The sequence below is a fragment of the Thamnophis elegans genome, chromosome Z (genome assembly GCF_009769535.1).
Source record: "Thamnophis elegans isolate rThaEle1 chromosome Z, rThaEle1.pri, whole genome shotgun sequence".
Taxonomy (NCBI): domain Eukaryota; kingdom Metazoa; phylum Chordata; class Lepidosauria; order Squamata; family Colubridae; genus Thamnophis; species Thamnophis elegans.
Window position 1 is genome coordinate 53,653,769 of NC_045558.1, and position 72,089 is coordinate 53,725,857.

General features: G+C 38.1%; 1 protein-coding gene across 5 annotated transcripts; it reads right to left on the bottom strand.

Moving 5' to 3' along the window:
* Positions 1 to 18,016: 18,016 nt before the first annotated feature.
* Positions 18,017 to 42,052, bottom strand: MTURN (maturin, neural progenitor differentiation regulator homolog). Of its 5 annotated transcripts, none has more exons than XM_032237444.1 (4): positions 41,366 to 41,745; positions 32,633 to 32,755; positions 30,156 to 30,299; positions 18,017 to 18,362 (listed from the first exon to the last, which is right to left on the bottom strand). In XM_032237444.1, exons 1-3 carry the CDS (start codon positions 41,525 to 41,527, stop codon positions 30,192 to 30,194), a joined length of 393 nt encoding a protein of 130 aa, XP_032093335.1. In that variant the 5' UTR covers positions 41,528 to 41,745; the 3' UTR covers positions 18,017 to 18,362; positions 30,156 to 30,191. The 5 variants fall into 5 exon arrangements, with proteins under 5 accessions (XP_032093335.1, XP_032093333.1, XP_032093334.1 ...); XM_032237442.1 differs by lacking the exon at positions 18,017 to 18,362 and adding an exon at positions 21,737 to 22,770; XM_032237443.1 differs by lacking the exon at positions 18,017 to 18,362 and adding an exon at positions 29,036 to 29,445.
* Positions 42,053 to 72,089: the final 30,037 nt, after the last annotated feature.

Consider the following 72,089-nt stretch of genomic DNA (forward strand, 5'->3'; position numbering starts at 1 on the left):
CATATAACAATTTTTTCTACTAGCTTCCAAAATGTGCCAAGCTTTGAAGCCAAGAATAGAAGCGAGATGCAGCAGTGAGATAACATTTGAAGTCCAGTATTAAGGTTACAATTTGCTAGGATAGAAAACAACTAATTTCAGACAGCATACAATAATATAAGCAGAAGCCAATATTGATCTATATTGATTCATATACTCCTTCAGTAGTTATTTGTTTTTTCCAGGACCTTTTCTTAAAGCATCTGGTATGCAGATCAGATGCTGCTGTTCATGTTTTATGTATTTTTTAAGATTCATTTTTAATCATTTTTTTATCAAAATGCCAGGGGGCTGGCACAAGCTTGCCATATTCCAATCGACCAGGCCAAGCAGATTGTTTCATCTTGACCCCAGTGTTCTGGGGCAGCCCCCTCTGGGGACACAGAAGTTAATCCCTTGGTTTGGCCTCTAATCAACTATGGCAAATGGATGTCATCTATGTCCCTTTCTGGCTCCTTGGAAGTATATTCATGTTTTTATTGTTACCTATTCCAGAGTGTTTTGGCCACACCTTAACAAAGAGAAACAGTTAATCATATTATTTTTCATCCTTTTTCAGCCATTACTGCCTTGGGCAAACCTTTCTTTTTAAAGACTGATAATGGACTGGCCTATTTTTCATTGGCCTTTTTGCGATTTTGTACAACTTGGAACATTGTTTTAATTTTTGGGCTTTTTTACAATTCCACAAGTCAAGCCATTGTGGAATGTGCTAATTGGTCCTTTAAGGGCTGTCTTCTCAAACAAATAAAAAAAGGAGGGCTCTTGGGTACCCAATCAACCCAATCAATACCCAATCAATCAATTTGTTGTAATCAATCAATCAATTTGTTGAATTTGTTGTCTTTGGTGTACCCCAATTTGGCTAATTTGGCATGAGTAACATAATAGAGTTAAAAAGTTTGTTTGTCTCCCCCTCTAGGGGGATGAGGATATGCTGTGCTTGCTTCTACAGGTCTTTGTGGATTCTAGCACGTTCGTACAGCTAAGGATATCGTGGTACCAGTCCCTGTATCCAGTTCCGGAAATGACCAAAGTGGCTTTACAGATGCCACAGCGGCCAATATGATCTTGTGAGACCAGCTGTCCAGTTATGTGAAAACCCTGATCACAAGCACAAGAAGCGCTGCAACAACGACACGTGGAACAAATCCCCGAGAACTTATGTGCTGCCATTTTTGTGGTTTTCACTGCCAATTCCTTCATCATCATTTGCTTGTTTACTTGTTAATTGCTTCCCTTTAGCGATAGCTTCTGTCATCTCACCCAAAAACTCATTTGAACAGAGATTGAAGTAAAAATCTATGGGTGCAGCTAGCTAATATCACACACCGGATTTCTCTTGCTTATCTGAATCATACGACATGGAAAATTTGCTTTCTACCTGCCTGATTTGTATTTGAATCCTGTCTACAGTAATTCAACATTTCACTGGTTTGATAAAAACTTTAACTATAAGACTATATCTAGTTAGGGATTGATTGCCTATGATCTGCCCACTGATGCAATTGCTTTATATACACTGATAGTTCCTGAGAATACAACATGTGCAAAAGAAGTTAATTGCACATGTTCAAGTAAAAAACCTCACTTTCTCCATATTAGTTCACCTGCTTTAAATTGTATAGCGTTGAGGAGATTTCCTTTCACTTTGCTTATGTTTGGCTCCTGCAAGGATGGTTTTTTACATATGGTCAAGAAACTTTTAATTACATTCCTGCTAACATTAGTGAAGCACAATGTTGCTTTAGCTAGTTAATTCCTGTATTGCTTTCCAAACAGCAACTTCAGACATCATTTGTGACTCTGAGACAGCTTTACTTAATAAAGTGGAATATGTAGCATTGGCTATATTCATAGTAGGTGTGCCAGCACTTGCTGGTCATGCTCATTTTAATATTAATGCGGTTGTGTGTAATTTGGTAAAAACAATTAATGCTACTTTTTTAGCTATTTCAGCAATTAACCATGAGCTACAAGCTTTGCGTAAAGCTATTTTGTGAAATCATACTGCTATCGATTATTTGCTTCTTCACCAGCATATGGGTTGTGAAAGTTTTGATGGGGTGTGTTTTAATCTTTCAGATGAATCCAGAACTATCCAGCATCAATTCAATATTTTACACAATTTGGCCTCTGATTTGAAAACTGATATTTTAGGATCCTGGTGGGAAAGCTTTTAGGCTTGATTGTCCACAGTTTACTGGGAAATGATCTATGTTATTTAGTCATTATTTGTGCTATTTTGATTGGTGGGTGCTGTTTTAGTCAGTATTTTCTCTCCCTTTGCAAGTTGTATCACAGCTTTTTGCCCTAAACCCTCTCCTACATTGCCTCAGAGTCAGGTATATGCCCTGTATAAACAATTACAAGGATGTTCCTCTTCTGATTGCTAGCCCCTCTTACAATGCCTTGTCTAACAAAACAAAAAAGAGTGAGATGAAGGAATAGAGGTAAGGCTACGTAAAGACATGCGTAGTAAGCTACCGTGATCTCAGTAGCTGGCTACCTTGAATACTTACAAGCTCACCTAATTAGCAGAACCAGATGTGGGATGAGAGGAAAAGTTACGTACAGACATGTCCAATAAATGGCTATGATCTCAAGCAGCCGTTTATCTTTCAGCCCATTATCTCACAGAGCAGAGACAGGCCATATCGGAGAGTTAGATTCAACCTTGGCCTGGATAGCTTTCTGGATTCACAAGGGAAAAGGGAGGGAGTAAACCAAAAACAATACTGTTGCTTTCTGTGCTTTGTTCTGCTTGTTAAAACTGTATAACAGCCAAATAAACTCTGCGTAAGGCAGACAGACATTTTGGACACCATTGCTTGATGGATTTCTGAAAACCCACAGTTATTCTCGTCGGGGATAGATGCCACCTGTAAAACATCTTATACAAATTTTCTTTATATGCTGTTGACATTGTCATTTTATAATTTTGAGACCACAATTTCTGCCAATTCTCTAAGTCAATCCCATGTCCAAAATTTCCTCCCCAAACAGTCATAGATTCTTTAACTTTTTCTTCTTCTAACTTAACCTCTAATAAGTATCCATACAGTTTTTTAATCACCTTTTCATTAGTACCTATCAAACTTTTATCTAACTCATTTTATCATGGAAACCTTCCATTTTAATATCTTTATCATATCTATTCTAGAATATATTTGTGCATATGAAAACCAGTTCATCTTCATACCTTGCTGTTCCAGTTCTTGCATAGATTTAAGTTCATGTTCACCCTCTGCATTCAATATTTCACCATATCTAACTGTTTGTTCATTTTTGTATGTTATTGGATATGAGAAACTTCAATAGTTGATAAACATACTGGAATTTTTAAATAGTGTTGCCTTTTAATCTTTTCGCAATTTAATAGCAGAGCCTCATGTATGTAATGTCTTCTAAAATACCCCTGTGTTTTAGTTTCCTTGTACCATAAGAAAGTGTGCCATCCCAACAGCAAATCATGTACTTCTACAGTCAATAATCTAGAATTTCTTAATGTTATCCATTCCTTTACCGACATCAAACTTGTTGCCTGATAGTATAACTCCCAGTTAGGTAGACCAAATCCTCCTCTTGTTCTAGCATCTTGTAACAATTTTAATTTTATTCTCGCTTTCTTTCCCTGCCAGATATACAGTACTTCAATACTATTTTGTTTAAATCATCAAAATAATCTTTCCCTACTCTAATTGGGATTGTCTGGAATAAATATAAAATCCTGGGTAATATATTCATTTTGATTGTTGATATTCTCCCTATTGTTGATAGTTGTAAATTTTCCCATTTTGCCAAGTCTGTTGCAATCTGTTGTTTAGGTTTATGGTAATTGTTCTCTATAAGTGTACTACATCTTACTGTCAAATATATCCCCAAATACTTGACCTTATTCGTGATTTGGATCTTCAAAGCTTCTGCCAATTCTTCCTTTTGTCTTAATAACATGTTCTTTGTCAAAATCTTTGTTTTTATTTATTTTCAAACCTGCTACTTTTCCATATTCCTCTATTTTTTCTATCAATTTAGGTGCAGTTTCTAGTGGATCCTCTAAGATGAAGACCAGGTCAGCTGCAAATGCCTGCAATTTATATTCTTCCTTTTTAATTTTCATTCCTTTTATGTCTTTTTCTTCTCTAATGTTTCTATTTAGGACTTCTAATGTTAAGATCAACAGTAGAGGTGATAATAGACAACCTTGTCTTGTCCCTTTCCTTATTTCAATAGAGTCTGTCAATTCTTCATTTATCATTATCTTTGCTGTTTGTTTGTGGTATATAGTTTGTATGACTTGGGTGAATTTCTTACCAAAGCCCATCAGTTCCAGCTGTAGCAACATAAATCACCAGTTCACATAGTCAAAGGCTTTCTGTGCATCTAAGAACATCAAAGCCATTTGTTTTTCAGCATATGCCTCATAGTATTCCAAAGTGTCCAGAATTATTCTCATGTTGTCTTTAATTTGTCTCTTTGGAAGAAAGCCATTTTGATCAGGGTAAATAAAGTTATTTAAATATTTTTTAAGTCTTTCTGCCAATATTGAAGCAAATATCTTATAGTCTGAATTTAGCAGGAAATAGGTCTATAGTTTTTAATTTGAAGTGGGTTGGCCTCCTCTTTTAGTATAAGTGTGATATATGCTTCTGACCACGATTTGGGTATCCTCATCTTTAACATAATTTCATTCATAACTTCTAGTAGTGGAAGACACAACAATTCCTGCAGCGTCTTATAAAATTCCACTGGCAGTCCATCCGGACCTGGAGCCTTCCATTGTTTTGTTTTCTACATGCTTCAGTTAACTCCATCATTTTAGCATCATTTCAGTTTCTTTAGGTATCTGGGGTAGATTCACTTTCTGCAAATATTGTTTAACTTCTCCCTCTTCTATATTCTCTTGTTCATACAATTTTCTGTAGTAATCTTGTATAATTTTTTTCTTCTCTTCACTTCCATAACACATTTGCCCTTGTTCATCTATTAACTGCATTATTTTTCTTGATTCTCTTTTTTCAATTCATATGCTAACCATCTACCTGGTTTATTTGCATTTTCAAAGTAATTCTGTTTCGCACCTCTAATTTTTTGTGCTAGTTCCTCCTTTTCCATTAACCCCATTTTATGTTTAATTGTGTCCATTTTTATTTTAATGTCCTTCTCTTGTAGATATTTTTGTAACTCTTTTTCAATTCTCTTATAATCATCATCTAGTATTTTAAAGGCTTGTCTTTTCTTTGTATTTCTTTTCCTTGTATAGTCTATTATCAAGCCTCTGACGTAGGCCTTCATTGTATTCCAAAGATTCTGCATTGATGTGTCTTCTTTTCTGTTTTCTTTAAAGAAGAACGCCAATTCTTTCTTCATTTTCTGTACAAAGTCCTTTTCTTTTAATATAGTATTGTTTAGCATCCATCAAGATCTTTTCCTTTGTCCTTTCCATTGTGGGGCCCCCAAGTGCTTGTTTCTATATCAATTTCCTGTATGTTTCAAATCAATTCCATTGAAATTCATATCATATCTATTCTGGACCATAATGAATATCTATTTGAGTAGAAGGTGTATTGTCTATTTGTGGGATTTCTTTCTCTCCATACATCTTTTAAATCAATTTCATCAGTCATTTTAAAAAAGAAAGAGAGAGAGCAGAAAAGGAAGGCGCAAGAGGGAAAAGTCAGATACAAACCAGAAGCAACAAAAAACACCCCATCTAAAGATGGACCAGGAAATAACAATTATTTTGATAAACTTGAATGGATTGAATGCACCAAAAAAAGAGCGCAGATGTTTAATAAACTTAAGAAACTGAAGGTAGATATAACCTATATACAGAAAGTGCATATTAAAAGGGAACATAGGAACTTACTGGAAAACAAAAAATAGGGAAATTATATACAGCACTGGCAGATAAAAAAAAAAGAGGGATAGCAACCTATATAAAGGAAAAAATAAACTCCAAAGAAGTCTACTCTGATGAAGAAGGCAGGATGCTAATGATTGAATTAGAGACAACAGAAAAACCAATATTATTAATAGTTATATATGCACCAAATCAGAAACAAGAGGAATTCTATAGGAAATTACACAACAAAATAAACGAATTAGAATATGAAAATATTTGCTTAATTGGGGATTATAATGCAATAGTGGATAAAAAAATGGACTATGAAAGCAAAAAAAAAACAAAAAAAAATACATTACCCAAATCCTTTTTTGAGATGGCAATGGAATATAAACTACATGATATTTGGAAAGAAAGGCACAAAACAAGAAAGCAATATACATTTTATTCGAACCCCCATCAGTCCCTATCAAGAATTGACATGTCTTGGATCTCATCTGGTCTATGTAATCAATTAGATGAAGTTGAAATAGAAGCAAATGAGTGGGGGGATCGTAATCCAATAAAATTAAGATGGAAAGGTCAAAGAAGAAGAAAAAGATGGATGATGAATTCAAATACTGTAAATGAAATAGAATACACTCAAATGCTGGAGAAAGAATTAAAACTATTCTTTAGAATAAATAAAAAAGAAGACGCCTCAATTCAAAATCTCTGGGATATTATGAAAGCATACACAAGAGGCCTTACGATTGCGTACATGGTGAGAAAAACTAGAAAACAAAAAGAGCAACAAAAATGTATGCAAAAAGAACTTAGGGAAGCCGAAGATGAACTACAGAAAGATCCAAAGAATAAAATTAAAAAAGAAAAAAGAGAGATGATAAAACATAAGATCAACTTAATAACTCAAAAGGAATTAGCACAGAAAATTAAAGCGGCCAGACAAAATTACTTTGAATAAACCAACAAATCTGGATGATGGCTGACATACAGATTGAAGAATGAAAGAGAAAAAAGGATGATATATCAATTAAAAGATAATGAGAGAAAAATTCAATACAAAGTGAAAGAAAAGAAGCATATTATTCATAAATACTTCGCAAAACTATACGTGCAAGATAGTATGGAGGAAATCAAAATAAAACATTATTTAAACACAGAAAAGATAACACCAATCTCAAAAGAACAAAGGGAGGTGATAAACAGGCCAATAACGTTAGCCGAACTGGAATTAGTCCTGAAAAAACAGAAAAATAATAAAACCCCAGGACCAGACGGAATACCGGTGGAGTTATACAAATATAACAAAATAATATTGGAAGAGCTAGGAGTGGAAATGTTTAATGAAGTTTTAGGAAAAGCCAAGATACTTGAATCATGGACAGAAGCAATAATATCGCTAATCCCAAAACAAGAAACCAATCTACAAGAAATTCAAAATTACAGGCCAATTTCATTACTAAACTCCGATTATAAAATATTTGCAGCAATTGTGGCAGGAAGAATTAAACAGATTTTAAATGAACGAATACACCTGGACCAAAACAGATTTTTACCTCACAGACACATTAAAAATAATATGAGAGTCATCCTAGACATAATAGTTTTACGAGGTGCATCCAGAAAAACAAATGGTACTGGTTTTCCTTGATGCACAAAAAGCATTTGACAATGTAATCTGGAAATTGGATGAGATGAAATTTGGAGAAAAATTTATAAAAATTATAGAAGGATTTTATAACACCCAGACAGCCAAAATTCTGATGAATGGAGATCTAACAGAGAAGATTGAAATAAAAAAGAAGTCAGACAGGGATGCCCCCTCTCTGTTTATATTAACTTTGGAAATTTTATTAAATGAAATTCGGAAGGACCAGGGAATAAAAGATTTAAGACTCAAAAATATGGAATATAAGATCCAAGTCTATGCCAATGACTTAGTATTTGTTCTAGAGGACCCATTAGAATCCAGCCTAAAATTAATTCAAAAATTATAAGAATATGGCGAAGTGGCAGGACTAAAGATCAATAAAGACAAAACAAAAATGATAACCAAGAACATGACAAAAAAGCAAGAAGAGGAATCGGAAGTAGCAACCAGAATGCAAATAACTAAGAAAGTGTAATACTTGGGGATCTGGGTGTCGGCAAAATGTTCCACAATTAAAGACGATAATCATAATAAATTAATGATACAAATAAAGAAAGATTTAGAAAATTGGAAAAATATTCAGTTATCACTCATGGGATGTATAGGGACAATTAAAATGAATATTTTACCAAGAATCCTATTCCTGTTGCAAACCGCAGCTATTAATCCGGGTAGAAAATTCTTTCAAGAATTAAACAAAATAACCGCTAGGTTCATTTGGCAGGGATGAAAAGCAAGGATTAAACTAAAGTCAATGCAAGACAGCAAGGAGAGGGGAGGCTTAGCATTATGAAATTGGGATTTATATGCATCAGCAGTAAAATAACATTGGTGAAGGATTGGATAGAGCTAAAGAATTTTGACTTTAGAAGGCCATGATCTGCAAGCAGGCTGGCATACATTCCTATGGGATGATAAAAATAAAACACACAAATACTTTCAAAATCATTTAATCAGAAGAGAGTTATTGCAAAAATGGCTCAAAATTAAAAAAAAATCCACTATGTGAAAATCCCAAATTGGCTATCATCGACAGAAAGAATGACTCACCCAAATTTTATAGATCTGAACAAAATGCTAAGATATAGAGACTTAATTGATAGACAAGGAAATTTAAAAACAATTGAAAAATTGGCAGATCAGAACATGAAAGTTGACTGGCTAACTTACCTCCCAATCAAAACAAAATACAATAAAGATACTAAATTATATGACATCAAAACAGAACCACACAAATTGGATAAAATTATTCAAAGCTCAAATAGAAAGATGATAGGGAGAATATATAAATTCCTCCTGAAGTATAAAATGGAAGAGGAAATTGTGAAAAGTAAAGTTTTTAGTCAAAAATTGGTATTCTCTTCTCATCTCTCTCACTCTTCTTGGTACTTGTTTGAAAACCACAATCTCCTTATCTTTATATTCCAGTCTTTTGTCTCTTGCTTTCTGTAATATTCGTGTCTTAATTGCTTTCTTAGTAAATCTTATATAAATTTCTCTTGGGAGATTGTTTCTCGCTGCATATCTTGTATAGATTTGGAACACCTCATCTATACCATCCATCATCTTCTCTTGGTTATATCCAAGACGTCTGCCAGAATTTCTATCATTATTTCTGCCAGATTTTCTTCCTTTTCTTCTTCTATGTTTTGAAATCTAAGATAAAATTCTGATCTATCGATCTCCTATCCCAGTATTCCACTGTTAACTTTTTCAACCACGCTCAATCTGCTATCAATATCTCCAATTTTCTTATCTTTTTGCTCATTTTTTTCTTCAATTTCTTGAAGTCTGTCCTCATATTTCATCATCATTTGGTGAATGTTCTCAATTTTTCATCTGTTTTCCCTGTTTTTTGCTCAATGTTCTCTGTTCTTTGTTCTATATTCTCTATTCTCTCTTCAATGTTCTCTGTTCTTACTTGTATTTTTTGTATTCCTTGCATAATCATCTGCAGTGTCACTTCCTTGTCTTTTTCCTGTTGCAACATTGTGTGTATTGATTTTTGTCCTCCAGATGGTGAAGAAGAGGAAGTTGGTATCGCAGAGTCAGTGGCCGTTATCTTTTTACTCATTTCAAGACAGTTGATATACTATATGGTAGTTGAGAAATACAGTCTTCAGGTTCTTCTATACCTTAATTCACTTATATAGAGGACAGTTATAATCCTAAATGGCCCTAAAATGGGAAAGGGGGAAAAGGAAAAAAGGAGCAAATCTTCAGGCTCTTGTTTGCCCTAATCCAATTGGTTCCCGTTGTTTAAAAAAAAAAAACCAGATCATCCATACAAAAATAAATAAATAAATAAATAAATAAATAAATGGAACAATTATAGAGTCTTCAAGTTCTTCTATACCTTAATCCAATTCAATGGAGTAAAATAACAAAGTCCAGCAGGAAAAGAGGAAAAAATATATGTCTATATATGCATTCCCAAAAACAGACAAGAAAAGCAAAAAAGAAGCACACCTTCTTTAAGAAAAGAGAAAAAGAAAAGCCAAACTTCTTCTGCAGAAGCCTCAGACCAGCTGGCAGTGGTTAAGTGAAAAGGAGAGTAAGGGAGTAAAAGGAGAAAAAAAGGGGCATCAGAAACACTGCCACTGTAAAATCCAAGACTTGTTATATTAAGTTCAAACAAAATTAGCAAGTCTCTTTTCAAGGTCACTACAATCTTCTTTCTTTGAACTCCAAATTTTCTTTCAAGCCCAAACTCCATGCACTGATAGTATCCCAGAAGAGGACCTGTATAAACAATCTCCTGTGCTCATCCCACTATCCATAAACAGGCTTAAAGTCCTTGAAATATAACACTAGGTCTTAACTTTTTTTAAACTTTTCTCTAAACAGTCATACAAGAAGAGGAAAAAAAATGTTTACAGTCTCTAGATGGCAGTGTTATTTATTCTCTTCCACTTCCCTTACTTTCCTTATACTCAAAAAGGAAAAAAAAGGAAAAAGATTCAAAAAGGAAATACAATTAGAGCCTTGAAAAGAGAAAATAGTAGGGGGAAAAGAGTCTTAGACAGTAAAAATTATTATGCAAATATTTAAAAAGAAAAGACAAAGAAAAAAACCCAGTCCAGTATAAAAAGTAAAGGATGTTTGTAAAAAGCCAGCCAAATTCCAACAACAAAAAGGAAGATTAAAAAACACTCAATTTGACTCTGGCTTAATCTCACCATTTAACCTTTTCAGTTTTCAATTTTAATTTAATTTTTAGTCTTTTAGGGGGTTCTCTCAAATAATAATGATGAAAAGTCCTCTCACCAGATCGACACATTTTCTCTCCTGTTCTTTCTTCCACACCAGAGCTCTCCCCGACTTCAGCAACTTTGATGGCTGCCTTGCAGCCACTGGTAAAAAAAGGCTTCTACTGGATTAACCAGGGACTTTGCGATGTCCTTGGGATTAGCAGGATGTGCCTTTTTCTGTTACCGCCTCTACAGGATGGTTTAGGTCCAAAAGGACCATCGAGCGGCAGAGATATCGATGACGATCTTGGAGCTGCAAGATCACATGTTGTACCACCATGATGTCAGCCCACCTCCTCTTATTGGGTCTTAAATTGAGACACTTGTTTGTTTTTTTACTGAAAAAAATTATTCACATTTCATTTCAATCTTTGTGTGGATATATTTTTATTATTATTGTGACTAGGAACCAGGGTGATGTTCAGCCAGTTTGGACAGGTTTTGGCAAATCGGCAGCAGAAATTTTACCTGGTAGAGAACCGGCAAATACCAACTCTGCCTGGCCCCGCGTCCGTTCACCTGATCATCGTCTCTCACCACGCCTGCATGCTTGCCATTCACCAGCCCACCTGCTTGCCGCTCACCCTGCCTGCTGGCTCGCTGCTCACCCCACCCGCCCACTTGCTCACCCTGCCCCGCCCAGTCACTCTTCACCTCCTATGTGGCACACTAGGTCCTTGCACAGGCGCAGTCTCTGCTCTGCAGCTTGTCTTTCTAAGCTGCCTCCCCACATGGTGCCTGCAGCCCAATTTAGCAGCCCTGATCTGCCTGCTCACAGGTAATCCTAGATGGGCCCAAGAACCACCCTCCCAAGAACCACTCTCGTTGTTCTGGAGCTTTCCTTCTACCACCACTGCCACCGCCACTCTGAAGCTTGCCTTCAGGATGGATCAGTAAGTTCTTGCTTTGCTCCCTAGGAAGGGCTCATTGTGGAGACATATGTGCCCAGACCAGGCTCTTTCTCTCAGGTCTCCCGCATCGCATGGGGCAGCGAGAGGAGGAGGTATACGGTGGGGAAAACTGCCTACAGTTCTTGCAGTCAAAGCCAGGAATCCCGGCATGTCTGCGAACTTGCTTATGTATGAGGAAGATTGAAATATAAGACCTCGAAGGTATCTTCTGGTTCTAAAGTCTCCAAAACAAGGGAATTTGCTTAAATTGTGTGTGTGAGAGAGAAAGAGAGTGTGTGTGTGTCTTGGGTTGAATAAGGCGGATAACAATGACCGGTTTAATCCAAAGGAGTTTTTTTTTTATGGGTCTCATTCTCCTAGGCTTTGAAGGAGAGAGAGAAGGAGGAAGGGAAGGGAAAGAGAGAGAAAAGAAAGAGAGAGAGAAGGGAGAGACAAGAAGGAAAGAAGGAAAGAGGAAGGAAGGAAGGAAGGAAGGAAGGAAGGAAGGAAGGAGAGAGAGAGAGAGGGAGGGAGGGAGGGAGGGAGGGAGGGAGGGAGGGGAGAGAAAGAAAAAAAAGGAGAGGAAGGAAGGACCACAAACTCTGGCACTAGACGTGGCTTCAGAAGATGCTTTGAAACAACACAGTAAGGGAAGAGATCTCAGAGGTCATCTAGTCCCACCCCCTGCTCCAGTAGGAAACCTTATATTATCTGGATTATTTTGGTGCCTCTAACAGAGAGGAAAATTGTCAGAAAGGAGAAGGAGTTTTCTAGGACAAGGCTGCCACCAGAGGAAGGCAGAGATAGTCCTTGAGTTATGACCACAATTGAGCCCCAATTTTTGGTTACTAAGCAAGAGCATTGTTAAGTGAGTTTCACCACAGTTTACTCAATCCATGACATCTCCTGGCTCTAACAGTGATGTGCAAGCTAGGGAAGAACAACATTACACATCTGAAGAGGTGTGTAATGTTCTAATGTACAGAAGTTTTAGTTAAATGTGTGGCAGAAAGTGGACTCTGGGTGTGTTTTTCCAAATGCAGTAAGTGAGGTTGAATGTGTATAATTTTAGAAGAGCGCTCTGTGTGTGTGTGTGTGTGTGTGCACGCGCGCATGCGTGCATACACATACAGTATATATAGTAGATAATGTACCCTTTTGTGTGCCTATACACACTCTGTATTATGTATTATGTATGTATACATATGGCATATATACATAGGATTAAATAGTGTATTTTGGATGTTCAGTAGTAGTAAATAAATAGACAAGGAAATTGTACCTCCTTGAGGTCTTTTGAGGCAAGGAGATGCCAGGGAAGGTGCCCCTTGACATGAGTGATGTCACACCCACCCAGTCACATGACCACCCAGCCACACACACCCCAAGCCATGCCCTCAGAACCAGTAGTAAAATGTTTTGAATCCTACCACTACTGGGAACTTCAAAAGTTAAAAATGGCCCAAATTATTCTGTCAGTCTTTGAAAGAGTTTGCACATACATAGGTTTTACTAATCTTTTTAAATATTGTTATTTTGGTTCCCAGTTTTTCATGACCTCAGCCATTGGGCTTTTAAAACTATGTTTTATGGCTTGATGTGTCATATAAATCCAGAAATTGGGTTTGTTTAGTTAACCATGCATAAACAAATCAAACCTTAGCCTAATGTATGTAATAAATCAAATGTACTAAATTCAATCCAGCAGGCTAAATCCCCATCCATAATTAAGAGCTTCAGTCCCCTCCCTCCTGCAGTCCCAGGCAGCTCCCAGTCAGGTGATTATGTCCAGATTTTTTTTTCCTGGACTCAAATGCTTTGCAGCAATACATTTTAATCTTAATCACTTTAAGATTTGTGGGGATCTTAATCTTAATCACTTTAAGATTTGTATTTTTAAGATATGTGGCAGCAGCCACATATCTTAAAAATACTGCCTTGGAGTCTTTTTAATGACAGGAGTGCAAATGGTTAGGGTTACAAAAAGATCCATTTATCTAATTTATCTCCTATGACATTAGAACAAAATCTCTTGCAATTTCTTTCCAGAGGCTTTATGGCGAACTAGCAAGAGACCATGTGATTCTTTATACCGATAATTGCTGCCCTGGCAGACATCTAGTTTCAACACTGTCCCCTGCATACTTAGCAATTTAAGAACTGACCTTTTATCCTGAGAGTCCTTGCTGACAAATAGAAAAAAAGCAGGCTCCCTGCTGCTGTACCTTTTTTGATCAAGTCACACACCTGGGTTGGTGGATGTGAAAATGGGATGCGCCTGGCCTCAAGTGCCTCCCCATCCACCACTGCTGCCCCTAAATGGCCCGATAAAACACTGCCGCCAGAGAATGGCACGGAGCCGAACTCTGAATGGCCGGAGCTTGGTGTGGCAACAGTAGTAATGCGGTGTGAAAATAAAGAGCCCTCAGCTACTGCTATGTGCTTTGCCTTTTCTGCTCACTCTCCTGCCTTCCCAGCTCTCTTTCCAGTGGGAAGCCCCTGGTCATTGCCACTGCTCTACTTCTGCCCACCGGTTTACTTATCTGCCTGCCCTCCTAGCTCTCCACCAGCTGCCCATGGTGAGTTAACCCCATGGCAAATTGGCTATGATATGTTGTCCTGTGACAGCTTAGCTATGAAGAGATGGCAGAGGCGACTTGGAGATGGCAAGGTAGCTGGGCACATCAAGTTGTCCCATTCCACATAGGTGTCACCCAGGAAGCTTTTTTTAGAAAAGAAATGCTGGTGAAGCCAGACTGGTAGAGGTATGGCAAAATTCTATCTTTCAATTCTGGTGACCCTATACTAAAGTTGAGGGAAGAACTTGAATCAGAAGTTATGTCTGTCATTGGTTTACATAAAAGAAAGATTTAAATTGGATAAAATGAGTTATGGGTTTCATTTTGTAAAAAATGAATTGGAAATTGTGTGGAAGTGATGAACAAAATTCTTGCTTTATAATTATTAAGATTTATAAAATATTATTGAAATTGAATTTGGAAAGTGAATATATAAAACATTGTATAATTCAGTGGGCAAGGAATTTTGGATATAATAGGGGCGGGACGCCTCTATGCTGGACACAGCGGCAGGGCTTTCGGATGCCCTGGCGCTGTGTCCGCTATAGGGGCGGGAAGCCCTGCCACTGTGTCCAACATAGGGTGGCTTTTGCCCGCTTGCCTCACCATAAACCTCACCGCATGTCACTGGTCTCTACGGGACAGTTTAGGTCCAAAAAGGACAGAGATATCGACAGCAATCCTGGAGCACCAAGATTGTATGTCGTGTTGTAGCGACATCAGCCCCGCCTCTCGCCACAACTTTTCAAGATCAAAAGGAATTCCTTTTGATGTTGAAGATAATATATGTTATATCCCCATTGATTAACTGATAATAGTAGTTTTCTCTTTGATGATTTCCCTAGGTTTCTTCTAATCTGTTATTACTAATCCATTATTACATCTTGTGGCAGTGAAATCTAAGCATTGTTCAATTTTACTGGATGAACCTAGATTCCAGTTTTGAGAGAGAGAAAAACAGAGAGCCTAAACTTTGCCTTCACAACTGAGTGGTTTTCAAATTGATTTTACCAGGTAAATTCATGGACATATCCAGGTTATCCAGACCCATCAAAAAAGAAAAAAAAACATGCCAGTTTAAGATACTGGCTTGCCTAATCCAGGTACAAATATTTATAATGTAGGGATTAGGCATAATAAGCAATGAAATAAACACTTCTGATATCCTCCACATTGCTTTGTGTGAACATTGTGCTAAGGTGTAGATAATGTAAAAAGGCTGGCCCAAGGTTAGATTGTAAAATTTACAATCTCTTGGTTTGTAGGTGTTTTAACCATTGCACCAAGCTCACTTTTTATTTATTGGAATAATACTGATCTGTAGAAAAACAAATAAAAAGAATAATGCAATTTAGACAGTCATTTTAAATTCAAAGATTATTATTCAAGACCTCACATTCAGTTTTCTGCTGCTTTTATTTTCTGATATGTCTCTTTTGTGTTTTGTTTAGGTTTGAGTCCTTTTTAAATTGAAGATAGTGCACCAAATCCCACTGGCATTTGGATGACAGCTGGATGACAGGAAGCAAGCATGATACTTTGCAGACAAGGACTTAGCAAGGGGTTAGAATTAAATAAATGCCATTGCAACATAAGGACTTCTGCTAATTACTTGGCCTACCTGGTAATAGGATCTACCCGCCACCACTCTTTGGAGATGGTGTTATTTTATATACTCAGATTAATTGCAACTCCACCAACAATAAAATATATATTTTTCTCTTTTTTCATATGAACCTTGAATAATATTTCTTACTTGCTCCAATTAGGATTCATGAACTTCAAAGAGCTTCACAGAGACATAGCATCCTGTGTAATCTTGCTAATATTTCATTATTAACATACTGTAAATATTACTGTTAGATTTAATCTCTGTGAAATGTGATGGCATGAACAGATTGTGGCACCACTATTATCTATTCTATTCTAATTTATTAGAGCATATGACCACAGTATTTGAAGGGTAGTATACTGAACCTATTTTACAGATCTCTGCCCTCTATTTAAAGGAATATCAAGACTAATTAAAATATTGTTAACAATATTTAGAAAATAACCTTCAATTAATTTATTTCCTAATATGATGAATATAGTACAGTAACTTCATAAAGTGTCTCTCAAACAATCACTACTATATATTAAACACTGCACAATCCTATCAAATTCTTGTTATCTGAAAAACCTTCCATTCTCTTTTCTTTTCCTTTGGGACATTTGAGAGCAATGATAGCTTTGGTTCTATAATTCGTTTTCTTTCTCTGATAGACAAGCTTTGACAAGATTTCAATAAAGGCATTCCTCAATTCAAGGCCAGATATTAAAGCAAAATAATACTAGCAGAATTAGGCTACCTATAGTTTACATCACAGTTTAAAGTAGGGAATGTGAAAATGTTACAGTAAACATGCAGTTGGCAAAAATTTTGGTAGCTATGGATTTACCATATTATGTGTGGATGGAGATATACTATCCCATAATAACTTAGTGCACAACTCAGGGATCCTTCTGTCCTCATTACTTCTACTAAAAGTTTGTTTCCAATTCAAAATGCAGGTTAAGACCCTACATGATATGGTGCCAAGAGACCACTTATGCCTAATTATGCCCAATTATATCTACCTGTCCCATCATGTCCAGCAGGAAGGGCATGTTTTGGGTCTTGATGGTCATGGAGCATCGCTAGATCAAACTTTACCCCTCTGCATAGACATATGATCATTGATCACCAATGGTTCCTTCCTTTTCACTATGTCTTTCAACAGGTCAGCAAAGAGAACAGGTTATGGTGACACAATGCATGCTGGGCAGCTGAAGCCATACTACAAGCAAGCCCCCCAATTAGCTCCCCCTTCAGTTATCCTGTAACAATATGTGAGAAAGTCCTTGGGAAACTAGGCAGAGATGCTGTCAAGGAAATGATCAAATGAGAGACAGAATAACCCACAACTGGAAGTGGGTAGGATAAAAGGCTCAAAAAGAGCCTCCCTAGTTTCTCAGGCTATAAAGAAGGGGAGAGGATTGTGTTTTCAGACCTGTTAAGATTCTGTGAACTATTGATGTTAATAATAAAGTAGAATTAGTCAGATAATAGAATGTGAGAATGAGCTTTGAAGAGGGGGTTAGGAGGGGAAAGAGATGCTGCCTGAGAAATGATCAAATAAAAGAAACAGGAACCCGCAACTGAATAACAGGCAGAGAGAAAAACCTCACTTATTAGATGATAAAAAGAGGGGGTAGGAGAGTTGTGCATTCAGACTTGCAAAATTCTATTAATGTAGCCTTACAATAAAGTAGAATTAATTCATCTTGTTTGTTTCCTGTCTGGTCTATTGGGAGGCTGATATCTGATTGGGATTGCGATCTGCTTTAGGCTGACACTTCCTCAGGTAACAGCTGTTCCATTAGTCTACAATATAGTTTGTTAGATAGAAGTAAGGATGCTGAATCACATTAGCTGTTCTGGAATAATAGCTACATCAAGTTTCTCTTCCTGAACCAAATTCACCTGGTTATTATTTAAGAATCACACAGCATAAATAAGTAAGCAAGTCAATGCCTCCAGTAAATAATATACATCACTTTATCACTCAATTCATTATAAAACCAAAAAGGAATTGGAAGGTGAAGAATCCCTTGCTTGGGATTGTGCATTTTATTTTACTCAAACATAACTCTCTGTAACCAGACTCTGGCAATGATACACATATTAGAGAGGCAAATACAGATCAGTGAATAACAAATTTGATGATCATTTTTCACAAGTGTGAAACAAGCTATACTTGGTATAATTGGCAAAAGCTGTGTCACAGCAGGGAAAGAATGTAACATTGGTACTTCCTCTAATCACTTGTCTTCTGTCTTTTGTTCTGTTCTGGCCTGTCATTATGTTTTTACCTTCTTGTCAGACACACAACTCTGGGACATACAAATTCAAAGACCCTGAATTTGGTTGTCAAATATTTCAGAGTTTCTTACAAGTGAAGGAAACTCAAGTTTCAATCTGGGTTGAATATAAGTTTTGTGTCACTTACTAGAAACTTTCGGAAATTATCTGCCTCTTTTCACCAAAGAGCCGATGTGGGATCTTTAGCTGGTTTTCCTGCCCTGTTAGAGACAAGAACATTTAATTCAGGGCAGACTATAAGAAAAGAAGCAAGCCAAATCCTTGCATGCCTCAATCTTATTGACTGCATTTACTTTTCATATGCACCCAGTTGTGAGAAACAATTGCGCTCTTGCAGCCTTCTGTTCACATTGTTTTATAAGAACTTTACACAACTGAATCTAATAAAGATGGGAATGAAGCTAAGGTCCCATTTTTGAACCTTAGAAACAGCATATAAACAGGGCACCAAGATTGTGAGTCTGATTACTGAAATCCATGAAGCCTTTTCTCTCTATCTTATTCAAGTTTTGCAGGAGAAGAAAATGCTCCATATTTTTTAGCTTCTTAGCAAACAACATTGTTAAGCCAAAAAATAATTATTTATTGTTAAGAGGAAGGAATTTCTTTTTTAGTATTTCCTCAAAATGTAATGCTTCCACTTTTGATTTTAGCATAAATGTAGGGATTCTAAGTATCATGTAATTTTGGTGAGAGTCTTATCTCTCTCAAATTCAAAATCCAAATTAAATTGAAGCTAAGATGACGCATTTCTCCTAAATCTTCTTTGTGTTACCTTTTTACAAATACTTTTACAGTTGCTCCATTGTAATAGATTGCAATTGAAGTGACAAAATTGCAATCCCTACTTTTGGTGTCCCCAATTTAAGAATAGCTAGCAATTTAGCTGCGTTTCATTTTTTTTCAAGTATATTTTATCATTTTTCTAAAAAAAATGAAAGTTTAAAAATATTAACTTGCAAAAGTACAAAGTTCACAACTGACAACTAGTTACATTTAATACATTTATTTGCAACCATAGATTTTTCCAAAATTCATATAAAATTACAACAATCTTTATCAGTTTAATTCATACATACCCCTATAAATAATAGTACTGTCAAAATTGGCATTCATTGCCTTCTTTATGGCCATTTCAAACAACACAGCTTTGTGGGTTTTTTTTAATTGTACATGTCTATGTAGGTCAGCCTGAAATAATTTTTTTTCTCCTACGCCAGACTGATTAAGCTGGGTTAACAAAAGCATAATAAATCTACTATTGCATAATAAAGGCATATAATTTGCAGTGGATCAGAACTTTAACCTGTGAATTATCACAAATGTATAATTGGTAATCCTTTATACCTTCCAATGAACAGGCTGATGGCATTGTCAAAAAACAAAACCGTGAAAGCTTGTTTCAGGGAGATGGGATGTGAGAGATGTAAATAAATATTCCTTTTCCATCTTCAGGAAATAAGTATTAATTAGCCAACTGAAGCTTGTGTACATGCTCTTTATACTCTCTAAAATATTATTATTATTATTATTATTATTATTAATAATAATAATAATAATAATAATAATATAATCATCATCATCCAGATTTGCCTATCCCAGGTCCTTGGTAAGGATTCAATAGGTGGACAATAGTAGTAGTAGTAGCAGCAGCAGCAACAACAACAACAACAGTAATAATCTTTAAATAATGTCTCAATAATGTGTGGTGATTTATGTAATTCAACCTAGTGAAAATTGTGAGAATAGTTTTGAATATGAATTTGCTCATCCAGTACTGTTGAATTTTTCATGAAGGCATTGTCTTGCCATGAGAGCTTGTCTTCTATAATGTGAAATTATTGTTTTCTTTACCCTTATGCAAATCAACAGATGGTCCCCATCTAATTCCAATACCACTGCTGGTGTACATCAGGGTAAACCAATATTTATGTCACAAATTTGTCCTGGACCATCTCTAATTCCTGACTCACTTAAATCTCAAATTGGGGCTCTCTATGTCTACTTCAAGATCTCATATCTTGCACATTATTCTTGCTATTATATATTTTCCATGATAACATTTAATGAAATGGACCCTCAAATGTGTGAGTGACCTCACTTATTCTATCTTCTTAAAATCTAGGACTATTTGCTAAAAGGCTAAAGGCTCCTTAAGCCTTTTGCCAAACAATATAATGGTTTTAAATACTTTATTTGTAGGTATTTTCTTTAATAAAAGCTACATTCTGTTAATAGTTTTCTCATTCCAATTAATGACTGACAACTAGTTAATCCGCATGACTGCCTGATAAACACAGGTGGACAAAAGAACGTATTTTCTTTCCATCTGCAAGTGGAAAGAAATAGCATTGTTAACAGTGTAAATTACACTAAGATATTAAGTCTTGTTTCAGATATTAAAAAGATTACAAAATAAATGAATTAAGAAATATAGACTTTTGTTAGGTGTAATTTAAACTTAAATCTTCACCCATGAAGAAATGAAGTATAGGGGGTATACAACTTGAGGCTGCACAGAATTTCCTGGTTTGCACCCCAAAAGCCACAACTGCACCCATTCCCATTTTCTACCTAGGGAATGCAATTACTGCCCCTCAAGCCAGCACTTAATTTCTACCCATTTGCCCTAAGTCTTTTCTTTCCCTGCTTTATTTTAATTAACTAAGATCCTCACCATTTAACCCCATTTTTCATTGAACGAAAGACGTCAGGGTCTCTTCAACCTTCAAAACTGAGTTTCTGTGTCTTCCAATGCAAATGAAAGCATCAGGAATTAGAGATTCTGACAATATTTAGTACTTGGAGAAAGAATCATATCTTCTTTTCACTTAGTCTATGTAAATGTTGCTGCTCACTTAACAAGGTAGGACTATCTAAAAAAATGTTTTTAGGGAGTCCTTTTCAGAATCTATTGAAGGTGTCATGTGGTTTACAATTGACAATTTTCTATCAGAAACAAGCAAAAGTCAATTGCTAAGAAAATAGAACAGCAAAAATTGGAAGTTTGGTGAAATTCTAGGCTGCACTGGCCCCTAGAGGTTGACAAGAAATGTTGCTAGTTTTTTGCTCATGAAAGACTTGCTGCAAGTCTTGGGTAGAAAAAAAAACAGCCTTTATTCTAACTGAAGCATCTGTTTATATTTCAAATTTGCACAGCACTACATTAGTGTATATAATATACTGTATTTTCCTGTGGCTTCATTTACCTTGGAATTGTACAATTAATGACATTGCAACTCTTCAGTTCTGAGGGAACTATTTTCTTGCTCTGTATCAAGATAACATAGAGCCATAATGGGGAACCTATGGCACATGTGCCAGAAGTGGCACGCAGAGCCATCACTCCAGGCTTGCGAGTGCTTCTTGCTCTCCTGGGTTCTGGTGTGCCAGCCAGATGGTCTTCACATGCACAGGAGCGCCGGAAACTAGAACAGCTGCTTGGAGTGCATGTGCTGCTGTGAAAATGATATTCCAGTTTCCAGCACATACATGCACACCAACCAGCTGGTATGTGCAGGCATGCACATGCACCAGAAACTGGAAGACCAGGTGGCCAGTGTGCATGCACACACCGGAAACTGGAAGATCATCTTCCTGGCTTGCACATACACACTGCGCGGCTGCTCTTCCAGTTTCTGGCATACATGCTCATGCTCCCGTTTCAGTACTTGGTGCCGAAAAGGTTCGCCACCACTGACAGAGTAAATGCAGCTTTACATTATGCAAAACATCCAACTATTATCCCCATCCATCTCATTTTTATTGAATAAATTTGTTATTTTTGTAATCAAATTACAAATCCCAAAAGGTTGAGAAAACATAATGTAGCTGATCGAACCTATACTGTCAACAAAATAACAGGTTTGTCCAGACACCTAAAACTACAATGATCTTGGTTATCGATTGTTTTTTTCTTATTAAGCTATCACCCTCAGCTGTTCCTCTTTAGTCATTCCCCTTTAAAGAAAGTGAGTGTCGGTAATTTTAAGCAGGTTAACCAATATCTTTCTTTTGCAATATATTTTACAAATTTGTAATCTCTAAATAATAATAATCACACTAAAGAATCCTTTTAAAAAAAGGAATCTATAGCCCTCCAAATGTTGCAGAACTACAATTCCTAAAATACAAATTAAGATGCCAACAAAATCATGAAAACCTGCCTCTCTTCCTTAATGTTATAAACTTGAAACACAATGTATTTTGGATTCTAATTAAACAAGTATGTATCTAGTTACACTGAGATAACTGATCTCTGTATTATGGCATCTTATTAAAACATTCAGATACATAAAGAGAATCTTTGTATGCATAAATATTCAAAAGTTTTTATTGCACTTTGTAACTTTAATGCACTTATTTGTTGAAGGACAATTCTAGCAATCCTCTACCAGCCTGGATAATAGTTGAAAGTTGTTCATTCATTCTTGTAATAGAGGTGCTTTTCTTTTTCCATGTCTTTGTGCTTGGATCAATACATGTATTACAAATAAAATATAAAGTCAATCAAAACTAAACAAACATTAAGTCAAATTTGAAAACTGAGGTCTTTGAAGTGCAGCAATACCGCTATTCATTGTCAAATAGACTGATAGAAAGGGAAACCTGAAAAGAAAAAACTCTCCAGTAAATAATCTTATGCTATTTCTTTTGGTGCCTTCTCAATGATATTTTCCAACAAATCCAACAAATTTCAGGTTAATGACTATTTCCCATAACTTTTCTAACAAAAAGGCTACTTTCAAATCTGTCTTATAGTTTGAGATTTTTTTCCCCTGAGCAAAAGCTACTTTTTTTTTTACTTTATTCGCAGGGTCCTTGACATTTTCTTTTGAATTTCTTTTGAATTTACTTTATTGTTGTTGTTGAAGGATGCTTCTTTTCTCTCACACCTCTTTCCACAATCCTGAAATAACCCTGGATGTCCACATTTTCCAATCTGACAGCAACTCAATGGAATTCTCTCATATTGTCTTCTTCCCTTAGAACTTAATTAATAGCATGGAAAGGCATGGAGGCGGCAGACCAGTAAAAATATTATTGGACAATGAAAGAGAGGACATTTACTCTTTGGCCATCCCACAGCGAAGTAAATTAAGAATATTATTTACCAACTATGAAACTTTTGTCGAAATCCAATTTTCCTTTGAAAGAAATTTCAAAAGAAAAGTTTCTTTCATTTAAAAGTGAGAACTGCTAGGGAAGAATAGTAGAATTTTTTTTGATATGGAAATATTTGCATCTTTTGAAATAATACAAAATTAATCATAGCTAGTATTAAAATGTCTACTCACAACTATTCTACATTCTTTACAAAGGGTTTCTACATTAAAACATTAGTCTTACGAAATAAGATATCAGAATGGAAATTAAGATCAGTATCCTCCCCTTTGTCCCTCCTGGTTCTGCTGTTGAATGGATTATGGGAAGGGAAGAATGGAAGTCACAGGAAAATAGACCTGTAAGAACTGCTACACAGAGAAATCTACATCACATAATATAGAAATTCAAACAGAAGTTCTGTTTGAACTCGCATTGCAGGTTTTGCACATTTATAAAGGTAATCCTTAGGATATAATTGGACACTTAGCAGTGATTCAAGGATATCACAGAGCTACATAAAAAGCTACATAAAAAGTACCCAGCTTCTGCTACTGCTGCTATATAAGCTGTGTAGATTGCACTCTAGCTGGGTGAACATTTTGAGCTGAACTTTTTCTTCAGCTCCTCAATGCAAGGCAGATGCAAAAAGATTTTCTTTGCTTATTTGCTTCCATTTCTCTGTTCTTTATCTTGGCAGTTATTTATCATGGTAAGTAACTTACTGATTTGCATGCATAGGCATGCAATAAATTTAGCAAATAAGGTGGTTAAAAAAGATTGAGATTGGAGGGCAGAGGTGGAGAGTTTAGTTCCAGCATTAATTAGGAAAACAAATCTGTTCCTCCTCCCTCCCCATCTGCTTTTTGATGTTTACTTTACTGAAGAAATGTGGGTTTTTGAAAGAGGGAGAGGTTAAACAAGGAAACAGTTTTGGGGAGCTCCTCCTGAGTTTTCCCAAAGCCTAGCAAGTGTCTGCCGATATTTGCAATCTTATGGTTGCCAACAGTTTGGGGCAGAGGGCCAGCCCACAAGCATGGCTTAATTGGCCAAGCACTGAGGCTTGTTTGAAAGCCTCTCTAGCAATGGAATGTAACATTCAGCCCTTATCTAGCTGAACTCTTTCCCTCAGCTGAGATGTTTTGGGGGTTAACAGAGCTTTTTGCTGCTTGTCTGCCTCCTTTATGGACCTAACTCAGGCTCCATTAGTCATAGGTTGAGGGCTACCTGTAACTAGCATAAAAATGTAGTTTGACAGAGAATTGGATCTTCTGAGCCAACATTGCCCAAGGACATCTGAGTTGCTCCTTCCTGGAACCTTTTCTTTCTTGGATGAACCATTGATCAAGAGAAAGAGACACAGCACCACTATAAATGGCTTCCAAATAATTGCCAAATAAATCCTATTTCTGAAAAAGGGCTTCTGGTGAATCTTACTAAGCATTAGTGAAGAAACAACATGAGCAATATTAGGTCTCTTTGGTGACTCTTCCCTGCCCATGGGAAAAAGCAAAAGGAAGTGGGAAAGTAAATTAAGTTCTGCCTCAAGATCAGGAAGCAAGGGAAGAGAAAAATCAAAGAAGACTAAGCTAGCAAAGAACAGGCCAACCCAAGCAGAGAATAAAATGTAGTTCAAATCCAAGTTTAGATAGGCAGACAGATATGCTTGTTCAGTAGGATAACTGTCAAAGGTTTTCTTCTCCCTCTGCATTCCTTTTCCTTGGTCATGAATTTTTCAGATTGCTTACCAATTACCCTTATGTACCTATTGAATTGGTGTGTGGATATGAAATTGCTTTGGAAGTTTTTTGGTTAAAGAGCATAGTTCAATATTCTAACAAACAATATACAATAAAGCAACATTTAAAAAATTCAAGAGCCAGAACTAGAAATCTGTGTGAATGCAACCACTACACTGACACATACACACACACACAGAGACCAGAAAAGGAGATACACACACTTTTTCATGTTTCTGTAACAGCTGAGAAAGGATGTGTTATAGTATTAAGTTTCTCAGGCTGTTGTTCTACAGATATTTTATTTATTTGTTAAATTTATTTGCTGACTATCTCACCATGAGACTATTCTGGGCAGCTTTCAATAGTAAAAACAGAAATGAACAGAAGTGTAAACATAATAGTAACAAAATAATGAAACAATAATGAAAATGCAATATTATGAAAAGTTGGATAGGAGTGAAGCAGGAAATGCAGAGCAGGTAGGGCATGCTATCAATCCAGCAGCCACCTGCAATGTGGAATTTCCTCATTGGATTCCCAGGCCAAAGAAGGGTGGAGACAGATCTCACCCTGTGTGTGGGGGCAGGATGTTCCATGTTCCTATATTGATCATTTCTCACAATTAGCTAGTTTACTTACATTACTTCTAGATGAGAATTGTAATGCAACATAGTTAGAAGGGCACTGGGATAAGAAAAATATTTTTAGTTGGTATCTAACTACAAAACCTTGAAATATTGAGGAAACTTAAAATCAGTATAAGGAAAGGTCATTGGATTCTCTCATACCTTGGTGTTAATAGAAATTCATATTAGCTCACATTTGCTACACAGAGAATTATTATTTTTTTCTTCTGCTCCTATTAGTCTTTTCTTCAATAAATGCAGTGCCCAAATATAAAACCTAGATGTATTTAACACAGCTCAATTTGAAGAATCTGGCTTTCAATAAGAATTGGTTTATAGAAAGCTGGAACTTGTACTTTGTCAGGATTTTCTTCTGCAAACTCCCTTCAAAAAACCCCTTTCCTTCCCATTTTGTGAAAATCCTTGGCTCATTTACTTATCAGCTCAGGCTATTATGCAATACTGATTGGTATCAATGTTGGATAAAATATCACAACTCAGGAAATCTTTCAGTAATGACTGAACATATTTTGCAATATAATTTTCAAATATTGTAAAGGAAGTCTTTGACTTAGGACTGGTTGTTTAGTGACCAAAGTTATGACAGACCCTCCAAAAGCTACTTATGACCTGGTTCTTAAGTTCTGACAGCAACCCAACCCCAAATCATATAACTGCACAAAAATGTAAATCACAGAACTGTGATTTATATTTTTGTAAAAGCATATACTTCCAATTTTGGGCAAAAACACCCCTGGTGAACAATGGATTTGCTTAACACTCATCGTGATTCGCCTAACAATTGCAACAAAAAAGGCTGTAAAATTGGGTGAGTCACTTGGGCAACCTGCTTTAGGACTGTCATGACTTATGACCATAATGGGCATAATGTTTATAAGTCAAAGACTACCTGAATGTCAATTTTTTCATTCTTAAAATGAATGCAAATATAGTGAGAAATTAAAATGAGTCAAACAAAAATGTTTCCAGTTTTTGGTGCATCCATCCCGATTATCAAACCTCTCTCTTTTATCTTTATCTTTGCACTTTTGATTCTCGTTTTGGTCATGTATATCTGAAGTCACCAGATCTAGGCTACAAAAATTCAGATGCTCTCTTAGCTATGATCTAGTAGATATCTGGTTTTTCATAGACCAGATTTGATAGTACCATATAACTGAATGTTGAGAATATATAGCAGATAAGCAGCAAGCTCGATAAGAACTTATTTCCATATTGGCTTTGTTCAAATGATATACTTGTCCTGACTGCACAGTTGTAGACAAACACACGCAAATTGACAGTGACATGATTCACAAATCATGCTGAACTACAATACTCTTAAGTTTAATTTAGCCAAGTTACTGTTTATAAACCATGGTTATACAAACCATAGCTTACTGCAACATGTGAACCCAATCAGTACTATATTTTTTTTTATAAAAGAAGCAGGTAACTTAGAGGATTCCTATTGTAATAGTGTTCCCTACCTGAAAACTTGCTTAACATAATCTGAGACGTTATTGTTAGCTGAATGTGTGGGTTGCATTTAATAATGCAAGCTCTACATATTCTACATTGTGATCAAGGTCTACATACTTAGAAGTCAGTCTTATTACATTAAATAGGACTTACTTCCTGTATAAATCTGCAGATTTATAATGTTAAATTGTTTTAGAGACCACACATGGAGTATAAACAGTGTTGAAGACAGGAGCAGAAACAGTGTGATACATTTTATTTTGATATTTTCAGCACTTGATTCTCTCTTAGCCCAATCCACCTCATAGGGTGATTGTTATGAAGAAAACAGGAGACAGGAGTATTACGAATATTCACTGCTTTGAATTATGTATAAAAAGATGAGGATAATGATAATAATCTTCAAAGAAATCTTCAGCAGCCACAAATTCCAGGAGAAAATACTATCCCCAAAAACCCTTTCTTTGGAAATAGTCTTGGCAGAGACAATGATATCAATCATTAGAAATTATAAAGTTATTCCTTTGTTAAAGACATTTAAAATATATCTTTGTTTTGCAAAAATTAAACTACACTTAAGAATATTATTTTTCTTCTCAAAAAATCTTAGAACAGCTATGCTTATTTTATTTAGGAACCCAGCTGTAGGTTATATTTGGATATAGGTGAATTTATGGATAAAATTTTGATCAACTATTTTTATCCTTTTTTAATATGGAAAACTGCTTTTAATTGTTGATAAGTTAATTTACACAGAGAGCTACAGAGATATAACTTTAAAAATAGTTGACATTTTGTAAATGTTGACATCAAATCTCCAAGAGCTTTGAACAAAGTGGTTATAAACAGGGATTATGAATGTAACATTGACATGGAGTATCAGTTATGCAAACGGAAATGCAGAAATCAAATCTAAGCCTTAAAAAACAAATAAAACTATTGGAGCTGCCTAAGCCAAAGATGTATATCTGGATTTATGCTGCCATCCAGAAGAGAGAAGCCCCTTTTATATATTAGAAGTTGAAAGGTAAGAAACCAACCAAGAAGCATTTAAACACTGAAGGATGGCTTATTCAATTAGCTCAGTCAGTAAATTCGGAAAGGTAGAGACAAAAGATAAGAGAGCTGCTTCTAAATGGTGTCACAATGCAAGGAAGTGATGTAGTATAAGGAATGCTGCCAATTACACTATTATTCATGAAAGTTTTCATTGGTTATGCACTACATGGGGTTCAACATCAGCTCTGTAGAGGACTCCCAGACCTGCAACCAATTTATAGACACTCTACTCTTTAGGAAATGGCTGGATCTGGGAGGGATAGTCTGATAACCTTTGGGGGCCAATGACCATATTTGGAATTGGAAAACACACTGTGAATCTCCCATAAAATCACAATGTTTGGTCACTAAACATCCATTTACCAGAAGGCAAGTTGATGACATTGCTCTAATAGAAAGATTCCCAGGAAGTCTGTTGTCTGCTTCTGACATTAGATACTGAAAAGTTTTATACTATGATTTCTTCAACCTTGATATTTACTAAAAGACAGACCAGTAACAGTTTCCTCAGGCAAAGCAGTCACAAAGGATATTTTTCACTCACCACCACCTCTTGTATTAATAAAGAAGATAAGAAGGCTATATTTTTAATTTACTTGTATTTTTTGTTAAAGCAAGATTTGAGTGTGTATTTGATAACAAAAGTATATAAAACAGATCGATAATGTCAGTTCTTCTCTTTAAATTTAAAAATTCAGAAAATTCTTATTTTAACAAAAACCGGTACAATATTTAAGTAGTATTCATGATCTTTTTAATATATAAGGATCTTTCTGCAATAATTGTCACTGATTATCTATTGAATATTCTGGCCAAAATCAAGTAAATAATTAGGCATTGGATATAACACTTGTTTCCTACCCAAACTAATACTCGTCTCCATCCATTGTTAGTCCCAACTATAATCAGTGTAGCCTTCATTAGTCCTATGGATTACTGTTATTGCAACTTTCAGTATTTTCCAGCCAGAGTCCATGATAATTGGGCAATTATTGTAATTGCAACCAATACATTGGAAGGTGTAACAGATGTAAATGTTGTACCCTGGACTATTACTAACCATGACCTTGGAATTTTAACAAAGGTTGCAAATAATTTAGAAGCCAATCACAAGGAAACATGACCAGAGTTATAATACTAAATCAGTGTTAAACCAAAATATATGAAGGAAAAGAAGAAGTTTGCAGGAGATGGATAAAGGTGTATATGGCATCTCCCAAGGTTTTTAGGAACTGGTAACATGGGCTTTGTTGGTGGTGGTGAGCCAAGCACTGTAGAATTTAAGAAGAGCCTATTAGGAAGGAATCTGGGAAACCACTTTCATTTTTCAGCAATCATGATCACTGTAGAGAGATTTTTTTTAAAAAAAAGATGACCTGGAGGACACACACATTTTTGGAAGATTGTGCCTCAAATATAGATTTTAATAAAAATAAATACCTATTTAAATATTTTCAAAAAAAGTTAGGGAGTCTTGGGAATGCATTATTTGATGGCATGCTACCCATTTGAAACATGACCCTTAATCTGTAATATTTGTTTAAAAACAAAAGTGAGAGAGACACACAGAGAGAGGGGGGGAACCAAAAGTGCTGATTGCATTTATTCTCTGCATGGATGGTCCTCAATAAGGGCCTGCAAGTATTTAACACACCACCAGTTCAACATTCAAATCACATTCAGATCAGTGAAATGTTAATCCTCCTTCTATATAAACAAAAATGATAATAATATCAACAACAAAAAAAGACAAGCCTGTGAGAGGAAAAAAAATAAGTTAACAATGGCAGAATGCTATCAAGACAACATCATAAAATCTTAACTGAAGCAGGAGTTAATTCACATCACATCTTAGCAAAGCTCATCACAGACTTTCAAAAATAATATTGCTGTTTTATTTTTAAACTTTGGGTTTGGGTGTCAGGTTTTCCAGTATGATGTGCTAATTCAAAAACGCTAATGCGGAAGCATAAGACCCCACCTGGTAAGATAATATATATATTAATTCCTCTGAATATTACTGCTGACTGACACCCATCTGCTGGGGATCAGCTTCGGCCTCGTCTTCTTCCACATCTGCATGATATTCTTCGAATGCATCGTCTACATCTGGAAGCCCCAATAGCTATTTGTAAAGGAGGAAGAAATAAACTGTAAGTTTAATATGAAATAATGACATGAGAAAAATATAATTTATATTCAGGAACAAACCTGAAAAAAATATTTGTGGAAATATATTTCAATTTAAAATGAAAAAAACATGTCAAGTAAGTGGCACTGGTATAATACTTTTCATATATAAGAAGCAAGACTAGGCTAGATTCTATTTAAAGGCACTTCCTGTCAAATAGCCCTTTCTCTCTCTGAATCTAGCTTTCAATAAAAAATGAAAACTATTTTGACCAGTTTTTCATCTCTTTTCAATAGAAAGATGAAAGTCAACGTAGAACTGGCTAAGTCACAAGTGGCAGAAAAGCATCAGACAGAACCATGAACATGCTCGCAAATTTTTAACATTAGTTTTTAAAATCTAACTCTGTTTCATCTGTTTCAGAAAAAGCTAGCTGGGAAAGAAAGCAAAGCTGGCATGATGACGGATGTTTGCAAGAAAACAGATAATTTGATGTGACTAGTTACAGCATAATTTTATCACCGTGCGTCATTTCACTCAATGTCAGAATTTCACCTGTTATAAAGAATTTTAAAATATTTTTTATTTAGAAGCTGCAGCCAGTTCTGAGACATTCTATATAAAATACTTAAGTCTACAAACACATTTTTTTGTTCTTAATTTGTAGATTCTAAAATTTTAAATTTTAAAAATCGCCATATGAAAAAGTGCAACAGATTTATAAACCTATTGCAGCTCAATTATTGGTAAATCTGAAGGGGGTTCAGGTATCAAGAGAAATATGAGCATTTCCAGATGAAAGATGTGTAATTGGCTTTAGAATTATTCAAATTATAAGCATTGGTATTTGCTTGTAATATGAGAAAAAAGGTGGAATATATGTTTAATAGTATAGTTATAAAAAATAAGAAGCTCAGCACTGTAACTTTTTTGATTCTATATTTTTAAATTAAAATTCAACTGAAGAAATAATGCACAAATGCTTTTCAATGACAGCATCAGAAAATCTCCAGATGGCAACATCCCTTAAAATAAATATTCCTGAAAAAACATTGAAATGATCATATTAAAAATATATTTGTCTAATAATTTAATTTTTCATAAGACCGCTATATATATTTTGAGCTGGGGAACAAAAAGTTAATCTATTGTTCTGCTGTTAGGTACAAATGTATTCTACTTGAATTTTTAAGTTTTCCATGAAAATCAGTATATGTGAATATTCTGATATCAACATCTAACTTATATTTGTGAAGTAATTTGGAACTCAAAACATAACTACAAAAATGCATGACATTTTGCAAATATATAGAAAATGTGTGTTTAAGTACTAAAATTGAAAGCAGCAAAAAGTATATATTAGTAATATGCATAAAATGCATCTGAATTCATTCATGTAAAAAAGAAGCCACGACTAAAAAATGAACAATACAAATTAGTGTTGTTGATTTCTCAGTCTTGCCTTCTTTTGTACGAATGACAGCAGATTAGGCATCCCAATGTTTCTTGTTCTTTTTAAATGCTGATATTTGTATTTACATAAAAAAACACTTTCAAGTAAATATGCTTATAGTTATGTCTATATTGACAAGCGTTTGAAGTATTGCTTAAGTACTATGTTCAATAATTTATATGATTTTGAATCATAAATTCATATCTAAAAGTTACACTTTCAAGGCCAAAGTTTATTTTCCTGCATTTGCCTATCTCACACCAATCTACTAATACACATAGGATCATCTGTGGAATTATAACAATACTTATCTTCCATGCTCTTTGTATCTGGAGAGGGTTTTATTGGTTTTGGAATAAACACAAACAGCTAGCAACTTATTTTGTTACCTATTTTGAGTGTTTTTAGAAGTGTGGAAAAGATCAAAACACTTGAAGTAAACTTTTAAAACTTTTTTAACAGGATACATGCTTTTTTTTCAGTTTGCGAGGAAAAAGAAGAGTGCTTGATCATCTATTTCTACTCGTGAAAGTCAATACATCTACATTGTGAATTTCCATAAAAAGTAGTAAAAAATAGTTCCATCATAGAAATCAATATAGACATCTTCCCTATAGTACTTCAGATCCAACATTTAAATATCAAGCCTCACATAATTTCTCATTTGGCTGGGGAGTTAGTATGGTCCATCTTAGTCCCAGCAGGGAGTCTGCTAAATGGAAGGTCAGAGATGGAGAAAATAAACTGAGGCTGATGAAAATAAACATTTATTTCTTTGTCCTTTGCCAGACAGCTTATGAGACATTAGAAGAAATGTATCATATTCATCAAGTGTATTGGATCCAAACCACCAGAAAAGAAAATGTGCACTTACAGGTCTAAATGATTTGAAGACTTTTTCCAGAATTTCATGTAGTGTCTTTTTACCACAAGAAGATATGTAGTCCTGAGCCAACTGAAGAAAAGGCAAGCAGTCCTCACTTTCACTCCAGACATGCTGAAAGACAAGGTAAGGATAATCAACCAGAAATGAAAAATGCTAACATACAAATGTTATTTGAAACTCTGAAAGAGGAAGATGATATTCTGATGCTCCAGATGTTGCTGAACTACAGGTCCCACTAACTCTAGTTAGCGTGGCCAATTGTAAGGGCTGCTGGAAGCTGTTGTTCAATAATATCTGGAAGACAATGGGTTCCAATCTGATCTATGGAGAGTATCAAGAAGGAAGAAGTTAATACTCACCACTATGAATCCCACCCCCAAATCCAACCTTTTCTAGTTTACTATTACTGTGTTATAGTTACATTTAAGTACTACCGGATCCTTTTGCAACCGGTAGGGTGCAACAGGGCTGGGCGTCCACCACATGGATGTATGCAGTGTGCGTATGCGTACTTACCGCCTGCAACCCTCCGCGACGTCCCAGTTGCTCAGCAGAGCATCACATAGGCGCTGTATGCTCCAAGCGCGTAAGCCCTAAAAACCTCAAATACTGGTAAGGCACGCGGGTGGGCCCTCCAGAGCACCGTACCGGAACAGTACCTGGTACTCCCAGCAGGCACTGGTACACCCATACTGGGGTGTACCTTTTCCATGAATAACATCTGCCTTATATGGTTTATGGTTTTATTATTTATAGGCCGCCCTTTTCCCTGAGGGGACTCAGGGCGGCTTACAATATATAGGGAGGGGAGTACAAGACAGTAAGACATAAAACAATACATAAGTAAAAATAGTACACAACATTCATCATTCGGGTGGGGACGGATTACGATCTTTATCCCCAGGCCTGACGGGATAGCCAGGTCTTGAGGGCTGTGTGGAAGGTCTGGATGGTGGTGAGGGTACGAATCTCCACGGGGAGATCGTTCCAAAGGGTCGGAGCTACTACTGAAAAGGCTCTCCTCCGTGTAGTTGCCAGTCGACACTGTGTCCTTATAGACACAGGAAATACCAAAAAGATATCTCTACGCATGTGGGCTATCATGTGACAAGAAAACCTATAACTTTCACTTATGCAACATGCAAGCTCCTTGCCCATAACATAGCAGATGGACAGAAAATTATCAGGTTCAAGCAACTACTAAGGGCTTTCAGACAAACTCCAGAGCTTCTTGAACCTGCTGTTGCTTCTTCTGTTCTTAGAGCTGAATGCATGTCCTGGGTGAACAAGTTGTAACAGTTTTGATATTTTTCCTTGCCTTTCCATTTAGTCTCCATTAAGCAAAAAGTGCAAATCTAAGTAATGAATAATGCAATTAACTGGAATAGTTAATTAGATTACACTTGCAGGTAGAGCAAGGTAGAGGGGGGAAAAGGATCCATAAACCCTCCTATGCCAGTGGACTGCTAAGAGATTTTGTCTATTCACAACAAACTGATTTTGGGCCAATATTAGGTACAAAGCACCAATTTATCAGAAGATGATTTACTATTCCACTCATCAAAACACTCTAATTGCCATTCACTTTTGTCATTTTTTTTAGCAATTACTCACACTTCAAACATTGGACTACAATTGCCATTTTTTTTATTTTTTTAGGAAAGCTCCACAATCTTAGTTTGAACTTGCAATTGTTCAACTTATATTTTCTTAAAAAAATCTAAAATGTCAGACATGGCAGTAAATGTGATGGGCACCAATGGAGGCAGGTCTTAAAGGCACAAATTTTCAAAGCCTTAGTCCAAGTTTAAAAAATGAACCTACTCAGTCAAATTGTGGATTAAGTATTGTCAATAAAATCACCCCTTCTTAAACTAGGACCTCCAAATATGTTGGATGATTAAACATACTGGCTAGGAATTTTTGCATATTATGTTTCCAAACCCTAAAAAAATATATAGTTTAACAAAATTGTTTTCAGATCTTGTATCAATCCATTTTATGTATACATCAAATAGCAGCTCAGATTTTAAGATGCTTTAGTGTGAGTAATCTTGTTTCTAAATGATTATCCAAATAAATAAATCTGACAGAAGATGATCAAGCCAAGCTTTGGCAGACCATAGGAACCACTGAATCCTAGAGCTAGAGAGCAAGTACCAACAGTGCCTCTCAGTGTGTCTGCATTCTCTATGGGCTGATCAATCTAATAAAAGTTCAGACACTCTATATCACTTAATGTCTGGAATATCAAAGGAGGACTTATTAACATGCATCATGAGGGAGGCCAAGCTTTCTCACCACCTGGCATCACTTTAAAAAAATAAGATTCGCCTGTGGAAGTAATTTCAACATTCAAGAGATCTTCCAGATGACAGTAAATGGAGCATTTTGATTGGATTGTTCAGCAGTCTACTTGGCAAAAATTGTGTGCGCAATAAACATAATATCTCAACTGATAATTATTTGTATAAAAATAGAGGAGCAAAAGAAACAATAAAAATTACAAGATTATTCTATTACATCCTGCTATCATTGTTTTCCTGTGATGGGACCTATACAATATTATGCATTTGCTATCCAGTTTACAATGGAGCGTGAATATTTTAAGCGGACTTTCTAGAGCAGTGGTCCCCAACCCCCGGTCCGCGGACCGGTGCCGGGCCGTGGAGTACCTGGCACCGGGCCGCGCAGCGGCCGGGGGACATGAACAGCTGCCCAAAGGTCCGTGCGCACGCTGGTGGAATCCCCGGGCGCTGCTGGTACCGCCGCCCCCGCCGCCCCCTGCGAAACCCAAGAGCGGCTCTTCTCCTGCGAGGCGGCTGGCTGAACAGCTGCCACCGCCGCACACCTTCCTGCCTCAGCCGCTCCGTCGCTTCCAAGGAATGGCGTCAGCGGCGGCAGCTTTACTTCTGAGGCGCTGCACACTTCCCCAATAGTCGTCACAGCCCAGGTAAGAGAACGGGAACTTCCCGCCTGGCTTCCAGCCCGCACCGAAAGGGGGCCGTTGGGGTTTTTTGTGGAGCTCGGAAAGACGCGCGTCAGCCTCCTCGGGGCCACTTTTGCCCAAGCGCCCGAGGCAGCCAACCCTGGTAAGCAGGTGGTGGTTAACTGGCGCCTTTGCTGCAGGTTTTTCTGGAAGGGGCCACTGCCGCTGTCCGGAGGTGACCTTGAGCTGCTCGCTCGCTCTATGCGGGGCTGGTGGGGCTGTGACGCTCGGAGGTGGCACGTGTGGGAGTGAGAGGCGCGGGGACTGGCTTTCTCCGGACCGGCTTTCTCCGGGGGGGGGGAGGCGAAGGACCAGGCTGCAGCGCAAAGGCTCCTGGGCCGTGCGCAAAAGCTCCTGAGCCGTGCGCAAAGGCTCCAGGGAAGAGAGCCCCGTGCACCCCTGCGCGCGCTCAGCGGGCCACGGTAAAATTATCAAAGGCTGACTGGTCCGCGGCGATAAAAAGGTTGGGGACCACTGTTCTAGAGTTCCTATTCTGTGCATATTGGTATATAAAATTTTATTATTCTCATTATGTTTATAAAGTGTCTAGAACCATTAGGAGTGAGTAGAATAAAATCTGTTCAATAATCATTGATTGCTCATCTACACCAAGAAAAACAGCAGAATATGTTCAAATAAAATTATTGTTGTTGTTCAATCTTTCATTGCCCTTTCCTTTCTGTTTATTTTCCCCAATCTATTGAATTTTAGATTGTAAGATCCTCAGACAGGGATTCTCTTTTTATGCTTCATAAAGCCCATTGACAGATAAATAAATAAAAATTCACATTGGAAAAGATTCCACTGTAGTAAGCTGAAAAGGAAAAATAGTAATTAATTTATACTTGAAAGAGGAAGAAAAACAATAACGTGCAGAACTGGATAATTCAAAGGGTTAAGAGTAAATCATCTGGATTCCCAGATAAAAACAAGGGCATACATTTTACTACCACACCATCTAAATTGTATATTTGGACATATATTTAAAGGTTCATAAACTAAACTGAATAAAACTAAAGCCATGAATTCCTTCCTTCCCTCCTACTGTAAGGTGTTGCAAGTGGAAATCTTAGTTTGATAAAAGACAAGTTCCATATTTTCCTAAATCAAAAGCTGTGTTTAGCAGTGGTTAATAGCTAGAATCTCATAGTGAACTTAAGCTGCAGCTGAAGATTTGTTTCTTAATATACCAGGAACTCAAGTTCTGGAACAGGAAAAAGAAAGAGAAGCATCATGGATTGTGAAAAGATGGATGAAAATCTGCAAGCTAACAGTGAATGAGATAGGAAGATGATAAATGTACAAGGGTTAACATATTTGCAGATGTTGCAAGAATGAAAAATTCTTGAAATAGCACTATGTTAAATATGTGTAGAACTAGTTTTAATTTTACAGAATTAAATGAATGTTAATAAAGCCTTGGAAAGATAAAATCAATGTATACAACCTCTCCTCTGTGATTCAGCACTGAGACAAAAAGTATTTAAATAATTCTCCTTAAATAAAGGTAAAAAGGACATTATGCTGTTGCCACAGTGTTTTCTGGTTTTCCTATCTAATTCTACAGCCCTGAGATTTCTTCAAGGCCTCCTATCCAAATACTGATAGCACTTAAGGTCAATGCAATATGATTTTTTTAAGAACAGTCAAAAACAGTTAGGTGCTTGTTTAATATTAAGAGTAGAAAAGTAGTGCTTCTATTGAAGTAATAGTATGTACCCTGTTAAATATATAAGGTTGCTAGCTAACAAAGAGGGAAAAAAGAGGGGGGGTAATGGTTTTTGCTTCAACCACAGCAGCTATAAAAGAGTAAGCAAGGTTAATTTTTCCCTCAGTTAAAAACAAAACTGTATACTTAACTAAACAAAGCAGTTTCATGCCACACTCCTTTGAAGAAGGTACTACTGCACTCACTCAAACCTTCCCAAAACAAATAAAAAATTATATACATGACTGTGGATCCACTACCCCTCCTAACCCAAAGATTAACTCACTGCTTCTCCCAGATTCTGATATTTTTATTTAAGAATCAGGTTACCCCAGAGAAGCATAACACCTTCAGCTCTTGCAGAATTCAGGTAGAGTGATTTCCATTAGCTAGTTCCATATTTCCAAACAGCTCACTAAGAAGCACTCACTAGATAAATCATGTTATGATGACACTCATTATTTTAAATTCTATATATGCTCTGCTCCATTACCTTTCAAAAGTTCCAAATCATTGAGAATATTATAATATTTTTCACTGTAATACACAATTCCACAGATAAATAAATCTCTTTTTAGAATTTAAGAAGTTTAACATTATGTTAAATTAATATGCAAGGCCACAAATTACACTAAAGGTCAACAAGTCAGAGCCAGGTAAAATTATTTAATCATTATTTTCTCTCTACTCGTTACATAATTCTTAAAATAATACTATTTAACTATTAGGTTTTCCTTTTTTACATTTTTATTGATCTGCATTTGTTTCAATAGATCTTGAATTTTACTTAATCTTAGGGCCAGATTTAGCCTTTTCATTGCCAATGGTTGCACTTCAAAAAGCAAGCAATGGTATGCAGCAAAAATTATATTTGATTTAACTAGATTTAAAATTATAAGCATTTTTAAAAGGCAATAGCTCAAGTCATCTAATAATCTTTATCTCTTTTTACAACAAAGACTAAAATTCCTGAACAGTCTTGGAAATTTTTTGGCAATTATATCCAATAAGTGGGAGGATAGTGACTTAAAAAAAACACCTTTGTCATTAAAGTGGATTTGTGAGATTGCATCTAAAACTGACACCTAAATTGATTTATACCAAGAACTTGCAACCCTCTTGGTATTATAATGCACCCTTCAAAACTGGCCATTCCACTATCATTCAAGGTAGGAGGAAAAACTTAAGACATAAAAAAGACACACAGTGGATTATATTTATTTTTTCAGCAATATCTAGGTGTCCAGTTTTCAAAGTCTATATGTCTATGGAGATTGCCAATCATCCAGGTCACGGTTATCCCAAAGGTGCTTTTTCAAAAAGGCAACTGGACTTTCTTGGATTTTTTCCTTGAAAACATTTTGTTTCTCATCCAAAAAGCTTTGAAAAAACACCTTTGGGACTTTTATATTTTCCAATTCAGACGCTTAATGGTTTTTATTATAAAGATTATACTTAGCCTCTGAACTGGAACATGCAGCTGAAATTAAAGACTAATAACCAGAATAGCAACCCTTTTCTTTTTACCCCTCCCTAAAGAATAGTTCTGGGGAATCAAAGCTTGCACACTATTTTGTGATCCTGAGTTAGCGGAGTACAAGTTTTATATTTTAATTTTCTAATTTGACTGGAAAATTTGAATTAATGAGTAGATTAGCAGTTATGGAATAAAATAACACAAATTGCCTTTTCCCCTTATGGTTAACCAAACTAGATTTGCTTTTTATCTCTATTATTACTAAGAGAAAGGGTGAGACACTTGCTGTTTTGGCAACCTAAACATGCTGTTGGCAGAAAGTTGGTTGAGGAAGGTATGTCCCATCCTAAAACCATTTGCTTTAAATTACTAAAGGCAGCAAATCAAAGACATTCTTCCAGTGCTTCTTCAGAAAACTCTTGGGAGATGGAGAGGGAATATTCCCTCCCTCTCCACCAAAAGTCACCCAACGGATGTGTTGGGGGGGGGATATCTATCATCTTCTTAATGCGGTCTTGAGCAGGAACAGGAGGTAGGTTTTAATAGATGACTAGATTCTGTAGTTTACCTTTCTGGCAAAACATCTCGGGTCTTGCTCAAATATTTTGGCCAGCTGTATTGAATGCAACCAGAGGTGGTATTCAGATCAGTTCAGGTGAACCTGTTGCAGAAAGTTTGAGTAGTTCGGAGAACTGGCAAATATCACCTCTGGTTGGCCCCACCCTTTCATTTCCTGTCCAAAATCCCCTTCTTTTTTAGTTCAGCTGATTTGTGCAGCAGAGTAGATTGCCACACCTCAGCTGAGCTAAAAAACAACTCAGCTCACCAGCGCTGAACCAAGGCCAACCAGAGGTGGTATTTGCCAGTTCTCCGAACTACTCAAACTTTCTGCAGCAGGTTTGCCCAACTGGTCTTTAAGTGCTGCACACAGATGCCCAAAGCACACTCTCATAGATCCAGTAGTAAAAGATTTGGAATCCCACAACTGAACGCGGCCTAACCACCATCCAAAAGTAGTGTGAAAACTGGCATGGAGATAATTGTGCCATGGAGAGTATAGGAAAAGTGAATTTTCTCTTTCTTTGGTCTACTATACAATCCCACTATAATCATTGATCAGCTGCTTTTCAGGCTGATCCAGTTCTCTGTCCCAATAATTAGTTTGAGACCTACCGGTAGTGATTCAAACAGGATAAGCTGAATTTGAAAGGTCAAGACTTACTCCCTATCAAAAGCAGACCCTTGAAAACAGTACTCAGGATTTGAAGTGGAGAATGTGAATTCATGCTAATCTAATGTGATCAATAAGTGCCACATTTATTAGTAAAATGTGCTAGATTGTATCCATGGCAAAACCTGTTTGGGGAGAACACTTATTTTAATATTTAAGAATAGCTTAAAACTACCACAGTTATGTGCTAGGCATCAGATGAAAATAGAAAAAAGGAGGTTGCTATAGATAACTGCAAAAGGGGAAACCCATGTATCCAGTAATACTGGGGAACTCTTGGCTCTTTAGATAACATTCCATATTCTTGATAACTAATCATATTTCCTACTAATGCTTCCATTACATACTAAACCAATAACAGCTAGCCAAACAGTTTGGCCCAGGCCTTTGTACAAAACCAATGCCACATGGTTGAAAGTGTTATGGAAACAGGGTAACACAGTACTTGGTTAACAGAATAAAGTAGTGTTTCTCAATCTTGATAGTATGTGGACTTCAATTCCCAGAATTCCTCATTCAGTCATGCTGAGGAACTCTGGGAGTAGAAGTCCACATATTTTCAAGCAAAGGTTTAGACAACCAGAATAAACTTGGGTTCCTTAGCCAAACTGTGGTGAACTCAAATCAGTATTTGAAATACCTGTTCTCAAGATAACCTAGACGTAATTCTATTTCCAAAGCTCAAGTTATATACAGTTGCATACTCTATTTAACCCCAGAGGTCCTCTTCTGATACTCTGAAAGTTCCAGAGCGCAAGCATAGCCCTGAGGGGAGACAAATGCTAACCAGAATTTAGGATATCTTCTGAGAGAAGCAACAGTCCTTAGCAAATAAGCAAAGGTTGTATTTCGCATGCTGAATAGAGAGAGTGGGAGAAATCACAGTAAATGGTTATTGTTAAGCTACCACAATAGGCCATGATGTATACCACATCAAAACACACATTTCACCATTTAATTTTCTAGGACCAACATGAATAAAAAACGCAGATGACATTTCCACTATGTTCGGGAGGAAAGAGTGGAATAATGCCTTGCTAGACTTCCCGAAAGAGACCCAGAATATACAGGATGGCGGTTCTCCTCACCCACGGAAGGCTCTTCCATCTTCCTTCCACCGGTGTGGGGGAAGGAAGGGAAAAACGTCTCTTCTCCGCCATCTCCGCAAACGAGCGGGGAAAGGAGGAAAAGAACTTGGACGAAATCAAAAACCGCGAGCAGCCTCCCCGTTCCAGCCTTTTGCCCCGGCCAAAAAACGATGGTTCCCGCTCGCTCGCTCACCCATTCACTCGCCCACCTCCTCTTCCTCCACTTACAAAATTGTCTTCGCATCCGTTCTCCGGGCACAAGACATAAAAAGAAATGCCTGGATCTGCGTAGAAATCCATCCTCCTCTCGGTCTCCTCCGTGGCAATAAGCTCGAAGGGTGTGTTGGAGCACCATTTATCCGCAACGTCAGCCAGCTGCTGGAAATCCATCCTCTTCTGTACTGGCTGCTGCCTTCAGTCTCTCCTTCCTCGTTGTGTGACTGCTCGTCTCGCCCACTAGGAAACCGGGCAGTCGGCCCTTCTGTGGGCAGGGAAAAGGAAGGGTTACTGGGGGGGAGGGGGGAGCCTCAGGCCAGAGGCCTCCTTTGCACCCTGGGTGATTGTTGCTGCTTACTAGCTTAACATTACTTGATAACTTCCATATATTGTTTACGTACTGAGTGTAGAGGGCTACTTGGCTCTGTTGCTCGCTGCTCCACTGTCTCTTCCCCGCCTCCTGCCGCCGCCTTTTCCTCTTCAGCGGCCGCCTAATATAGGCTCAGGACAGCTGCACTAAGTTTTGTGTGGGGGTCAATTAGCGGGTATGGGTAAAAGCTGGATTTTGCCGGATCCTACTTGGATTTTAAAAGATCCACCCGTTTCTTCTCAAACCCAAGTCTTTCTGTTAAGCTCGCGAGACGCATCCATCTCTCTACCTGCTTAAAGGCCCCTCTTAGCAACTCATAAGATAGTAATTTTTGAAATATTCTGCCACCACGCATGTATGTATGTATGTATGTATGTATGTATGTATGTATGTATGTAGTCTCCCTTTATTTGTCAGCACAAATTCAATATGTATGTATGTATGTATGTATGTATGTATGTATGTATGTATGTATAGTGGAACTTGCATTTTCGAATATTAAGATCTGCCTTTGATTAATTTCAAAACTAAAAGTGTAAGAGTGCTCTTTAGTTACATTTCAGTAGTCTATTTTTTTAATCCCAGTCTTGAAAAATATGGGCAGTCTGGCCTTATGTTTTACACAGAAGTCTCTTTGTTTGACTAGCATGTAATGATTACTAAATTGGAAGGCAACATGTGTAAGTGAAAAACCTATCTCCCCCTCTCTGCCCCCCCTCAAGATCTTGTGTGATCAGAAGGCACACAACAATGTTCCTTTTAGCCATCAAAGTATGATCATGATGCTTTGTACAGTAGGTGTTTATTATTGTTTTATAATATGTTTTATGTCCTTTCTTATATTAATCACCAGAGGGGTTTTTATTATTGTGTGGTTAAAAAAAAACTACTGGATGAACAACCATTAAGACACTCCCCTCTATAACAGGACACTGTTACTAGGCAGAAATAATTTTAGACTGTTCAGAACCATAATATACTTGAAGGGACTTTTTGAATTTTCTTTCTTGGATTTTTTATTTCTTAATATGAGCAAAAACCTGTCCGTGTGATTTTGTGTATTTGGTCTCTAGATTGAATTTTATTAATTTAATGATTCTTGAATCTCCTCTTCCCCATTGTTCAGCAACACATATGGGCTAGTACACTTACAGTCTTTCTGATAGCCGTTTGCTCTGTTCCCAAAAATACTTGGAAAAAGAGGTCACCTGTTTACATGCCACCATTTTTGTGAGCAACACACCCAATTCATTTCTGGCTTCAACACAACATAAATTGTTGGAATACATTTCTGCAGTTAAAGCTTGAAGGTAGCAGAGTTTTGGTGGGAGAAATGACTGCCTTATCACACCTGTTGGTGTTTTCCCTGTTTTATAGCTACTAAACCACCACAGCATCACATTGTCTGTGTGCTAATTTTTTCTTATTGGGACAAAGAAGCAATCTTCACAGCATAGGATAATTTTATACTAATTATCTCTTTAATCTCAGTATCAAAACCAATTTATTAATGAAATGATTGGCCTTGTGGGAAGGTCTAATTCATCTACTTCTTAATGTAGCCTGGTTAAAATGCTTTTGTTCTCCATCATCAGAAAAAAAAGTGAATAGTCCGTTCTTTATTATATTGCAACTTTTCTATGGATTACCTGTACAGTGAAGCTTGTAGACTATTGATTAAACATCTGTATACTAGTTCATATTATAAATTTTCTCTTGAAAACTACTATTCCATGAATTACTGTACTCTTATTTGGATTTATAAAATAAATCTGTGCAGTGACCTCTAGTGGCCTCTTTCAACAAGCCAACAATATACGGTAATCAGGTGATAATGTGAACCTAGAAGTTTCCACAAACCAGGTTTGTTGGTTATCTGACCATAGCTGCTGTAATTCATATATAAGCTAGACAAATTTTTGTGTGATTTTCAAAGAAAGCAGATATACATTGTCAAAATAGAAAGAACAGCAAACAAATTGTATATATTTGTTTCTGGCAAATGATTTCTCTAGCTAAAAATTTAGAAAACAATTGACCATATTAATTATATATAAACATATGCTGATGAGGAAGTTTGTCTGGGTGTGCTGTGCTCAATCACATGTCATTGTGCTTAACTGTTAAAGGTTTCTGTCCACTCTTGTTATCCTTTATTATATTTAAACGGCTTGGGCTGGATGGCTGCTCAGGCAGAGGATATTTTCTAAATTAGAGGGGACTTTATACTTTTCAAGCTTCATTTTCTAATCAGAGCAACTCAGTTCCTGCAGGTCATCATTTGAATTCTAGGCAGGTTAGGTATTATCTAATAATTTTAACAAAAATTAATTTTATTTATCTTTCCTGAAGACAACAAATGGTAGTCTCTATTTATTTTGTTGAAAGTCAGCATCCACCCTCCTATAAGAATGAAATATTTTGAGGAATATTAAAAAAGGGCAGAATATTACATTTCCCTAAAAGAGAAATGGAGAAACTTGCTCTTGGAGACAGAAAGCAGCTTCCAAGTCTTTCTTAATAGCCCCACAGATATTGAGGGGGTAGCTTTTAGAAATGCAGATTTAGCAATCCATTCAAGACAGAATATTTTGAAACAAAGGCAGAATGGTAGGATTAGACTTGCCATCACCTAAGCTCCAACACTGGAAAAAGCTATTAAGCAACAATAGAAATTGCCCAACACTCTTTCAGAAAACAAGCCCTTTCATTGCATCACCACAAACTTCAACCAAATCTGGCAGCTCAGACAAACACCATGGATTTGTATTTCCTCTTTTGTCTATAGAGCCAACTATAACCCTTACATAACCCCTACATGACCCCAAAGGAATCTGACAACAGCCAATAGAATACATGTTCCTGCACAGGAGCAGGAAGTTGAAGTGTAAAACCCAAAGAAGGTATAAAAATCCCACATTCTCAACTCCATTTAGTCTTGAATCATGGTTTGTTGAACATGGTTTGCTGAATAATCCACTATTATCTTGAATTATGAATCTAAACCATGAATCATGTTTATAAACCACCTATTTTGCCAAAACGGAATAAATTGTTCCCCATATAAGTTCTATCCTAAATTGAAAAGAACTTGGTGTCAAATATTTAATGGTGAATTATATTCCAATTAGATTTGCTCATGGAAAAAGCAGATGTTTGTCCATCTATGAATCATTTCCTATTAAAAATTACATGTCTGAGTCTTTTCTAATTTACATTTACATGTCCTGTGCTCAAGCAGGAAAACTCACCCAAGAGGCAACTTGGAGGGCAGAAGAAAAGAGCATATAGCCTAGCATTTGGATGATTCCAGGATTGGTTAGAGCAGGGGTCCCAACCCCCAGTCTGTGAATTGGTACCAGGCCACAGTATGCCAGAAATCAGGTTGCACAAACAAGCGAAGCCACAGGGTCCAGGCAGCTCGCGAAACTACACCCCTTCTGGTCCAATGAAAAAACTCCACAAAACCAATTCCTGGTGCTCAAAAGTTGGGGGCCACTGGGTTAGACCTCATACTCAGGATGTATTACAGCCTTTTCAATGTATATAATCAAATGAAGTAGGGGTGGTGTAGAATTGTGACAAGTTTCCATACGCATGGGGGTGAGGAAGCATGTCCTATTAATTTTAGTGGCATTTACCCTCTGCTCTACATAATTCTGTGTTACAGATCATAGAGCTGCCATTTATCTATAATCAATTTATGGACTATATTTTCCATGTTTATTTGTTGAACTTTCACAGTTGTTTGATATATCTCCATTTCACCAAATGAATGTAACAGTCAGAAAAAGACTGCTATTTTAAAAATGCTACTGTGGCTTTATCTTCTAGTCTGGGACAATATTTATTGTGGTTTATAAATTGAAATCTAGAAATACATACATTTATGCCGATCTAAACTCTTTGGGTATGTCAGCAACCAAATATTTTGATTGTCACTCCAGTATTTTGGTCTCAGGTTATTTTTGCTAAAGTCTTTCTTGAATAAACCAGATATTGAGCAATACGTTTTAAAAAATGTTTTCCTTATTTTCATTGCCATATTTTTTCAGGGATAGGCAATTTATAAGCTGTGAGTTCATGTAGCTATAGCTTCATTGTTATTTAATTTTTCTTAGGTTTTTTACTGTAATTGGATCATTTTAAAGAAAGGAATGCATTATACATAAAATTGTTTACTGTTTTCTGTTAAAGCTCTTTGCATTAATTACAGCATAAACAGAGTAATACAGGCAAGGCTTTATGCAGTATGTTTTACTCTAAATCAACACTTGTTCCCTTGCTATTCATGGATCATCTATGTGGCAAAATCATAAAATGATTGCTGTGTTTCATTTCCTTCAGATTATCCTATCTCTTTCTAGACCACAGATAAACTGACTGTCAATGTTCCAGATAGCTCCAAAATTAAATCAGAGTCCATGGCAACGTGTTCTCAAAGTTCCAATTTATTAAGAGAGCCATGCTGGCACATCTGGGAAAACCCGAATCTGAAGCTTCTCAGTTTTCCCTACCCAAATTAAAGTTCATGATCTTGCCCCTACATCCACAAGTCCATCAGATGGTCCAATCTTCCACTGCCATGCTGGCAGTTCCACCCATCCAGTTCCAGTCAGATGCAGAGGTGCCAAAACAAAGGATGACCTTGGCAATCTAGAAAGGAATTTTATTTTGGCTACATAACATTCTACTCTGTACTATTCCCCCTCCCAATTCCCCACTATAGAAACAGTATAGTAGAATAGAAGTGTGGCAGGCCAAAATCCAAAAGGGGCATGGCTGCAGGCCTGACACTGACTTACCAAAAAGAATAGTATAGTGTCTGCAGCTGGTTATTTATTACTGTGCAACAATAGCTTGGATTTCCCAGACATCACCATCTTTGGAACTGGATGTTTGAATATAGATAATCCTCAACTTATAACCATAATTGGCACCATAATTTCTGTTGCTGTGTAATAGCAATGTGGAAGAACCATTATTTTGAGACACCATTTTGGTTTCTCCTTCATATAAAAAAAGTCTAGAAGTTTAAAGTTCATTCTAAGCTAGCCTGTTTGTTTTTCACTCTTGAAAAATAAAGGAGGAGGAGGACTTTTAATGAAACTTTACAACTTTGTCCTCTGTAAAAATATCAGATTAGCAATTCTCATTCCAGAGTCATGTGCAATCTCCTGACAATAGCAGAGCCGTGAAATCATAGTGCCTGGTTTTGATAAAAACTGTTTCATAGGAGGCTTCTGCAGGGAGTCTAGTACTAGGTGCTGTGAATACTGGCTACCCATGGTGTATCTCTGTTACTGGTATTAAAGAACTGGAAGCTTGTAAAAAAGTTGGGCATGATCTTGTTTATTATGTATGCTTTTTTATGTTATGCTTTCAACTCTATTTGCTTGAGCTAATAATAAACCTTAAAATTCTTTTATTTATTGGAGTATTTATTGTCTTTGGGTCCAAAAGAACCAATTGCCTAAGAAATTGATCATTGCCCTGACAATTGGGATGAAGGTGGAATCTGGTGATAATGCCTCGCTTCTGGGAAAGAATATCTGCTAGGCATGGTGCTATTAGTCCTAATTAGTTGTCCAAGAATAAGTGTTTAGGATCAGTGACTCAAATATTAAATCAGGCAACCCCACGTGCCAGATGCATTATGTGTAGGCCATGCCCACCCGAGCTCCACAAATGGGAAAAATGTCACAAAATGTCACATGATGGCAACGTGACACCACAGGTTTTGACACCGATGATCTAGGCTGTTGGCTATTCCTGGCAACTTAGTCTTTTATTATGTCCTTCATTATTAATAATTTACTGATCTCACATGTTTATGTATTGATTTATTGCAAGGATGAATGTTTCAGACTACGGTATGTTTTCCTTTGAAATTTCAACTATTTTTCTGGGAAGAGCCACATGGACAGGTTTGCAAATACCCCCACTTGAAAAGCCAATATATATTAAACAATATTGGCTGAGAGAGGCATAAAAATATCTGAAATTAGACAGAAGCTTTTGGAAGTGGGCAATTGTCTCCCTTTTTAATTCCCTTGTATGGCCTTTGAAAAGTCTGATGGGTCACGGAAAATGGCAGTAGTTTACTATCAGTTAAATAAGCATGGCCTACCTAGGGAGCAGCAGTAATGCCTGGAAATTTTATATAGTACTAGCTGATAACCCTTCATTGCCTGGGTATTTATTTATCCAAATCCTGTATTAGACAGGAATGGCGATGTCAAGTGGCAACTTAAGTGTGGAATGGGCTGTCCTCCCTCCTTCCATTAACGTCACCGCCATTCCTGAAGTGATGATGGCAAGAGCATCTTCTCCCTAAGCCCTGATTTCAGTGACAATTAGATTAGTTGAAAATGTTTTCCCTATGCCCCCAGAAGAAAAATGATACCACCTTGTTGTTTTGCTAGCTGATCCATGATCATTTGGTATGCTTTTTTCTGATCTTGATTTAGAAGCAGCTTCTTGTTCGCAATATACGCACTAAGCTGCTTGAGATTGTAGTTCTTTTCTCGTATGTAATCTGCATGAAGTACGTTGTGTTTGTTGTGCAGGCCGGCTGAATTGCAGTAATGTTTTATTGATCATGGCCATACATTTGTCCTTAGGAATAATCAAAGCCTTGTTGAAAATGTCCGGACCAAACGTAATTTCTAATGTTGGATTTTCCCCCTTACCAGAGGGAGCCCACTTGTGGAATACTGTGAAGCCATTGCTATGGCAACTCCGTTGCATTGTACAGTAGAAGCCATTTTAAGGCACAACAAGCTATATCTTAACAGAAAAAACACACATGCACATAGAATATTTTTTTTCCAAAGGGAAAGTCATCTGTGTACCAAGTTTGGTTGAAATTGTTTGAGGCATTCCAGAGTTATGCTGGAATACACACACACACACACACACAGAGAGAGAGAGAGAGAGAGAGAGAGAGAGAGAGCTATTTAGATGATAGGTAGATAGGTAGGTAGGTAGGTAGGTATAAATACAGATACAGATATATACAGGGCGGGGCATAACCTTTTCCTAGGGGGTCACAGCAACACTTGTAATAACAACACAAATAATTCATACACCATTCGAAAGCCCATCAAAAACTGAGTTTATTGACACGATTTAATAGTCAGTATGACCACCATTAGCCCTTCGAACAGCATTCAAACGAGGTGGATAAGAACACAACAAATCTTCAAACAGTTCCGTTCGATTTTCCAGATTTTTCAACACAGTTTCCAAATTCATTCTCAAAGTTTCAACCGAATATCGATTTTGACCTTGCTCCTGAATCATCAGAGCTTCCACTTCATCCTTAATTATGGCCCCAATGTTCTCTGCCGGATTGAGATCTGGCGAATTTCCCGGCCAGACGTCATTGCCCCAAAATTCGACATTGTTTTCCTTTAACAATTGCTGAGTCGCATTTGGACGCATGCAAGGAGCTTTGTCATGAAGAAAGACAGCCTCACCAACCACCAAGACATTGTCTGGATCACTGAGAAATGGAATGACATTCTCCAATAAAATTTTCTCACGGAAATAACTGCCATCCCAGGATTCCCCTTTATCCTTCAAAACCCAATGCAGTTTCTTGGCTGTGAAAATGACGAAAATCCCGATGCAAGTCGGATTGCGAACGATTTGTCGATATCGTTCATGTTTGGCGATGTCGTCGACGTCTTTAGCCCAAATTCGATTGTTCTGGAAATTCGGTTTTCGAATGGCATAAACGAAGAATTCGTCAGATGGCGCCAAATGAAGAAAATCTTCCTCGGTCCATTCAGACAACCAATCGCACAACCAAAGCCGATCTTGAACGTGTGTTTGAGTTTTCAATGGTTTGCAAATGACGTGGAATGGCTTCAAACCTTCTCGTTCTCGATATCGGCCGATTGTCCTTTGATCAACTCGTTTTCCACGAATTTGAAGGATTTCTTGGGCCACTTTTCGGTTTCCTTTTCGTTGTTTGCGACTGCCAGTTGCAATGATGGCTTTGCTTTCTTGGGACAGTTGCAGAGGACGCCCTTCTCCAAATTTTGTGAAACATTCTTGGGCTGTTTTGTTCCAATTATCAGTAACCCAATCCGGATGACGTTTCAATTTGTTTGCAATCCATTTTCGATTGATAAACGTCGCTCCAGCATCGTGAGCCTCTCGAAAGGCAATGCATTTTATTCTGTCAATGATCCTTTGTTCTTCCGAATCGAATTTTCCAGCCATTCTTAAAGCAAATTTAACATTTAATAGCTCATTCAATTCAGTTTTTTATGGGCTTTAAAATGAGGTGTCGCGGAAGTTGTAAACTGCTGTCGATCTTGCTGTGACCCCCTAGGAAAAGGTTATGCCCCGCCCTGTAGATATAAAGAAAACTGGTTGATTAATGTACTTTTTGTCTTGAGTAACACACTTGAGAGCATTTTAGGCAAAAAGAAAAAAGATGAAGTTTTATATGTTCTTGCTTTGTGAGCTTTAAGGTATAATTCATTGTGTGAATTTGAAACTCCTTGCCATTGCAAAGAAGTGGCATTTTTTCAAAAATGTCTTTTTTATTCCTCTTTTTTTTTAAAGCCAAAGAAAGGAAGGACCAATAATTTTATTGGGAGCCAGATACCTGGCTAGAAATTGAGTTCAGATTTGCCTTTTTTCAGAGCATCCAATTTGATGATTTGGGGCCAACAATGCTAAGAGTCATGACTGACTCAAAACACACACACCAGGGATTATGGGGAAATACCCAGTTTAACATTAATTGATTAACAGAGTTGGAAGGCATGTTGTAGGTAATCTAGTCCACATACACACACCCTGCCCAAGCAGGAAACTCTACACCATTTCTGACACATAGCAGTCCAGTCTCTTCTTGAAAGCTTCCAGTGATGATGCTCCCATAACTTCTAAAGGCAAGCTATTCCATTGATTGATTGCTCTTAGGGTCAGAAAATTCCTCCTTGTTTCCAGGTTTTATCTCTCCTTGTTCAGTTTCCATCCATTATTCCTTGTCTGGCCTTCAGGTGCTTTAGAAAATAGCTTGACCCCTATCCTCTCAGTGGCAGGTCCTCAAATATTGGGACACTGGTATCATGTCTCCCTTGGTCCTTCTCTTCACTAAACTAGACATGCACAGTTCCTGCAACCATTCATCGTATGTTTTAGTCTCCAGTCCCCTAATCATCTTGGTTGCTCTTCTCTACCCCCTTTCTAAAGTTTCAACGTCTTTTTTATAGTGTGGGGACCAAAACTGGATGCAGTATTCTAGGTGTAGTCTTATTAAGGCTTTATAGAGTGGTATTAGTACCTCACATGATCCTGATTGAATCCCTTAATACATTAGATTTTTGGCTACCGCTGCACAATTGGCTCATATTTAATTGGCTGCCATTAAGACTGCAAGATCCCTCTCACAGTTACTGCTTTTAAGTTTTGTTAGGGTTAGGGTGATCTTGATTGTATCCCTCTGTTAATGCAATTTAGGATTGCTTTGGCTTTTTTAGCTGCTGCCACACACTGTTACCTCATATTTAATTGGTTGTCCATTAAGACTTCAAAATCCCTCTCATGGTTACTGCTATTAAGCCTGTTTTCACCCAGTCTATATATTTATTTTGGTTTTTCTTGTCTAAGTGTAAGACTTTACTTTTCTCTTCATGGAATTTCATTTTGTTAGAGAAGGCCCAGTGTTCAAGTCGATCAAGATCTATCTGGAACTTGAGCCTATTATCTAGGGTGTTGGCTATTCCTGCCATCTTAGTATCATCCACAAATTTGGTAAGCTCCCCTTCTATTTCCTCATCTAAGTCATTTATGAAGATATTGAAGAGTACTGGGCCTAAGATGGGACCTTGTGGTGCTCCACTGCTTACTTCGCTCCATGTAGATGTAGTACCATTAAGGTAAGGTGACCAGATTTTCAGATTGGTAAAGAGGGACACCTTTGACCGGGGGGGGGGGGGGGGGCTTGATTAAAAAATTTATACGGAGCAACAAAAATTTTCATACAATGCAAAGATAGTATTGTAATGTTTTTTTTATTTCAACATAACTACAATTTACAAATATAAATTGTAACTGTTGCCAAACATCCAAATTTTGATCACGTGACCATGAGGATGCTGCAATGATCGCTAAGTGTGAAAATGGTCGCTTAGTGTGAAAAATGGTAATCAGTCACTTTTTTCAATGCTATTGTAACTTTGGTCACTAAGCCCATTATACCACCTTTCTTGCCACAGTTCTTAAGTGAATCTTAAGTGAAGATGTTATATCTTAAGTGAATCTTAAGTCTTAAGTGAAGATGTTATACAGTAGAACCTCTGGTCACGAACGCTTCTGACCAAAATATTCACATTCTCCCCGCTGCTGATTTCCCCTTCTGCACCATTTTTTTTGTAAGCGCCAAATTTCCAAAATTAGGTTTGATTCATGACCAAATCAGTTTGCGACCAAAGTTATGGAACAAATTATGGTTGCGACCAGAGGTTCTACTGTATTCATGCCTTTACATACTCTATATCACCTCAAAATATTGCACAGCCTTCATAAGTTTCTAATACAGATAAAATTAAATACATCAAAACCATAAAAAAGTAAAATTAACCTTGCTGGAAAATCCTATGCCTGTCTTGCTATTATTACTGACACACTTGCTGCAGTATTTGATGGCTAAAAGAAAAAAAAATATTGTTAAAGTGTATATTATGTTCACTCCCATGTCTTGTCTGCTGCGTTGATTTTGAATTTATTAAAAGAGCTTATTTTACATCAAATCCCTCTCATATTATTCTCCTATGTTCAATAAACCCTAAGAGACAGCATACTATACATGAAATTCCTGTAACTGTATATTTAGTAAATTGTGGAGCTGAGTTTATCCAATTAACTCAGTTTTTGGACTTGAGTAATCACATACAATAAAGGAAATAAAACTATTTAGAATGAAGTGTAGTTGGCTATTTGTGATTAAGGGTGTCATGCAGAAACAATTATAGTTTTAATCAGGACAATACCCTAAAAAAACCCTTTTGTTCTTTCAGGGTTTTTTTTAAATGATTTTTCCATGGCACATCATAGTGTTACACATATTGTTTTGAATAAAAAAACAGCAGCTGCACATTTTTAAAAACCTAATTTATTTTAAAATGCATTAAAAAATAAAAGAAAAAAAACCAGCACACTTACCAGCAGGCAGAAACTCCAAGTCAATCCAAAATGATATAGATGTTAATACAAAGAACTGAGCAAATTGAAACTTTCCCACCATTTTGGAGCAGTCCTCCAACCTCCGTGCCTCTCCCCTCTGGAAAATCCAGGAAGTAACACTGGCGACCTCTCTAGCCATTTCCTGCAGCTCTATGGTACTAGATCATTTTTTTTCTTATAAAATGAGGTAAACGCAACGCGGCGCGGGGGGAATCCGTTTTGTTGCTTTAACGTTTTAATATCTTCAATGAAAGTACTGAGACAGAGAGAGAGAGGGATTAGACAGGGTATCTTTTGTCTTGCCCCGGTTAGGATTTCTTAAGCAAATCCACTGGGCTTTCAACATGAAGCCAGAAAATCGGAACTTTTTTTAAATGCGGAGGGACACAGGAAAAATTATTATAAAGCGTGCTTGTCACGCTGAAATCGGTACGTCTGGTCACCTTACATTAAGGACTACTCGTTGACTATGGTTTGCAGCCAGTTACAAATCCATCTGATGGTGATGCTATCCCACTTATTTTCTAGCTTACCAAGAAGTAAGTTGTGGTCTACTTTGTTGAATGCCTTGCTGAAGTCTAAGTATATTATGTCCACAGTATTTCACTCATCTACTAATTTAGTGATTATGTTGAAGAATGAAATAAGATTAGTTTGGTATGATCTGTTTTTAACAAACCCATGCTGACATCTAGTTATTACTTTACTCGTTTCTAGATGTTGGCAGATCTGTTTTTTTAATGTCTTTTTCAGTATCTTCCCAGGTATTGAGGTCAGGCTGATTGGTTTGTAGTTTCCTGGGTCTGGTTCCCCTCCCCCCTTTTTTGAAATTTTTATTTTATTTTTAAACAAACAGACAAACAAAACATGAAACATAAAGCCCTCATCAATTACATATAGCATGTTGTTAGGTTACAAGCATTTGTGCATCATCACTTTCAATTGTATATAAGGTCACAGATTATCCATCAAGCATACATAGATACATTATTATCATTGTACATGATATTGTTCAGTTATAATTGATATTCCTTCATTTTAAACAAATATTCTAGAAACTAGATTCACATATATACCAATATTCCATTGCATCCTTATTTGTCTATTTAATAATAATATGTCTTTATAGAATCATCTATCTCATTATATTATTTTTGTAATATGAAAGAATTCTCCAACATTTTATATTTATGCATCACTACTTTCAGTTGCATATAGAATCACAGATTATCCATCAAATATACATAGGTACATTGTTATCATTGTACATCATATGTTCAACTATAATTGTTATTCCTTCATTTTAAACGAAATGTTCTAGATATTCGATTCATGTATATACCAATATTCCATTACATTACTGTTAGTCTATTTAATAATAATATGTTTTTATAGTATCACCTATCTTATTCTATTATTCTTACAATATGAAAAGCTTCTCCAATATTTTTCATTTCCATGTTTTTTTATCTAGCCATTTATAATACAAGTCCCATACCTTATAAAATTGTACATCTTCTTGTTCTCTCATTTCAAATGTCAATTTACTCATTTCAGCACATTCCATTATTTTTTGAATAACTTCCTCCTCTGTTGGTATTTTCTCATTTTTCCAATTTTTTGCAAATACAATTCTAGCTTCTGTTACAACATTTACAATCAAATATTTCAAATCTTTGTTATATGTTTCTGGTATAATTCCCAATAAAAAAATCTCTGGTTTAAGGTCTATGAGTTTTTGTATCATTTTCTCCAATCATGTGTGGATTTTAGTCCAGTATTTTTTAACTTCTACGCAAGTCCACCACATATGAGTTAAATTGATTTAACTCAGAAATATGTCAGAAGTAAAAGTAACATTGTCTACTTTCACCTTCTATTGACAACAAAGAGAAGATAGCAAGGAAGTAACGGGCAACAGAGAGAAAGCAGAGCTGCTTAACTCATTCTTTGCATTGGTTTTCACACAAAAAGAAACTATAGTTAGGGTGACCAGATGTCCCGCTTTTGGCGGGACAGCCACGCCTTTTCATAAATTTTCCCGCGTCCCACACGATTCTTTAAAAAACACGCTTTTTTTGGCGCTCGCAGCTCCCTCGCTCCCCCGCCCATCAGCTGCTAGCTCGCTGGGCTGGCTCATCGTTCCGTTCTATCCTACAAATTTAAGCCAGGCCAGCCTGCCGCTCACTGATTGGATTGGCCTGGACTCCAGCCAATCAGTGAGCTGGCTGGGATGGGAAATTTTCAGCACGCCATGTGCTGAAAATTTTCCATCCCAACCAGCTCACTGATTGGCTGGACTCCGCTTAGCTGAGCACGCCTGTGCGAGTCTCCATTTCATTTCGTCTTTTGGGGTTGCAGCTGCGCTTACTCACTGGTGAGTAATCATGTTATGGATTGGTACCGGTGGGAATCAGGAGGCGCTGCGGGGAGGAGACAGCCCTCCTCTCCTCCTTCTCCCCCTTTGAGGAGTTCATTTCACCTCCTTGCGTCACAGCCAACCCCTGTGCTGCGCTGCCACAGGCGGCAGAAGCTCCGGAACCGAGTGGAAGTTCTCTGCGCGAGTGAAACAGCCACCGCCGCTCGCGCAGAAAACTTCCACTCAGTCACGGACTCACGGAGCTTCTGCCAGCGTGGCGGTGCCTGTGCTGCACAGTTCCCAGCGACCACACTGCGAGTCCGCAAGGTGTGGTCGCGTCCCGCCGCCCTCCCCTGCGGCTCTCCTCCCGCGGCGTCCGTTTCAGTCGTGCAGAGAACTTCCACTCGCTTCCGGGGCTGCTGCCGCCCGGCAGAAGCCCCAGGACCAAGTAGAAGTTCTCTGCGCGAGGTGAAACGGCACACCGCCGCCTCGCTCTCCTGCCACAGCGTCCGTTTCAGTCGCGCAGAGAACTTCCACTCGCTTCTGGGGCTTGTGCCGCCCAGCAGAAGCCCCGGGAACAAGTGGAAGTTCTCTGCGCGAGGTGAAACGGCACGCCGCTGCCTCGCTCTCCTGCCGGGGCGTCTGTTTCAGTCGCTTCCCTTGTCCATCTCGATTGCTGGAAGCAGTAACAAATGGCGTGTCCACTCCGCAGTGCCCTGACAGCCACCCCAGCCGGTGGCTACCGGGCCTCGCTGGAGTCAATTGCAAAATCACGTTCAGCGCTTTGAGAGCCTGAGGCATCTTGGGAAATGCAGTTCCCTATTGGAAAGAATGGGGTAGCTGCGAATTTGTAACAACATAATATAACTTGGTGCATCGCAGGTTACGAAAATCTCATTTGATTTGCACACTGTTTTTTAAAAGTTAGATAAAGAAATTATGCTGTGAAAGCGACTAGAAAGCCCCCCCTCCCCTTCCTGTGTGCGAGAAAGGGAAGGAGAGGAAGGAAGGAGGGAGGGGGGGAGGAAAAGAAGAAGGGAGGGGGGAGAAGATGGAAGGAGAAAAGATGGATGGAAGGAGAAAGAATGGAAGGAGAAGGAGGAAGATGGAAGAAGAAAGGAAGAAAAAGAAGAAGGGAGGGAGAAAAGAGGGAAGGAGGTAGGAAGAAAAGGGGAAGAGAGGGAAAGAGCAGAAAGACAAAGAGGATGAAGTTGATAGGCAAGAGGAAGGGGGAAGGAAGGAAAAAAGAAAAAGAGGGAGAGAGGAAAGAAGAAAAGATGGAACTAGAAAGGAAAGAAGGGAGGGAGGGAGGAAAGGGGAAGACAGGGAGAGAGCAGAAAGACAGAGAAGGTGAAGGTACATAGGCAGAAGGAAGAAAGAAGGAAGAAATAGGAAAGGAGGGAAGGAGGAAGGAACAGAAGCGAAGAGGAAGAGAGAAATGGAAAGAGCAGAAAGACAGAGAAGGTAGATAGGCAAAAGAAATGAAGCTGAAAGAATGGAAGGAGGAAGGAAGGGAAAAAAGGAGGAAGGGAGTGAGTGAGGAAAGAAGAGATGATGGAAGGAGAAAGGAAGGATGGGAGGAAAAGAGCAGAAGACGGATAAGGTGAAGGTAGATAAGCAAGAGGAATGAAGGAAAAAGTGAGGAGTCTCGAGGAGGGGGGAAACATTTAGTGACCAAAGTTACAATGGCATTGAAAAAAGTGACTGATGACCATTTTTCACACTTAGCGACCGTTGCGACCATTTTTCACACTTAGCGACCGTTGCAGCATCCTCATGGTCACGTGATAAAAATTTTGTTTGGCAACAGATTCGTATTTATGCTGGTTTCAGTGTCCTGGGGTGACCTTTTGACAAAAAAAAATTTTTTAATCAAGCCCCCCCCCAACCCCGGTCAATGGTGTCCCTCTTTACCAATCTGAAAATCTGGTCACCTTAACTATAGTCCAACCTACCAAAACATAACTGTAAAAGACAGACTAGAAATAAGAGTTAAAATAAACAAAAAAAAATAGTAAGAGAACACCTATCTGATCTTGACGAATACAAATCACCAGGATCTGATGGATTACACCCAAGGGTTCTAGAGGAGCTGGGAGATGTCAACTCAGAACCATTGTATCACATCTTTCAAAAATCCTGGGGCACTGGGGAACTACCAGAGGACTGGAAAAGAGTTGATGTGGTTCCCATTTTTTTTACAAAAGGGGGGAGAGAGGGGCTTGATGTTGCTGTGAAATGATGGACTTTTCTGGAGCTCCGGGATTGCCATCAAATTCAGGTTGCCCGGACGGTCCAAACTGGACCTAAACCATCCCATAGTGATGGTGATAGGCATGGGTATATCCTGCTGATCCTAAAGACAGCCACAAAGTCTCTGGTGATCCGGGAAAAAGCCCCTCTTGTGGGTGACTTTGAGTCAGCCATTAGGCTGCTGAAATGGCACACAGCTCCGTAATGCAAGGGTAGGAGAGAAGCATGTTGTTTTGGTGAGAGTTTTAAAAAAAATTCTATTGGAGAGAGAACATCCTAAATTTGGAGATTTTATTAAAAATAAAGACTGATTTAATGCATGGTCAATTGAAGGTTTCCTTTTCCCCGTTTTACTGCCGAAAGCCTGATTGGACTTTCATTGCAATTTACTTTTTAAAGTGGACTGATTCTTTGCACTTTTTTTTCTTATTTCCTTTATTGGACGCTTTGGAAACATTAATATAATTAAGTTTGAACTGTCTAAAAGTTTCCCTCTTTTTACCTTTGCTTAATGAATTTTTGTAATTTCTTTTCTTGGCTTTCCTTTTTCTTTTTTCTTTTAAAAAGTAAAAGGCAGAGTGTAAGAGACAAAGATTGGGAAACAAGTATCACTGCCACCTAGTGGATTTGAAACAATGTTTTTATTTTTGCATGAATGTTTGGAGAGAAGCTGTTTTTTTCCCTTCAATGTTATATTGTTAAGGCTTGATAGTGAGAGGAACACAGTTGTTTATACAGGTGTCCCTTATGAAACTTTCAATGTCTGGAAACCTTGAAAGAATAAATAAAAAATTTAAGGGAAAACCCAAAGTGACCTTGGAAAGGCTTTCACACTACAAAAGCTTTGAACTCCTTTTCTTTTTCTTCGGTGGCAGTGTTTACCTTACTCTGTTATGGAAGCTGTGACTCTTTTCTGTCTTCCTTTTCCTTTTCGAATTTTTTCACTTTGAGGCATTTTGTGAGCTTGTTTTAAGTGGATTGGACCAAAGGTCCAATCTTCTTTTTTTCTTTTTCTTTCTTTTTCTCTTTTTCTTTCCTTTTTCTCTTTATAACTTTTGCATTTTCATATTTTTATATTTTTATTTGGGAATTGTTCTTTTCTCATATTGTTTTGTTCCCCTTTTTATTTTTTTACTTTCTCCTTTTTCCCCTTTTTAATGGGAACCAATTCAGTAAGGGCATACAAGGGACCAAAGATTTTTACCCTTTTGGTCTTTTATATTATTGTATATATTTCTCTTTTCTCTTTGTGGCTCTTCTGTTGCCCCCTAACCCCTGTTTAGTGTTTTATTTCTTATTTTTTGACCTCTCCATGATCACATGGGACCACAATTTCATCTTACATTAGGTAGATTAAAACACACAAAAGAAAAAATCTGGAAGGTGAGTAAAAAAATAACAACTGTTGGCTCTGCAACAACAACTCCCTCCTTTTCACCCGCGGGAGGACAAAGATCAATACAGATGATGCTCCAACAGGAAAAAGATAAGGGCGTAACATTAGAAGCGATCATGCAAGGAATACAAAAACTACAAGTAAGAGCAGAGACCATTGAAAAGAGATCAGAAACCATTGAAAAGAGTACAGAAAATATGGAAAAGAGAATTGAGACGATAGAACAACAAACAGAAAACATAGAACAAAAGACAGGTAAAACAGGAAAAAATTGAAAACATTCAACAATGGATGATGAAATATGAGGATAGACTACAAAAATTGAAGAAAGAGATGAACAAAGAGAGAAGAAAGTTGAGGACATTGATAGTAGATTGAGTATTGTGGAAAAAGATAACAGTGGAATATTGGGATGGGAGATGGATCAGTCAGAATTTTTCTTAAGACTTCAAAACATAGAAGAAAAAGGAGAGAACCATTGTATCACATCTTTCAAAACTCCTGGGGCACCGAGGAACTACCAGAGGACTGGAAAAGAGCTGATGTGGCTCCCATTTTTTTTTACAAAAGGGGGGAGGGAGGGACTTGATGTTGCTGTGAAATGATGGACTTTTCTGGAGCTCCGGGATTGCCATCAAATTCAGGTTGCCCGGACGGTCCAAACTGGACCTAAACCATCCCATAGTGATGGTGATAGGCATGGGTATATCCTGCTGATCCTAAAGACAGCCACAAAGTCTCTGGTGATCTGGGAAAAAGCCTCTCTTGTGGGTGACTTTGAGTCAGCCATTAGGCTGCTGAAATGGCACACAGCTCCGTAATGCAAGGGTAGGAGAGAAGCATGTTGTTTTGGTGAGAGTTTTTTAAAAAAATTCTATTGGAGAGAGAACATCCTAAATTTGGAGATTTTATTAAAAATAAAGACTGATTTAATGCATGGTCAATTGAAGGTTTCCTTTTCCCCGTTTTACTGCCGAAAGCCTGATTGGACTTTCATTGCAATTTACTTTTTAAAGTGGACTGATTCTTTGCACTTTTTTTTCTTATTTCCTTTATTGGACGCTTTGGAAACATTAATATAATTAAGTTTGAACTGTCTAAAAGTTTCCCTCTTTTTACCTTTGCTTAATGAATTTTTGTAATTTCTTTTACTTTCTTTTAATTTCTTTAAAACTACAAGTAAGAGCAGAGACCATTGAAAAGAGATCAGAAACCATTGAAAAGAGTACAGAAAATATGGAAAAGAGAATTGAGACGATAGAACAACAAACAGAAAACATAGAACAAAAGACAGGTAAAACAGGAAAAAATTGAAAACATTCAACAATGGATGATGAAATATGAGGATAGACTACAAAAATTGAAGAAAGAGATGAACAAAGAGAGAAGAAAGTTGAGGACATTGATAGTAGATTGAGTATTGTGGAAAAAGATAACAGCGGAATATTGGGATGGGAGATGGATCAGTCAGAATTTTTCTTAAGACTTCAAAACATAGAAGAAAAAGGAGAGAACTTGGTACAAATAATATCAGAAATTCTGACAGATGTGTTAGAGATACCCCAAGAGAAGATGATAGACGATATAAATGAGGTGTTTCAAGTTTACACAAGATATGCAGCGAGAAATGCTCTCCCAAAGGAAGTTCATGTAAGATTTACCAAGAAAACAATTAAGTCACAAATGCTACAGAAAACAAGAGATAGAAAATTAGAATATAAAGGCAAGAAGATTGTAGTTCTGAAAAAAATTCTAAGAAGAGTGAGAGAGACGAGAAGAGAATATCAATTCCTGACTAAGATCTTACTCAAAAAAGGCATCAATTATAGATGGCTTATACTGGAAGGTTTAATTTTTGTATTTTCGTATTTTAATTTTTGTATGGCAAGGACAAAGATATAAAATAGATACAACTGAAAAAGCAGAAGCATTTTATATGGAACACCTGGGAGGGAAGGCTGCGAAGGCTGGAAAAGAATAATTATTGGTAGATCTCCAAGAGGCACCCACAGCTGAGACTGAGAAAGTAGTAGGTGATTAAACAGAAGGAGGCACTGTAGGAGTGTAGATATCAGAGAACCACAAGAACCAAGATCAACTAGAGCTATAAATCCTACTTATAAAATATAAACATGGAAGAGAAAAAAATGATTATAATCAATATAAATGGACTTAATTCATCAATTAAAAGAAGAAGAATATTTCACAAATTAAAAATATAAAATTGGACATAATTTGTCTACAAGAAGCTGATCAAAATGGGCTTTTACCAAAGAGACAAATTAAAGATAATATGAGAATAATTTTGGACACTTTGGAGTACTATGAGGCGCACCCCGAAAAACGAGTGGCTTTGATGTTCTTAGACGCACAGAAAGCATTTGACAATGTGAACTGGCGATTTATGTTTCTACAACTGGAACAGATGAATTTTGGTAAGAAATTTACCCAAGCCATACAAACCATATATCATAAACAAACAGCAAAAATAATGATAAATGGAGAACTGACAGATTCTATCGAAATAAAGAAAGGAACAAGACAAGGCTGCCCACTATCACCTTTACTTTTTGTCTTAACATTATAAGTTTGAAATAGAAAGATTAGAGAAGAGAAAGAAATAAAAGGAATGAAAATTAAAAAAGAAGAATATAAACTACAAGCATTTGCAGATGATTTGGTTTTTATCCTTGAGAACCCATTAGAAACTGCATCAAAATTGATAGAAAGAATAGAGGAATATGGAAAAGTAGCAGGCTTGAAAATAAATAAAGATAAAACAAAGATTCTGACAAAGAATATATCATTGAGAGATGTAGCATTTAGGGTCCCGAGGCTGAAGATGAAAGAATAATCCAATCCACGGATAGCTGAACCAATAAGAATTTATTGAGCAACCAGAATTGACATGAGAATCAACAGCAAAATTATTAATCATAAAACATCATTCTTATAGTGTTTTCAGCTTCTTTGAGCTCTATCTACTTTACGTATTATATCATTATTGGCTAACAAGTCTCCAAGGCACAATAATTGGTTAGTCCTTACATCATTGGTGTTCGTGAGAACTTTCACATTGTTATAGCTGAGTAATTCAAGGGTTATCAAATGAGTGAATAAAATGTTGCAGGTTATACTTTGTTTCATCATCCCGTATCCTCGAACATGCCTGGGAACACTGCAAGCAAAGAATAGCTGACAGGCAAATATTTTCTGCAGATGGCTGCAGTTTTTACTTACACGTGTAACCTCAGTTCCAAGGATCATTCAGATGATTCACTGTAAAAACCCTACAGAGAGAAAAGGAAGAATTGGCGGAAACTTTGAAGATTCAAGTTACAAATAAGGTTAAATATTTGGGGATATATTTAACTGCTAGATGTGGTACACTTAAAGAGAACTATCTTAGACTCAAACAGCAGATCGCGACTGATTTGATGAAATGGGAAAACTTACATTTATCAATGATAGGGAAAATATCTACAATCAAAATGAACATTTTACCCAGAATACTATATTTGTTCCAGACAATCCCAATTAGATTGGGGAAAGACTATTTTGATGAATAAATAGTGTTGAAATTTATCTGGCAAGGGAAAAAAGCAAGAATAAAATCAAAATTGTTACAAGATGCTAGAAGAAGAGGAGGATTGAGCCTACCTGATTTGGAATTATATTATCAGGCAACGAACTTGATGTAGGTTAAGGAGTGGATAACATTAAGAAATTCTAGAATATTGAATGTAGAAGGACATGACTTGCTGTTGGAATGGCATGCTTTTTTATGGTATAAGGGAACTAAAACACAGTTATTTTAGAAGACACTGTATACGAGAGGCTTTGTTACTAAATTGGGAGAAGATCAAAAGACAATATTACCTAAAAATTCCAGTCTGGCTATCAACTATGGAAGCTTTTTCATATTCAATAATATATAAAAAGGAGCAAACAGTTAGATATGGTGAAATATTGAATGTAGAGGGTGAACTTAAATCTATGCAAGAGTTGAAACAGGAAACAATAGGAATGAATTGATTTTCATATGTGCAAATACAATCTAGATATAATAAAGCAGTGGTCCCCAACCTTTTTATCGCCGCGGACCAGTCAGCCTTTGATAATTTTACCGTGGCCCGCTGAGCGCGCGCAGGGGTGCACAGGGCTCTCTTCCCTGGAGCCTTTGCGCACGGCCCAGGAGCTTTTGCGCACGGCCCAGGAGCCTTTGCGCTGCAGCCTGGTCCTTCGCCTCCCCCCCCCCCGGAGAAAGCCGGTCCGGAGAAAGCCAGTCCCCGCGCCTCTCACTCCCACACGTGCCACCTCCGAGCGTCACAGCCCCACCAGCCCCGCATAGAGCGAGCGAGCAGCTCAAGGTCACCTCCGGACAGCGGCAGTGGCCCCTTCCAGAAAAACCTGCAGCAAAGGCGCCAGTTAACCACCACCTGCTTACCAGGGTTGGCTGCCTCGGGCGCTTGGGCAAAAGTGGCCCCGAGGAGGCGGACGCGCACAGCTGACGCGCGTCTTTCCGAGCTCCACAAAAAACCCCAACGGCCCCCTTTCGGTGCGGGCTGGAAGCCAGGCGGGAAGTTCCCGTTCTCTTACCTGGGCTGTGACGACTATTGGGGAAGTGTGCAGCGCCTCAGAAGTAAAGCTGCCGCCGCTGACGCCATTCCTTGGAAGCGACGGAGCGGCTGAGGCAGGAAGGTGTGCGGCGGTGGCAGCTGTTCAGCCAGCCGCCTCGCAGGAGAAGAGCCGCTCTTGGGTTTCGCAGGGGGCGGCGGGGGCGGCGGTACCAGCAGCGCCCGGGGATTCCACCAGCGTGCGCACGGACCTTTGGGCAGCTGTTCATGTCCCCCGGCCGCTGCGCGGCCCGGTGCCAGGTACTCCACGGCCCGGCACCGGTCCGCGGACTGGGGGTTGGGGACCACTGTAATAAAGAATGTAAAATGAAGGTTTCTATGATAAAATGACTTAATTAGATAAAATTTTGACAGGTACTGATGAAAAAGTAATTTAAAAATTATATGGACATCTACTAGAGGTTAAGCTAAAGGAAGAACAGACGAAATCATGATAGCTTGGAGAAAAAAATTTGGACATGGGATTGAATTAGAAAAATAGCAGAAATTGTGGTCTCAAAATTATAAAATGACAATGTCAACAGCATATAAGGAAAATTTGTATAAGATGTTTTACAGGTGGCATCTGCCCCCAACGAGAATAGCAAGAATGTTCAAGAACAAGTCGGAAAAGTGTTGGAAATGTCATCAGACACCAAGCTCATATTACCATATGAGAACCCATGAAAGTAAACTGTAAGTCTATAGGACCTACCAACTATAACCACAATGAAAGAAAGAAAAAGACAAGTCAAACAATGCAGTTTTGCAAAAATTATGGAAGCGGTGACCAAAGTCAATCTGGAGGGATTACTCTAGAGGACCAGATGTTGTATATTAAATTAACCATTCATTGGACAAACTAAAAACAATGGCAGAAAATAATGGGGAAACAGTAACTGAGTATACCTCTGTGCATCAAATTCTGTAAGATTTTAGGAACCCACAGCTTACATTGATAGTTTTGGGGTTTTAGTTCCCTGGAAATAATAGAGCAAGAGACCTAAAGAAAATATTTTAGTTTGTTAAATTTGGAGGGTGGGAGAACATTGTTTGCTACTCTAGTGTAAAAATGATTGCAATACTTAGGCTGGATTTTAAACTCTTTATTAGAGTAAAATCTTAATTTTAAGTGATTTTGTATTTTCCTACAATTGTTATTGCTAAGAAAAAGTTGTTCCGCTTGAGGAGACCTAGGCAATCTTTGGGAAGCAATAATCCCCACCCCTCACCCCGTCTTACACCAATGTGCAAGAGAGAGACAGAAAAGACAAAGAGGCTGGCTCTAGAAGAAATAAAATTTAAATTACCAGTGCTTCTGCTTATGGCAGCAGTAAAAAGGAATTAGGAAAGTAAATCACTGGCCGGGGAGAAAAAAGTCCCAAACAATGAGGAGGAAAGTTCAGTATGTTTTGAAGTGAAGAAAGGAAAGTTTTCACTGATATTAAATCCAGGTGATCAGAAAGAAAAAAGGAATTATAGCTTCATATATTTGAGTTTTTAAACTCTACATGGATTATATAAGTTTATTTGATTTCATTTGTTCCTCAGCATAGCACATGATGAATAAAATGGAAAATAAAATCTATCTAAGACATGTTTGATACAGCCTCCATGGATTAATATGGTCTAACTGAAACATTTTAAAACAGCTTTTGATTATGGAAGCAGTTTAAGTATTAAATATGTATAAATTTTCTTCCCAGCTTTTGATTTTCAAAAATTGTTGGGGAAATATTGGGAGCCCTCCGAGATCAGTACAGTGAGGACCCAAAGTGTTAGGGCAATATGCTTTGAGGGCTGTAAAGAGATATATAAGTCTAAATGCTTTTGCATTTTTGCAGCTGAATTATATAATATTAACTTTACCTAAATGCGTTTAGCCATACCCTGAAAGGTATTGTTGCAATTATGTAATCTTTGATTATTTCTCTGTACTGCAGAGTATTTGACTTGTCCACCTGAGAGTGGACTGTTAATCCTGATGAGTCCATCCATAAAATTTTTAGGAATACTATGGTCTTGTAGGAAGTTAGCACTCAGCCCTCTCCTAAAAAAATGAAATATCCTGGGAAATATTGAAAAGGCAGAACATATTTTCCTGGATCAGAAATGGAGAAACATGTTTTTAGGCAGGAAACAGACTCACTCTTAATAGTCCCCACTTTCCTTAATGGGCTATTAAAATACCCAGTCTATTCTACATAACAAAAAGTTTCCTCCCTTCAGTTCCAGAGTGATGGGATTAAGGCATGATAATATTAGCCCTTTCCCCACTCACCACATGGCCTCTGGGAACTCAACCAAACCTGGACTCAAAAGACAGCCTAGAGAGTTGCCCCTATATGGCCCCATGGGAGTCTGACAACCAATCAGAATACATTTTCTTACACAGGAACAGAAAACAGAGAGGTGGAGCCAAACAGAGAGTATAAAGCCAGGAATTTTCAGCCCTTCTCATTCTTCTTCACCTAACAGCTGGAAGCATGTGGTCACCTTTTCTGTTTATGACCTCAAGCCATGCAATCCTGTCCACCATTAAATTATCTTTCCAAGCAGCCTCCATGTCTCCAGTGTCTTTTTCCCCGCTTGGAGCTGAACCAAAAAGGACATTTCTTCCAAGAGTCTGTTCACCATTATATCATGGTTAACAAGGAACAACACTTTCCCCTTCCCCAAATGGTGTAAAAGGAAAAGGATGGTATGGAATTGGAAAGAAGATGATTTCAATGAAGTAAAATGTGTAATTCAATAAACTCTTTCTGTATAAGTTCCAGATCAAGTGAAACTTTTTCAACTGACAGCAGGAGTCATAGAGGATAACTATCATGGGATCTGTGGCAAACCAACTCTAATCAGAAAATGTGCCCTATAGAGTTTTGGCTATAGCTGTTCAAAAGTACAGAAGTATGGTATTGCCTATTGAAAAAGCAATTGCTGATAGCCTACTATACACTACAAAATATAGTTGTAGAAATCAACACAAGAACAATTAAAACAGCACCCAATGTAGGGCTGGATAAGTGACTCTAAAACAGAAAAAGGAGGTTAAAGTCAATTTAAGTCTCTGCTTTGGTGAAATATAAAGCTTTTTTATAATAAAAAAGTTGCTCACTTTATCATTATTGAACAAATGGTAACTTGAAGACCTGTCACATTCCTGGAAGAGGTTAATAACAAGCCCACTCTTTCCAGGGTCCCTCTGGAAAATACTAATTGGTTGAGAAAAGTAGTTGGTAAAATATATTTGCCCTCTCCTTTACAAATTATTTGGATGCCCTCATTTTGACTATGTACAAATGTCTAACAGAGCACTAAAAAAGCAATTGGGCTACATCTCTGAACCTGTAGATCTGTAGTATAGCTATACCATGACTGGATTGTTCCCTGGTCCCATTTGTCTAGAAATGAATCCAGGTGTTGGGGTGAATCCAGATTACAGAAGAGAACTTTAGGTTGTCTACATAATAAAGGGACAGCAATACATTTTTTAAAAGCTACTTTTGCCCAGTGAAAGGGAGCGATAGACCAGAGAATAATACCTTAATGGATCAGTGTTGATTTACCGTACATCCACAGAAAAAAAAGGCTGATATAGAAAACCAGGTGGTGCTAATAGTAAATGTATTATTGTTTCCAACTGTTTTCTATCTTCTCTTTGAAGAGAAAGAAAAATATTCCCTTTGAAGCTGTCCTGTATATTTTGGATTGCAATGGCTTTTGGAGATAATTGGAGTCACAAAGATATCTAACATGAGTATGACTCAATAAATTATTGTTAAAATAGTTGGATTTGTTCTAATTTACCAGTACATGAGCATTAGTCCTTGAACACAATTGCTGATGTCCTATCAGTAATTGGGCCCTCCATCTGCTATCACCTAGGGAGGAACAAGTGTCATTAAGCAAGAATGCTGTCTGTTCATTTTGCATCCACAGTTAAAGAAAACCAAACAAGGCCATCATAACTCCAGAAGTTGCTGGAGAAGTTTAATACAGGTAGTCCTTAACTTACAACAGTTTCTTTAGTGATGGTACTGAAAAAAGTGATTTATGACCATTTTCACACTTATGACCATTGCAGCATCCCCATGGTCATGTGAACAAAATTCAGACACTTGCCAACTGACTCATTATGGTTGCAGTGTTCCAGGATCATGTGATCACCTTTGGCGATCTTCTGTAAAGCAGAGTCAATGGGGAAGCCAGATTCAGTTAAAACCATCTTACCAACTTAACTTCAGTGATTCACTTAATAACTGTGGCAAGAAATATTGTAAAAAGGGGGAAAACTCACTTAACAAATGTCTCGCTTAGCAACAGAAATGTTGGGCTCAATTATGGTTGTAAGTTAAGGACTGCTTGCAAAGTATTTTCAGAATGGAGCCCAACTATGGTCAATATTTTAAATGTGGCATAGCATCCAATAATTATTTTTCTAATAGCTATGTGGATATGTTTTCTATATGTTAAAGTTAAATAACTGTATGTAAATGTACCATTTATTACTTGGAGACTTGGAATTCATGCAAAGCAAAACTAGGGAGAGATATTACAATATATCAGAGGTCAAATGTAGTGGCAATGTGGGAAGAACATTATTATTTTGAAAAGTTACTGGCATTTTGATCTGTCCTTCATATTTAATCTAATTTAGAACTAGCCTGTTTCTTTTCCATTCTTGCTCAGAATAAAGGAGAAGGGGGAGAAATCTTCATGTAGCTTTAAAGCTTCTCTTGCTGTGAAAATCTCAGACTGATTGTCATCCCAGATTCATGTGCCAATCAGTCAAGGTCAGGTCTTCTAGTCTCCTGAACATGGTGCCATGAAATCACAGTGCCAAGTTTTGATAAAATCTTTAGGAATGTTGTTAATTGGGGAGCTTTGCAATGGAACCTAGCACTATCCTCCTTCCGGCCCTAGGAGTCCCACTCCGAGACCAGATGGCGTGAGTAGTCAGGACCCTGGTCTCAGGCTGTTGTCGCTAAATGCCAGGTCTGTCGTACATAAAGCTCCTCTCGTCCGGGACTTAATTTTAGACGAGAGGGCAGACCTGGCATGTATTACTGAAACCTGGCTGGGCCCAGAGGGAGGAGTCCCCCTTGTAGAGCTGTGCCCAGAAGGATTTCAGGTGCTACACCAGCCGAGAGCCCAGGGAAGGGGTGGGGGTGTGGCCGCTGTTATACGGGAGTCGTTAGTTCCTCGTAGGGTCCCTGCTCCGGAGATTGTCGGGTGTGAGTCTTTGCTGTTAAAGTTGGACCTCAAGGGTCAAGTGGGTCTGCTGCTAACGTACCTGCCTCGTTGCAGCAGCCCTCCCCTCGCTCCTCGAGTCGGTAGCCGAGCTGGCAATTGAGTTCCCTAGGTTGATGGTCCTGGGGGACTTTAATTTGCCGTCGCTCGGTGAAAACTCTGAGGGGGCGCAGGAGTTCATGGCTTCCATGACAGCCATGGGCTTGACCCAAGTAATTCGAGGCCCAACCCATTCGGCGGGGCACACGCTTGACCTCGTGTTTCTCTCGGAGCAGTGGATTTGTGATCTTGGTCTGAGGGGGAACGACATCATACCCCTGTCGTGGTCAGACCACTGCCTACTGAGGCTCGACTTCCGGAGGCCAAACCCCCACTGTAGGGAGGAGGAACCGACCAGGTGGCTCCGCCCCAGGCGCCTTATGGAACCGTCAAGGTTCCAGACAGAGCTTGGGGTTATTCCTGACATTTTCGCCCACAGTCCTGTAGAGACTCTGGTTGCTGCGTGGCACTCGCCAGCATCGGAGGCCCTCGACCGGATTGCGCCACTGCGGCCCCTCCGAGGCGGCGGATCCCGGAGACCTCCTTGGTTCACTGAGGAACTCCGGGAGATGAAGCGCCGGAGGAGATGCCTAGAGCACCGTTGGAGGTCCGATAAGTCCGAATCGAACCGAGCAATGGTAACCACCTGCACCAAGGAATACACCAGGGCACTTAGGGCTGCAAAAAGATCTCACATAGCCACCTTGGTTGCGTCCGCTGAGTCTCGCCCAGCCGCCCTGTTTAGGATAACCCGCTCCCTATTGAATAAAAGGGAAGCGGGGGAACCCTTGCAGGGCAGAGCTGAAGATTATGCCCAATTCTTAGCGGACAAAATTGCTCGGTTTCGGTCGGACTTGGACTCCACCCCCGCAGTTCCAGCCGAGGCACAGGAGGACCAACTAGAACAGCTCTGGGTTGAGTTTCAGGACGTTACCCCCGGGGATGTGGACAAGGCCATGAGGGCTGTAAGTACCTCCACCTGTGTACTGGATCCGTGTCCCTCATGGCTGGTTACTAACTGCAATGAGGTGACACGAGGCTGGATCCAGGCGGTTGTGACCGCCTCGCTTCGGGAGGGGAACTTCCCCGCCGCACTGAAAGCGGCGGTGGTGAGACCCCTCCTGAAGAAGCCATCTTTGGATCCAGCTATCCTTAATAACTATCGTCCAGTTTCCAACCTCCCCTTCCTGGGGAAGGTTGTCGAGAAGGTGGTGGCCTTCCAGCTCCAGCGGTCCTTGGAGGAAGCAAACTATCTAGACCCCTTCCAGTCAGGCTTCAGACCCGGTTACAGCACAGAAACCGCTTTGGTCGCATTGATCGATGATCTCTGGAGAGCCAGAGATGGAGGACACTCCTCCATCCTGGTCCTCCTTGACCTCTCAGCGGCTTTCGATACCATCGACCATGGTATCCTTCTGCGACGACTGCGGGAGGTGGGAGTGGGAGGCACCGTGTTGCGGTGGTTCTCCTCCTACCTCTCGGACAGGTCGCAGTCGGTGTTAGTGGGGGGGCAGAGATCGTCCCCTAGGCCCCTAACTTATGGGGTGCCTCAGGGCTCGGTCTTATCCCCCCTACTATTCAACATCTACATGAAACCGCTGGGAGAGATCATTCGCAGGCACGGGATTAGATACCATCAATATGCGGACGATACTCAATTGTATCTGTCCGCCCCGTGCCAACTCAATGAAGCGGCAGACGTGATGAACCGGGGCCTTGAAGCTGTTATGGACTGGATGAGGGTTAACAAGCTTGTACTCAACCCAGAAAAGACCGAGTGGCTGTTGTGTTTCCCTCCCAAAGATTCGACCAATATTCCATCACTCAGGCTGGGAGGTCAAATTCTATACCCCTCAGAGAGGGTTCGCAACTTAGGAGTCCTCCTGGATCCACAGCTATCGTTTGACCACCATTTAATGGCTGTGACCAGGGGGGCATTCGCCCAGGTTCGCCTGGTGCGCCAGTTGCGACCCTACCTGAATCGGGAGGCTCTCACAACAGTCACCCGGGCCCTTGTGACCTCTAGGCTGGAATACTGCAATGTGCTCTACATGGGGCTGCCCTTGAAGAGCATCCGGCGACTTCAGCTAGTACAGAACGCGGCCGCGCGAGTGATTGTGGGTGCACCTCGGTTCACCCGCATAACACCTATCCTCCGCGAGCTGCGCTGGCTACCTGTGGATCTCCGGATGCGCTTCAAGGTGCTATTAGTCACCCATAAAGCCCTACATGGCAGTGGATCTGGATACTTGAGAGACCGCCTTCTGCCAATTACATCCCTGCGACCAATAAGATCACATAGATTAGGCCTCCTCCGCATCCCATCGGCCAGCCAGTGTCGGCTGGCAACTACAAGGAGGAGGGCCTTCTCAGTAGTAGCCCCGACCCTTTGGAACGAGCTCCCCGTAGAGATTCGCACCCTCTCCACCGTCCAGGCCTTCCGCATAGCCCTTAAGAACTGGCTCGCCCGTCAGGCCTGGGGACAAGGATAGTTACCCCTCCCGAATGATGAATGTATGTTGTTGACTATTTTTATTATATGTCTCTATCTTAACGTCTGTATTCCCCCTCCCCGATTTTATGTGAGCCGCCCTGAGTCCCCTCAGGGAAAAGGGCGGCCTACAAATATTAATAAAATCCAAATCCAAATCCACTAGGTACTGTTGATAACATCTGTGCTGACTATTTTAAGGAACTTGGCAGCCTTTAAGAGATTTGGGTGTTATCTTGCTTGTTATGTATGCTTTCAATTCTGTTCGCTTGAACTAATAACGAAGCTTAAAATCCTTTTATTTACTAGTGTGCTTATTATCTCTGGAACCAAAAAAATCAAGTGTTAATTTACAGGTACCTATAATTTTTTTTAGCTTTAGTAACTGAGAAAATTTGTTAGAATAAAATTCAATTACCCATTACTCTCATAAACATACAGATTATCTAAATGCTATTTTTCCTTTGCTATATTTTCATAATAGCTTTAAATGTGTTGATTGAATGGAGTGTCAAGATTAGCAATGCTAATGCATTGTTTATAAATATGCACATTAATTTATTTTTTAGCACTGATCATTTTTAAAATAAAAGCAATTGCTCCTTCTTGAGATGCTAATGAACTCCAATATCCAATTTTTCAGTCCAATGGGTACTGATTTTTAGAGAAACCACATTTTTGGTTAAGCAAGCAGATCTTATCATTAGGTGGTTGTTTCAGGATCAAACAAGGGAAGTGTCAGGCCTGCAGTCAT

Excerpts from the sequence above, each read along its gene's own strand:
- MTURN (XM_032237444.1), bottom strand. The coding sequence starts at position 41,527 with ATGGATTTCCAGCAGCTGGCTGACGTTGCGGATAAATGGTGCTCCAAC. Across the intron at positions 32,756-41,365 it reads ACGGATGCGAAGACAATTTT|CATGTCTGGAGTGAAAGTGA; the intron begins GTAAGTGGAGGA and ends CTTGTCTTTCAG. Across the intron at positions 30,300-32,632 it reads TCTTCAAATCATTTAGACCT|CTATTGGGGCTTCCAGATGT; the intron begins GTAAGTGCACAT and ends CTTTACAAATAG.